The sequence below is a fragment of the Carassius gibelio genome, chromosome A9 (assembly GCF_023724105.1).
Source record: "Carassius gibelio isolate Cgi1373 ecotype wild population from Czech Republic chromosome A9, carGib1.2-hapl.c, whole genome shotgun sequence".
Classification (NCBI taxonomy): Eukaryota; Metazoa; Chordata; class Actinopteri; order Cypriniformes; family Cyprinidae; genus Carassius; species Carassius gibelio.
Genome location: NC_068379.1, coordinates 7602580 through 7674668, shown reverse-complemented (window position 1 = coordinate 7674668; position 72089 = coordinate 7602580). Strand labels below are relative to the sequence as shown.

Sequence of the window (72089 nt, the reverse complement as noted above, 5' to 3'; positions counted from 1 at the left end):
GTTTGTTTTCGCTCGCTCTCTCTCTCTCTCTCTCTCTCTCTCTATTCTCCTTCTCAGGGCAAATCACCACCACCTGCAGCTCGTTTGTGAGAGCATGCCTGAGACCAAAAGTATATTGGGGCAGTTCAAAGTTTGCTAGGAAAGACACACTTCTCTTCTGCTCCAGACTGAAGTTTGTGCTTGCTTCTCATGAAACCCCATCCAACTCACTTTTGTAAGAAAAGTGATAAGCGAGTTTGCTTCTTCTGTTTCGAAGCCAAACCACCTCATTTCTGATTGTAAGGTTTGGAAACAAAGTTGCTGCATTATGACCCAGAAGTGTAGCTTTGGTTAACGTTACATTACATTGATTATGCCACTACTGCTACTGTTGGGTAACAGCAATTTTCACTGGATGGCACAGTGTTTCTTTCATCCGACTCTGAAGGAATGTCGGTAAAGATTCTGGGAGACACTGGATCAGTCCAGTCACATAGGTAAAAACTGTTGCTTTCACAGTCTAATTATTAAAGTGTTGATGTTTTAATACAAAGTATTGGTATGCGATGCCTCAGCCTCCTCCTACACAACCTCTACTTAAAATCAGATTTGGCTACAGGTCCTGTAAGATTTGGGATTTGTTAGCGTTTACCTGCCAAAGTGGTAGATGATATCCTGGGAAACAATCTCACTGGTGGAGATGTTCTCACACAACCATTAGTAATTAGTGAAGTGAATGCAAGTAATTGTTTGATACTTGCACAATGCTTCCCTGCTGTCTTTCCTGAGTGCACAGTGATGCGTGCCTAGGTTAGAAAATTCAGAGATGTAGCTGACCTCTCTGAAATATTTCTGGAGTGGTGGAGTGGTGCCCAAGATGAACGGGGCTTTTACCATCTCAAGAAAGGGCACGAAGCAACCACGCGAAGCCCTCACCATATAGGATTTTAGAAAGAATGCAGAATACTAGCGTGTGAACTTACCACAATGTGGATTTCTAAAATACAAAAAACGTCTGTAATAATAAAATTTCCATAACTACGGGAAGAAGGAGGCGGAAACCGGCGGACAATCAAAATGAAACTTTAATAACAAAATAAACACAAAACAGCGCATCAGCCCCTCACGGACGACTGATGCGCACAAATAAAAAGCAAAACATAAACTAAAGCCCAGGCCTGGGGCCTGTACCATGAAGCTGGATTAGCTGGCTAGCCAGCTATGTTTCAGCTTAGTTTCCGCCAACCCAGGGTTTTAGGTACTATGAAAGTAGCTCGGCTTTAATCGGTGTTCGTTGCCATGGTATCTTACGCTGCACGGCTAAATGGCTCCGGGGCAGGTTATGTTCTGGGTTAGAGATCTCAAACTAAAGGTGAACCAATCAGATGTGAGAGAAGTCACTCCACAAAGTCACTCCAGTTTATCTTGCTCCAAATTAAAGGTCACTTATGCTAAAAAAAAAAAAAAAAAGATAATAACTGAGTCATTTTATGATTTATATAATTCTAGTGATTCATATTATTATTTATCTCTTGCACACAAGCAATTTCAGTTTAACAGTTATTATAAATTATTTTAAATAAATATTAATGTATACAGATCATGTAATATAAATAAGCTGTAGTAACAAAAGATTGCACTATTTTAAAAATTACAAATCTGACCTTACATGTTCAAGTCTCTATCACTATATATTTTCAAATGTACAAACTAAGTTAACAAGTTCCACTTGCGACTACACTGATGGAGCAAGATCATTTATTTTATTAGTCCTCCTTCATTTTTCATATGACATTTAAATTTGTCATATTCTTCAATCTCTTAACCTTTAGTAAAACCTTTAACCTTTCGTTTTGAATCTTGCTGGGTCTCTCGCAAGAAAGTAAATCAAACGTGCTTTGTATTGCAAGGCTCGTGATTGGCTGTTCACCAGTGATGTCACACATTCATGTGCACGTGCTCCACAAACTCAGGATCAAAGCCTGAATTGACAAAGAAAGTTGATGAACAGCATCATGGTACCAACAAAGCCGGATTGGAGAGGTTTGGTTTTGTCAACTCAAAACTAATCCTGTAAATCTGAATTTGTTCAGCTACCATCATGGTACAGGCCCCAGGTCCTCTCTCGTCCTTCACTGTCGTCGCTCCAGTTTTATATCCTTCCATCTCCTCGGTGGTTCTCGAGACCGGTGGGTTGAACAGGTGTAGCTCATCTACAATCACTCCACTGGCCTCGCTCCTCCCACGTCCCTCGGCCCCGCCCCACTCGTCACAACGTCCAAACCAAGTTAAGATTAACAATTTAATAGAGGTTCAACAAATAAAAAACATATGCAATATGGATAAACAAATAATAAAGCTTGGCTTATTGAATATCAGATCCCTTTCTCGAAAACACTTTTTGTAAATAATATTATCACTGATCATAATCTAGATGTGCTCTGTTTGACAGAAACCTGGCTAAAACATGATGATAACATTATTTTAAGTCCACCCCCCAATATTACTGTTATAAACATGAGCCGTGTCTAAAAGGCAAAGGGGGAGGTGTTGCTTCAATTTATAAAAACGTTTTCAGGATTTCTCAGAGGGCAGGCTTCAAGTATAACTAGTTTGAAGTAATGGTGCTTCATATAACATTATCCAGAGAAACAAATGTTAATGATAAATCCCCTGTTATGTTTGTACTGGCTACTGTATACAGGCAACCAGGGCACCATACAGACGTTATAAAAGAGTTTGGTGATTTTACATCCAAGTTAGTTCTGGCTGCAGATAAAGTTTTAATAGTTGGTGATTTTAATATTCATGTTGATAATGAAAAAGATGCATTTGGGAATAGCATTTATAGACATTCTGAACTATATTGGGGTTAGACAACACGTTTCAGGACCTACTCATTGTCGAAATCATACTCTAGATTTAATACAGTCACATGTAATTGATGTTGATAGTGTTGAAATTATGCAGCCAAGTGATTATATCTCAGATCATTATTTAGTTTTGTGCAAACTTCATATAGCCAAAATTGTAAATTCTTCTTCTTGTTACAAGTATGGTAGAACCATCACTTCTACCACAAAAGACTGCTTTTTAAGTTATCTTCCTGATGTATGCAAATTCCTTAGCATATCCAAAACCTCAGAACAACTTGATGATGTAACAGAAACCATGGACTCTCTCTTTTGTAGCATTTTAAATACAGTTGCTCCTTTATGCTTAAGGAAGGTTAAGGAAACCAGTATGACACCATGGTATAATGAGCATACTTGCACCCTAAAGAGAGCAGCCCGAAAAATGGAGCGCAGCTGGAGGAAAACAAAACTAGAGGTATTTTGTATTGCTTGGCGGGAAAGTAACCTATCCTACAGCAAAGTATTAAAAACTGCTAGATCCGATTACTTTTCTTCTCTTTTAGAATAAAGAAAACATAACCCCAGGTATTTATTCAATACAGTGACTAAATTAACAAAAAATAAAGCCTCAACAAGTGTTGACATTTCCCAACATCACAGCAGTAATGACTTTATGAACTACTTTACTTCTAAAATCGATACTATTGTAACCATTCAGCTGTCAGCTACAGTATCGCATCAGACAGTGCACTATAGACCCCCTGAGGAACAGTTCCACTCGTTCTCTACTATAGGAGAGGAAGAATTGTATAAACTTGTTAAATCATCTAAACCAACAACATGTATATTAGACTCTATACCATCTAAGCTCCTAAAAGAGGTGCTTCCAGAAGTCATAGATCCTCTTCTGATTATTATTAATTCCTCATTGTCATTAGGATATGTCCCCAAACCCTTCAAACTGGCTGTTATTTGTGACGATCGGGTGCCTAAGCCTCTCAGTAAAAAACCACAACTTGACCCCAAAGAACCAGTTAATTATAGACCAATCTCGAATCTCCTTTTTCTGTCCAAGATACTAGAAAAGGTGGTATCCTCACAATGATATTCCTTCTTAGAGAAAAATGGTATATGTGAGGATTTCCAGTCAGGATTTAGACTGCATCATATTACTGAGACTGCTCTCCTTAGAGTTACAAATGACCTGCTCTTATCATCTGATCGTGGTTGTATCTCTATTAGTTTTATTGGATCTTAGTGCTGTATAATTGACCACAACATTCTTTTGCATAGACTTGAACACTTTGTTGGCATTAATGGAAGTGCATTAGCATTGTTTAAATCGTACTTATATGACCGCCATCAGTTCGTAGCAGTGAATGAAGATGTATCATATCGATCACAAGTGCAGTATGGAGTACCTCAAGGCTCAGTACTAGGGCTGCTACTCTTCACACTTTATATGTTACCCTTGGGAGATATCATCAGGAAACATGGTGTTAGCTTTCACCATTATGCTGATGATACTAAGCTCTATATTTCTTTGTGGCCCGGTGAAACACACCAATTTGAAAAACGAATGGAATGCATAGTCGATATAAAAAGAACTAGATGACGAGTAATTTCTTACTGCTAAATTCTGAAAAAACAGAGGTGTTAATTATAGGACCTAAAAACTCTGCATGTAATAACCTAGAACACTGTCTAAGACTTGATGGCTGCTCTGTCAATTCTTCGTCATCATTTAGGAACCTAGGTGTGCTATTTGATCGCAATCTTTTTTAGAAATCCCCGTTTCTAGCATTTGTAAAACTGCATATTTTCATCTCAAATATATATCTAAATTACGGCCTATGCTCTCAATGTCAAATGCAGTAATGTCAATTCATGCATTTATGACCTCAAGGTTAGATTATTGTAACGCTTTATTGGGTGGTTGTTCTGCATGCTTAGTAAACAAACTAAAGCTAGTCCAAAATGCAGCAGCAATAGTTCTTACTAGAACCAGGAAGACCATATCAGCCTGGTCCTGTCAACACTGCACTGACTCCCTATCAAACATTATATAGATTTTAAAATATTGCTTATTACTTATAAGGCTCTGAATGGTTTAGCACCTCAGTATTTGAATGAGCTCCTTTTACATTATAATCCTCTACGTACGCTACGTTCTCAAAACTCAGGCAATTTGATAATACCTAGAATATCAAAATCAACTGCGGGCGGCAGATCCTTTTCCTATTTGGCACCTAAACTCTGGAAACTGGAATAACCTACCTAACATTGTTCGGGTGGCAGACACAGTCTTGCAGTTTAAATCTACATTAAAGACCCATCTCTTTAACCTGGCTTACACATAACATACTAATATGCTTTTAATATCCAAATCCGTTGAAGGATTTTTAGGCTGCATTAATTAGGTAAACCAGAACCGGGAACACTTCTCATAAAACCCAATGTACTTGCTACATCATTAGAAGAATGGCATCTACGCTAATATTTGTCTGTTTCTCCCTAATTCCGAGGTCAGCGTAGCTACCAGATCCAGTCTGTATCCAGATCAGAGGGTCACTGCAGTCACCGGATCCAGTAGGTATCCAGACCAGATGGTGGATACGCACCTAGAAAGGACCTCTACATCCCTGAAAAACAGTTGATTCTTCTGCACAATCTGACTTTGCTGCAGCCTGGAATTGAATTACTGGTTTCGTCTGGTCAGAGGAGAACTGGCCCCCCAACTGAGCCTGGTTTCTCCCAAGGTTTTTCTCTCCATTCTGTCACCGATGGAGTTTCGGTTCCTTGCCACCGTCGCCTCTGGCTTGCTTAGTTGGGGTCACTTTATCTACAGCGATATCGTTGACTTGATTGCAAATAAATGCACAGACACTATTTAAACTGAACAGAGATGATATCACTGAATTCAATGATATCACTGAATTCAATGATGAACTGTCATTTTGCATTATTGACACACTGTTTTCCTAATGAATGTTGTTCAGTTGCTTTGACGCAATGTATTTTGTTTAAAGCGCTATATAAATAAAGGTGACTTGACTTGACTTACATAATGTAACATCATCCTCCTGAGGCTCTCTCTCGTCCGCCACCATTATGAGCGCGAAAAGGCAAAAAGTCCCTCTCTAAGCTATGCAGACAGATACACCTGAAATTCTCACAAGCTTATTCTCCTCCGTGCCTCAGCAGTGGCAGGTCCTTAACTGCGGGAAGGCTGCTCTTTTTTCTTCATAAAGAGAGACGAACAAGAACGGAGCTTTTTCATTAAAAATGATAACAATGCATGCAGATTGCCTCCTCAAATCCTGGAGGATGCTCATGGTGTTGAACACCCTGTATCCCACTTCCCCCGTAAATTCTTGAAACATCAAACATCATGGTCACATAGCACCATTGGAAAAAGAAGCCTTGGCCTTATTGTGGGCCCTATAGCACTTTGAAGTATATCTTGGGATTATTGCAGTTACAATAACTATGCATACTGTGATGAGTGTCCTCGGAGGAATCAGCATCGCCCTGGCAACCAACGGCATACACCTGCACGTCCTCTCCGCCGGCTGATTGGCCACAGCTGCATCTCATCAGAACAGGGCTCTTAAGCAGCATAGGCTAAGCAGACAAAAAAAGACACTCGAGCCGAACAGATGCTGGACTAACCCTTTCTCTCATTTCTCTCCAGAAAGAGCGAGTGACTTACAGCCCACCCACTTTGGAGCACGTTTGGACACCCACTTTCACTTGGATTGGGCACTGAAGAGCACCGTGAGTACCAGCCTCCATGCACCGGCTTGCCACCCTGCAACTATTATTATTGTAAATAAAATCCACCCTCCAGGGCCTTTTGTTGTTCATGAAGCCAAATCTTGTCGAGTGATTCTTCACCACGCCACAGATGATTCTCAAAAGTGAGTCATCAAGGGTGGATTTGAACTGCGTCAATGGGCTAGTAACTCTCCCCAACTGCTGCAACACCTGCCGCAGCAAATCAGGTCAGAGAAACATGAGCTTTGGTTTAATTCAGACAGAGCTGACCCCCAGGAGTGCACACTAGGACTAGGACACCCTTGGTTATAAACATGGCCATGTCGTTAAAACTGAGCCCACTATGCGACACATATATAGCATCCTTTCCAGTCAGTATGATCCACTTGGATTCATCACCCCATTTACCACTAGAGCTAAGATCATAGTCCAGAGGCTCTGGGACAAAAAAAGAGAATGGGATGACCCTGCCCTGCCCACTGACCTCAGAAATGCATGGCTCACATGGGAAGCTGAGCTTCCACAACTTTCCTGTGTCACACTGTCCAGATGCTACACTACAAAGGTAGATCCATTGACCAGCTCACGAACTGTGCACACCTTCTGTGATGCCTCAGAGCGAGCGTATGGAGCTGTAGCTTATCTCCGCACTGAAGATAGCAAAGGATAGATAGAGGTGTCATTCTTGACAGCTAGATCGCGAGTAGCTCCAAAGAAGCAGCAAACAATTCCCCTACTTGAGCTATGCGCTGCATTAACTGGAGCACAATTGGCAGCAGTTCTGCAAAGAGAGCTCACACTAGACATCAGTAGTTTCAGATACTGGACTGATTCTACAACCGTTCTTAACTGGCTTCAATCAGACTCATGCCTTTTTAAAGTGTTTGTAGGAATGAGAGTTGCAGAGATTCAAGATCTAACTGATTCACATTTATGGTCCTATGTGCCCTCACAAGACAACCCTGCTGATGATATTACTTGTGGCCTGTCACTGGCTCAGCTAGCCGAACCTACCCACTGGAAGAATGGCTCAGAATTTTTGCAGAAACCTCTAACGTCTTGGCCCAAAATGCCCAATCTGGAGCCAGCCGACACTTCAAAGGAACTGCGTCAACCAGTATCCTTCCATCTAATAACTAAGGGTGACCAGCATTCAGTCAGTGCATCTCAATTTGACAACTTTCAAGAGCTTGTAAATGCAACTGCAAGATCCCTTCACGGGGCGGCCAGTTCCACAGACACTGTCACTGCTGACACGTATAAGAAAGCCGAGCTCAGAGTTATTCAACAGTCTCAAATGGAGAGTTTTCCTGATGAATATGCTCTGCTTCAAGCAGGGAAAGCCATCTCCTCAAACAGTCGTCTAAAGACATTAGATGCAGAATTTGATTCTGACACGCAACGAAGATGTCACCTACTAAGTCCTGACATTCTTCACCCAATTGTCCTAGACCCAGTCCATCTAGTGACTAAACTACTAATTCAGCAGTACGATGCACAGCTCCATCACCCTGGTACTGAAAAATCTTCTGGATCTTGATAGGTCGTCAAGCAGTAAGATCTATTCAACATCACTGTACTGAGTGTCAAAGGTGGCGTGGCACGCCCAATATACCTAAAATGGCTGACTTACCTCCTTCCAGTTTAAGACTCTTCCAACCAGCCTTTTACTCTACAGGCATGGACTGTTTTGGCCCATTTACCATCAAAATTGTGCGCCGGAACGAGAAACGCTGGGGTATCATTTATAAATGTTTGACCACAAGGGCAGTGTACATCGACCTTCTCTCTCAAGCTGACACAGACTCCTTCCTCATGTCTCTACGTCGATTCATCGCCCGTAGGGGAAAACCTCATGAGTTTTGCTCTGATCAGGGTACTAATTTCAAGGGTGGAGATCGTGAGCTTAAGGAGGCCTTCAACAGTATTCACCCTCAGTTACAAAGAGAACTTGCCAAGCAACAGATTGACTTCCATTACAATCCACCAAACTCCCCACATTTCGGAGGATCCTGGGAAAGAGAAATCAGATCTCTTAAAGGTGCCATCTGTAATGTTTGGCAAAAAAAATCAAGTCATACTCCACATTCCATAACAGATGGGGGCAGTATGCCTCAATAAAGTGAACTGGTCTACTCTAGAGTAACAAACGAGAAACGGCATAGTCTCTATGCTCCACCCCTACCTTCACGACAACACTACAGCCATAGCCGTAGCCTAATTGTGCGTTCACACCGCCGGCGTCTAGAGCGTCAAAAATCGCTCTTGCCGCTCTGCTCAAGACACTGCAGAAAGATTTGTGAGCGCTCAGATGCTGTAACGTAGATCGAATGCTTATTTTGTATTTAAAGCGGCCGCAACGCAAACAAGCTTGTTGATCTCGTGCAGACTAACCACAAGGAGTAATAAGTTAACCTCATTAAATATTGTTGTGGACGAAATATTAGGATCCTTTACTTAAAATTAACAATCTCAGACACCTTGGTCCACGTATCACTTTTAATTTATTTTTTATGTCCCTGTACGCAAACAGGGACACATCATAGATTAATACAAACGCTAAACAGCAATAATCAACCTGTCCTTTATTCTGCTCGGAAATAATGTGCCAACTCTCAAGCATTCAGCGTTTTTGACTCTTTTCACACGCTTTCACGCCACACATCAATTTTTTCATGCACAGAAAAACCACGAAGCAAACAGGACACGGAGACCAACATACTAGACAGAGCAGGTTAGTTATGATATAATAAAATGGGTAACGTTAAGTTATAGCTAGCTAATTATCAAATGCAGCTACGGTTAGCCATCGCTAACATTAACACGTTTATCGAACAGCCTTCGATAAATTGCTATGTTATAACTTCCCGAAAACAAATACACAAACATATAAAACAAACTTCTAGCGAAATACTAACAGCATCTAACTTACTGTTAGACATGTTGCAAGTTCGGAGTCGAGCCTCATTTCTTTATGGTCCATCAGTTGTCTCCAGCGATTGAAAACAGTGCCGATGTTTACTCTGGGTCGGCTCCTTTTCTTATCGGATTTGATTTGTGATTCCGAGCGCGGTTGTTTCCCTGTAGCGGGTGGTGGTGGTAGGAGTCTCTTGCCAAGGGCTTGAGACATCATTTCTCTTTCTTCCCTGAACTGAAATGAAGTAGTACTGGGCTGTACTTTGCACACGATTGACATCAGGTTCAAGTACACGCCCACAAGCCGTGCGAGTTATTCGTGTATTGCAGGTTGGTTATGTTGCCCGCATACCGCCTCCCATGGTCGAAACTGGTATTACGACACCTGTCGGGCCCGGGCTAGTAATGCTAATGCTAATTAAGGTTGATATCTCTGCAGCACTATAAACATTTTTTTATGACATCATCGCCCTTATTTCTTCTCATTCTTTTGATAGATGGTGTAGGTCATGTTATGGATATTTTTACCTCAATTTCTGCATATGGCACCTTTAAAGCCGCACTTTACACCACCATTGGTGTGCAAACTGTCAAGAAGGAAGTGCTCAGGACTGTCCTTGTTGAAATTGAAGGAATTCTAAATTCAAAGCCATTGGGATACGTATCCTCAGATGTAGCTGATCCTGATCCAATAACCCCTAGTTCTCTCTTAATGGGCCGACGAGACTCTGCCTGCCTTGCCTCAGCCGCAAGTGCTGGAGACACAGCCAGATATTGCCGGACCAGTTCTGGAGCAGTTATATGCGTAACTACCTGCCTGGACTCCAGTCTCGCCAGAAATGGCAACAAAAGAAAGACAACTTGACAGCAGGGACAGTGGTTATGATTGCTGATCCACAATTCCCCAGGGCACTCTGGCCTGTTGGAACTGTGAATTCTGTCCAGGTCGGAGTTGATAATAAAGTAAGAGCTGCAGAAATCCAGATCAAAGGCAGACCTGTTGTCAGACTTATTAAGCTCCTTTCACTTCCTGAATGACTGTGAGTACTGGCCCAAGATGCAAATCTGCAAGCACATTTGGGGGCGGCTGTCCTAAAATAATGGCCAGTTATTTAATGTTCATACAGTTTTAGTAGATGTGTAATGGTTAATCACTGTTGTTATTTAGTCAGGCGTCAGTCACAAGCCTATTGTTTGGACCCAGAAGTCTAAAGGACCTGGACGCTGAAGCAGTTTCACGGCAGATTTGATCGCTATCATTATTACTAGCGTGAGACGATTCTAACAGTGATGATAATGCCATATTCCCACAATATTGAGTTACCGCATGTGTGCGTGCATCAAAGAGTAAGTTTGTTTCTTCATTATACTGTGTTTATATTTCATTGTGCATTAGTCTTTCAAGACGTGTTTACCGCGTCTGTCAAGCACATGTGCCTGTCAGCTAATCTCTAGCCAATCTTATCATACGATCGCTGTTAGACGCACTTTCAGTGTTAATGTCATAGCAAATGCGGATATTATTCATTTGCATATTGATGTTTATCAGTGTATATTTACATTTTATTGTTGTTGTTTCCTTTTCTAGAACAAAACTTAATTAAATATTGTTCCAGTTTGCAATGAGTGGTCTATGAGTGGTGTGTGCATCTAGCTCCTTCTAAACGGACATCATCTAATTTAATTGTTCTGATCGGACAAGTTTCAGTGGTTTCCACCGTTTATTAATTAGCACCTAAGAGCAGAACAATACTTTACACCCATGGAGGAGTTCCAGAAGGATAATAGAAGGAGTGATGACAATGCACGACCCGGTCTCAAATGGCACACTTCCCCTGCGTGCCACTGAGCATACTATCCATCCCAAATTGTATGTGGGACTAAAAAGTGTGTTGAAAAGAGTTTAATAATGTAAAAGTGTTATAATTCAACAGACTTTGTTTGTTACTTTGGAAAAAGAAAAACTCTGTTTCTTAACCAGGTGCAGAAAGACATTTCATTATGGGGAGGGGTTGGGAGTACATATAAAATTTATGCAGAATGGAAATTATGACTGTATTTAAATCTGGTTAAATCTAAGATTTGTATCCTCATGTTTGTGGTCTATCACATTTTGAAAATCTTATAAGACGTAAAAAAAATATTTTGGTGTATACCCATTACTCCAGTGCTTACTACAAGTTCTGGAGTTATTGGAATCTCCTAAGTCTTCGGGTGTCCTCGCTCTAGCACAGTAGGCACACATGAGCGATAATGGATACCAGTCGGGTTTAAATTGAATGTAGACCGACGGGCTAAAAAAAATTGGACCTGGTCAAAAGGTGGGATCTGTGCATTAAGATTTGCAGTGTAAATGCAGCCAATGTTTCTGTATTATTTTATTATGCTAGTACTGTAAGTAGTGTTAAAAAATGTGCATCAATGAAGATGTTCATTCTTTGTGTGAATGGGCCTTTTAGAACTATGATTTCGATAATTTGTGTCACATGAACATAGCTACACACAAAGATTTTTTTTTTTTATCATGCAATTGAAAAACAACAAATACAATTACAAAGACAAAGTAAGAAAAAAAAGACAATGAGGGTTACAAACAATACTCCAAAAGCAAACTATGTTATCTTGTAAAACTTACACCATGAAAGAGTCATATACAGTATTGTTCAAAATAATAGCAGTACAATGTGACTAACCAGAATAATCAAGGTTTTTCGTATATTTTTTTATTGCTACGTGGCAAACAAGTTACCAGTAGATTCAGTAGATTCTCAGAAAACAAATGAGACCCAGCATTCATGATATGCACGCTCTTAAGGCTGTGCAATTGGGCAATTAGTTGAATTAGTTGAAAGGGGTGTGTTCAAAAAAATAGCAGTGTGGCATTCAATCACTGAGGTCATCAATTTTGTGAAGAAACAGGTGTGAATCAGGTGGCCCCTATTTAAGGATGAAGCCAACACTTGTTGAACATGCATTTGAAAGCTGAGGAAAATGGGTCGTTCAAGACATTGTTCAGAAGAACAGCGTACTTTGATTAAAAAGTTGATTAGAGAGGGGAAAACCTATAAAGAGGTGCAAAAAATGATAGGCTGTTCAGCTAAAATGATCTCCAATGCCTTAAAATGGAGAGCAAAACCAGAGAGACGTGGAAGAAAACGGAAGACAACCATCAAAATGGATAGAAGAATAACCAGAATGGCAAAGGCTCAGCCAATGATCACCTCCAGGATGATCAAAGACAGTCTGGAGTTACCTGTAAGTACTGTGACAGTTAGAAGACGTCTGTGTGAAGCTAATCTATTTTCAAGAATCCCCCGCAAAGTCCCTCTGTTAAAAAAAAGGCATGTGCAGAAGAGGTTACAATTTGCCAAAGAACACATCAACTGGCCTAAAGAGAAATGGAGGAACATTTTGTGGACTGATGAGAGTAAAATTGTTCTTTTTGGGTCCAAGGGCCACAGGCAGTTTGTGAGACGACCCCCAAACTCTGAATTCAAGCCACAGTACACAGTGAAGACAGTGAAGCATGGAGGTGCAAGCATCATGATATGGGCATGTTTCTCCTGCTATGGTGTTGGGCCTATTTATCGCATACCAGGGATCATGGATCAGTTTGCATATGTTAAAATACTTGAAGAGGTCATGTTGCCCTATGCTGAAGAGGACATGCCCTTGAAATGGTTGTTTCAACAAGACAATGACCCAAAACACACTAGTAAATGGGCAAAGTCTTGGTTCCAAACCAACAAAATTAATGTTATGGAGTGGCCAGCCCAATCTCCAGACCTTAATCCAATTGAGAACTTGTGGGGTGATATCAAAAATGCCAAAACCAAGAAATGTGAATGAATTGTGGAATGTTGTTAAAGAATCATGGAGTGGAATAACAGCTGAGAGGTGCCACAAGTTGGTTGACTCCATGCCACACAGATGTCAAGCAGTTTTAAAAAACTGTGGTCATACAACTAAATATTAGTTTAGTGATTCACAGGATTGCAAATCCCAGAAAAAAAAAATGTTTGTACAAAATAGTTTTGAGTTTGTACAGTCAAAGGTAGACACTGCTATTTTTTTGAACACACCCCTTTCAACTAATTGCCCAATTGCACAGCCTTAAGAGCGTGCATATCATGAATGCTGGGTCTTGTTTGTTTTCTGAGAATCTACTGAACCTACTGGTAACTTGTTTGCCACGTAGCAATAAAAAATATACTAAAAACCTTGATTATTCTGGTTAGTCACATTGTACTGCTATTATTTTGAACAATACTGTAATTATTATAGTTTCTTAAACTATAATCTTATAGTTTACATACACATCAAAATCTTTCCTGAAAATAAAAAGTAGGGAGTTTTATTTGAAAATGTACACTTATGAACGTAAATTTTTCCAAGATAAAGCAACAAATTAATAATACATTTACAGGGAGAAGGGTCTAAATTAAAAAAAAATAACCAAAAACACATTGTTGGGGGTTGTGCAAAAGTTTGGATATAAATTTATATATTATAATATAATATGGCTAAAGGTCTGATGCATCTGGGAGACAAGTGTATACTTCAGAAGTCTCAAAGTCGTCATCGGAATGGTTGAACTCTACAAGATTTCCGGTTTTACACACCGGTCAGGTTATTGTGGTAACATTTCCACGCCTCGAAACGTGACGATGAACGAAACGAACTGTGATTGACATGAATTGTTAGACATGTCGGCCAAATGACCTCATTGGCGGGCCTTGACCAAAGAAAGCTGCCATGAATAACAGACATTCAGTCTAAGTCAAAAGTAAACACAATTAAGAAGAAATACTATTAATGCCTTTGATGGACTCACAGGTGTTTTACAATGGGACCTGCATGCACACAACATTTCAAAAGCAAGAGTAAGCTTAAGTAAATAATAAAAGCTTTTGTAGATCTGTTCATCTTTTTAATGTTAAAATGCATCACAAGCAGACAACCTCCTAACCACAAAATTACACATAGACTTGTGATTAAATTTTAGGACGTCTTTTTCAAGAAAATGGGCTATGCTTTACAGCAGGGGTGTCAAACTCAATTCCTGAGTGATGTACCATGAAGCTGGATTAGCTGGCTGGCCAGGTAAGTTTCAGGTTAGTTTGTACCAATCCTGGGTTTTAGGTACTATGTAAGTGGCTTGTCAGTTAGCGGTATTCATTGCCATAGTAACGTACACTCCAAGGCTAACCTGCTCCGGGGCAAATATGTTCTGGGTTAGAGATCTCAAACTGAAGTTGGACCAATCAGATGTGAGAAAAGTGACACATGTCTGACACAAAGTCACTCCAGTTTACCTTGCTCCAAATTAAAGATCACTAATGCTAAAAAAAAAAAAATATTTAAGTCTGGCTTTATGGTAATTACAGAGTCATTTTATGATTAATATAATTATTAATATTATTATTATCTATTACACAAGCAATTTATGTTTAACAGTTATAATAAGCCATTTATTTTAAATAAATAGTAATGTATGCAGATCATGTAATAGAAATAAGCTGTAGCATCTGACCTTTCATGTTTGAGTCTCTATCACTATATATTTTCAAATGTATAAACTAACTCAACAAGTTTCACTTGTGACTGCACTGATAGAGCAAAATAATTTATTTTATTTTTCCTCCTTCATATTTCATATGTTTAAATTTGTCATATTCTTCTATCTCTTAACCTTTAGCAAAACCTTTGACCTTTAGTTTTGAAACTGGCTGTGTCTCTCACAAAAAGTAAGTCAAATGTGCTTTGTGTTGCAAGGCTCATGATTGGCTGTTCACCAGTGATGTCACACATTCATGTGCATGTGCTCCACAAACTCTGGATCAAAGCCTGAGTTGACAAAGAAAGTTGATGAGGAACATCATGGTACCAACAAAGGCGGACTGGAGAGGTTTGGTTTTGTCAACTCAAAACTAATCCTGTAACACTGAATTTGTTCAACCAGCATCATGGTACAGGCCCCTGGAGCGCTGGAGCCTGCAGAATTTAGATTCAATAAAGTCCTTCTAGGCTTATTTGGGAAAAACTATGGTAGCCTATGTGTGTTGGAACAAAACTCTGCAGGGATCTGGCCCTTTAGGAATTGAGCTTTACAGGCAGTTGGAAATGGGAAACAAAAAATTAGTTGTCCTGCATGGAAATCAGTGTTGTGTTGAGCAACACACTCGACGTTTTCCCACGCCATTGTTCTCTCTTTCACAAAATCATCGTCTTCCTCTCTTACGCTCCAGTGCGCGCAGCAATACCGGATTAAAAAATAAATAAACATTAAGGGTAAAGATTCACATCCATATGTTTTAACTTGAGCCCATGAAAAACAAATAACTTGCCCTAAAAATAACATTTATTTTTCATTGGCTCAAGATAAAAAATATAGATGTGAATCAATACCCTTCATTTTTTTTAATGGATGAATGAAACTTTATTATCAGTGTATCTACTTAAACTAGGCTCACGCAAGACACGTGAAACCTACACCATGGTGTTGTCCAAATTCAACTTAACTATTTGCATGTCCAACGCATGTCACATGGTGACAACTAACCAATCAGGTACCAGGTTATCTGACCTATGTAATTAGTCTGGAAAAAAACATAAAAGCATCAACGGAGGTCTTGTGTGATCTCTGTGTGCAGTTTTCTTGGTTTTGAACTCCTAAAATACAATGAGTTAGATTACAAATCATATACACTGTGTGCAATTAAACATGGAAGCAAGGGGACTGGATGAGGAGCTCAGAGATGTTTACCCGTCTTGCCTTCGAGGAGCACTCAAGTGGTTCTGCGTCAGAAACTCCGATGTTCTCCGCGGCGGAACGACCGACTTCGATACACTCTTGAGTCTCTCATTCTTTACGTTTCTTTTTCCGCCAATATTGGCTCTACTTCCTCAGTCACTTTTGGATGTCGGTTCCATAGAAGGCTGTGTTTCCGTCTAGTGTTGTAAAACAAAATGAGAATGGCCAGTCTGTCAGTAAACGCGTGGACTATGGTGACGACTGGTTTAAGGATATCGCGTTTTATCAAAATGACACCGGCTCCTACCTTAGAAACCCCCCGGCTAATGTTGATTTACCTGTAGTTCATAGAACACTGACAGGAGATCCCAGACACGAGACTTGTTTGACGATGGAAGGCTACCAGCCGTGGAGCTGGCCAAACAAATGCAGCGGTCAACTTTATTGCCCCAAAAACCAGACGCAGAGCCCGCATATCTGGAAACCATCAATAACAGGTAAGACTTGTGAGATCTACTCTGTGAATCACTCCTCGCCTCTCTTCATTAGTTTTTGCCACCGTTTTATTAAATTTAATAATGCCCGGATCAAAACAATTAAATCAATTCTTAAAAAAATAACAATTTTAATCTGAAACTAATTACGACAGAAATGAAGAACGTTCCTTGTAAAGTAAATTAATTAGCCTATTTTGAACCTGAACCAGCCTTTCTTTGGATGTCAGTTTACACGTCGTTATTATTTTGGTTTTAAATAATGTTGCCATTATTTAGATTATTGAAGGATGTTTCTTAAAAATTCTGCGTTGAGGAAAAATGCAATAAATGTTACATCATTGCTAATCTTGGAATAATTAAAATATCTTACAACAAAAGACAGACCTATTTCAAATGATTTTGTATTTCCTCGGAGGGAACAGAAGTTTCATTCTGTCAGCGCGGGAGAAAGAAACGGGTTCCTCACACAGTTGCAGCTGAAGGGGCTCGAGCCAACACTATATATATATATATATATATAAATTAGTACAGGCCTAGTCTAATATACAGCTTTGCCGAACATTTTTTTATATGTTCAAAATGTTTCAGTACATTCAGGCCACTGATCTTTCTTTTCATTTAAAATGTTGATTTATTTTTTGTTTTATGTGAGTACAGTATAGTGTAGAGTACATGAGTTTTATGAAAAAAAAATGGGTTTGAAGTAAATAAAATGAAAAACAGTTGTTTACTGCTTTATTTTTATTTAAGAGATCCGAACGAATAATAATAATAAAAAGTTAGACCGTGGCTGTTTTCCCCGAAGCACCAAACTAAAGCGTCAATAGCGCTAAAGTTTTCAGCACTCCAGTATTTGGGATTACTTTAAATTAATCATACATTTATTAATGTAATTGTTAGTTATAGTGTATTATTTATTGTCATTGCAAAGCTGCTGTACACTAAATTCAACTGGCTTGAATTTTAAGTTTGACAGTAGTAGACCTTAGGCCTACTTTGTGAAACATAACCAATGAATTTCAGTAGAGGAGTGCTATTCATAATAGTATGGATTTTACAACTGCTGAGGCGTGCAATGGTGTGTAAATGTACTTTACAAAATATAATATAAAGTGTATATACAAAATATAAGCTATCAGTAGGCCTGCATAAATTAACGCATGGTCACCGCATGAACGTGTGATAAATGTGAAGAGTAAAATACTTGTTTGAATATCAAGTGCGAGATCCATACACAGAGTTATTTAGATAAAGCAGCCCACAAATTGTTGTTTTATTGTTTGATTAACTGATTATTTAATGGTCATTTGAAAATCTTTGAAAAGCAAAAAAAGACACGAGTGTCCCTTCTACACAACACAAGCTTTTATGTTGCCTTTAAAACAGAATTTCATTATTTAAATCATTTCATTATTTAAAACATTTTAACACCTTTTAAACTGGCTCTTCTCGGTGACCTTGAGACGTATGGTTAAACTAGACCTTGACTTTAAGAGGTCTCATAAAAATAAAAACTTGCCAGCAATTCTTGAAGCTGCATCTCCACCTACCGGTTAGCATGTGCCTTGCATTAAGATCAAATGTACTTTTGCATTAAAAAAAACTTAGCCATTCTAATAATTCAACAGCTATATCATTTAATAGAGAAGATGGTGATGTAAGTTATGAATAAATATGTAATATGTAGTCATAAATGAAAGAAAAATAACTTGTAATATAGAGTTAAAAAGTTACATTCACACTTTTGTTGATCAGAAAATACTTCCCTAAAGGCTGCACTCATGGTAACTCAAAGCTGTTTTACGTTTTGCCGACGGTAGCGAATTCATACAAAGGGTTTAACAACAGCAGTACTTAAACGGCAGTAGCCTACTGTAAAGAACAATCTTATAATTCTCTGTCAAGATGTTTTCAGCTTTTAAAAGCGACGCATTTTCATCAAATCATCTTCCTGGTTATTTGGGACAATTTAAATTAAATTTAGACTATGAAAAACATAGTATGCTGCTTTTAAATGCACTTGGACTTGTATTTGGTAAATCCGCTTCTGGACTTTGAACTTGAGCTACTGATGTACCATATCATTTTTATGTACACGTTCTTATTATTTTAAGGTTGAACATGTGATTATTGGGTTCTATGTTGTCAGTGTGCAACAGATTGTGAATGTCTAAAGCAATCCCATTTTAAAGGTTTTCATGAATTTACTAGACCCGTAAAATGTGGGAGGTTGTACTGTCTCCATTCTTTCCGGAAATTGCCTGTTTACAATACATTGTAGTCATTTTGACTGCACGTGCGTGTTTTGGATTAGCCTATCTGGACAAATATACGGAGGAAAGATAAAATATAACTTGCATATCCTGCACTAAAACAATAATCCGTTATCTAAAGTAATGTTTAATTTCTTGCAACAATATCTCGGCATCTCGAGACAGCCGAGTTAAATGTTTTCCTAGTAAATAAACTGAATCGAATGAAGATATCGGCCACTCAATAACAAAATGTTTTAAATATGGAATTTTGGGCACTGGATCTGCTCACAGAAGATCAAATCATTTTTCAACAAAAATATGTTAGCATGCGTTTGTTTGCTTAAAATATTTGTTAAATCATGATTTTATAAATCACTGATCATGTAATAAAACCAGTCACGTTGAATAAAACATGAACGCAGCAATACTAGCAGTAAGGCATTATTGTTTTCTATGTTTTCCCCCATTACAAATTTAGGAACATCACCATTTTTCATTATGTCTGTGTGTGTGCTTAAAAAAATGTTTTACAGGAAGTTATATTGTAACAGAACCTCACACTGATTTTGTAATGTATGTAAAGCACCTACATTGATTAGTTTCGAACACTTGACATAAAGACACGATAATATTAACTTAATAATGTTAACGCTATTATTTTTGCACTGCATTGTGATATTCTAAATAACTGACAGTTTTATTTTATTTTCTATTTCTTTATATTTTACGTAGGCCTGTTTGCTTTTTCAACCTATATTTCACAAAAATAGCGAAGCATGCGATAGCCAGACACGCTTTTACATGGTGTTAAAAAAATAAATAAATAAATATATATATATATATATATATATATATATATATATATATATATATATATATATATATATATATATATATATATATACATACATACATGCATACAAATGGTGGTTTGAAATTGATAGACAAGAAATTGATTGGGTTATCTGCAAAAACTGTGTTATTTTATATTCGTTTAATGCAATGCCTATTTATGACTTTGCAGCACTACTGTCACATGGGCGTGCCTAAACATTTGACTTTGCATATCACGTGATGGTGCATTAACAAATCAACAATTACCTCTCTCGTATTCTTTAGGGGTAACTAAAAACTGTGTTTAGAAGCGATCGGGCAAGTTCGTCAGAAATGTGTGAGCACCATCTTCTTAGTTCTGGGTATGTTGCTCCCCTTTTGAATGTTCACTCTCCAGACTCGCTGTACCTCCAAAACTTACGAGGCACTGGAGTCCATCTATCTGGGCTCCCGCAGATGTCCTATGGTAAAAGAGAGGTGTGCTCGCTCCCGTGGAGTTCTCAAAGTTCGTGCACTACTCCGGCCCACAGTCGCGCCTACAGTGGCTACTCTGAGCCGTTCTTTAGCAGTTCAGCCGCTGTGAGCGCAAGCCTCAACACTCACAAGAAGAGCTCACTGGAGGAATCCGGGAGGTACTACTTCCAAGATGTCAGCCACAAATCAGAGGAGCCTGGACGACCTAATGCAGCTTACGCAAGTGACCAAAGAATCACTGGCTCTGCCAGCAATGACGTTTCAAACTCGGAAAGGCGACCGCAGAACAGGCTTGCACAGAATGAACTGAACTTCAGTGACCAGCCAGTGACTGATGGGTCAAAGCAGTCTGTCGGCTCCAAAGCTCAATTTCAACCATCAATGAACACCCAGACCATCAGATCAGCCTTCTCCGATGGTACGAATCTTTTGACCCTTTCGTCATAGAATCCAACGCTGTGTTTAGATGTCACTCAGTGACCTGGAATTCAGTGGATTTCACTCTGTAGTCTTTATATGTGTGCTTCTTGTGCGATGTATTAAATGTTTGCTTTTGTTATAGGCAAGTTATTTCAGCCATCATTTTATTTATTTATTTTTCAATACCGGTTTGTTTCTCAGAAAAACATTGTCTAATAAAACATGCCCCATGATAAATGAATAGATGTTACGGGGTAATCAGAGTTATGGTCGCGTTTAATAGTTAAGAAGATACTAATTCAGTGACATGAAAGAATGATAACGAGTGCACTATTGGATTTCTCTCTCTCTCTCCTCCCCAGGATTGCCATGGTGTGCCTCACAGGCTAGATCAAGAAAAAAGAGAAAACCTTACACGAAGCCACAGTTAGCCGAACTGGAGAACGAATTTATTATTAATGAATTTATAAACCGACAGAAACGAAAGGAGCTTTCCGACAGATTGGAACTGAGTGATCAGCAAGTGAAAATCTGGTTTCAGAACCGCAGGATGAAGAAAAAAAGACTTATGATGCGCGAGCATACCTTCACTGTTTACTGATTTTATTATTATTATTATTATTATTATTATTTACAATCTAGGGTTTGTTTTTCATGTGATGACATCATTCATACATCTTTTCAACATACAACAGACTGTTCTTATGGAGATCCAAATCCACCAAACCCTTCTATCTGAAAACGGTTCCCAGACAGGAACATAGTGTTGGCCCAGATCCGGCCCATATTTGGCCCACGTGAAATCCATGATCTCCCGACCACTTATAAAATGTCATTTAATATTGAAGCTGAATATTTTGAATATATATTTGCCAAAAACTCGCAGCATTTGTATGTCGTGTGTGTGTGTATGTGTGTGTGAAAAAATAACAATAAAAATAAAAAGTAAATATAATTCCAAAGTTGTAATGTTAACAATGTTAAAAGGTTTGCTTTGTAGTTTAGAACTACAGCAAATTTGGAGTATATTGTTTCTAATAAGTAGCCATTCTAATAGGCTACTTTTGATAAAACCTCATTTGTATCTTCCGATCTGAAAACACAAGTTGTATTTTATCAAAAAGTGTTATGTGTAATATTTATTAAGTGTTGTGTAAATTATGTATTATATTAAACTTCTGTGTGCGATAATTGTATGAATCCGTGGTGATTCAAAATGCTCCAATAAAAGCAGTGGGCCCTCTAGTCCAAGCTTCAATTCGTTTATTAATACACAAACTCCGGTGTGCAAATATATATATATTTTTTCTATGACTCTCCATCATTTATGATTATTATTGTTGTTATTATTAATAATAAATTGTATATATAATCGAATTAAACTGAACTTTAACTAGCAAACAAAGTGCTGTAACTCTGCGTTATGGTGTATAGGTAAAAAAAGAGGAAATGGACAATAAAAAAAAAATCATTATTGTTTTGTCGTCCCTACAATCTAGTAGCCTACTTTTGTAGATATGTATTAAAGGTTATTAATTTAGCTTTTATTTATGTTTTCTCTAATAAATTAGTTCAAATTACTGCAATAATGTTCGTATTTTAGAAATAAACTTGATTATTCATGGGAATCGTGCGAAAACAAAACTGGCCTATACGAAACATAAAAAGTAAATAAATAAATGTATGTCCAGTGACGTGGACACAAAGGTTTGTTGTATAGGTTTTGCAATCTCACCTTTGTATACTTTTTCACAACTTAAAGTTTTAACGCTACATAATTAGTGTTATAATTAAACGCATAGTTTCACAGCACTACAGCACACCTTCACCACACATATTATTATTACTTGTAGATTATTATTATTATTATCATCATTCATATTATCAGGTATTATACTTTTAATTTAAAATACATGTTTTCAGAATATCTTATAGATAATTAAAAACATACATTAGAAATAAATGAGACAAAGGTAAGTTTGGTCCAAGTTAATTGTCTTTACAATTGCTACAAATGCAATAAAGACTGAACTGTGTTAAAAGACTGAACAAGCAAGAAACAAACGGAATGTAATTTTCTGGAGAGCACTACAAGACGTTTTTCGACCGCTGTAGAAACTGGGGGCGCCAATACAAAGTTAAGGTCAAGTTAGTGACCGAAATTGACAAATAAAGACAAATATATGAATCATCAATATATACAGTAGTCAACATTTGAAGTGGATCAAAAAATTTAATCAGAGTTGTCCTAAGACAAGAATGCATTTTGGTTTTAGGTTTTAGGACAACTCTGATTAAATGCTTTTATCCACTTCAAATGTCGTGTGTGTGTGTGTGTGTGTGTGTGTGTGTGTGTGTGTGTATACACATAGACACACACACACACACACACACATATATATATATATATATATATATATATATATATATATATATATATATATATATATACATACATACATACATACATACATACATACATACATACATACATACATACACGAGTTTGTATATATTTGTACAAGACTTTGTTGCACAACTCTCGCTTAACAAGGCCAAACTGAATAACAATTTATTTGATGCGCTAATGCTCAGTACAGTTTACATTTTTTATATTATTGCGAGAATTGTTTAAAAAAATTATTGGACATCGACTAGTAAACAGACTCCTTTTTTCTAGGTCTCGAAGCGAAACGAAGATGCAACGAATTAAACACGCTTTAGCATGGATCGTACAAGATAAACGTTTTGTTAAGAAAGCCACCCCGGCACGATTCAGCTTTCTATAAACGCGAAAATTATAGGCGTGTGTTATTTAGGCGTGTGTTCAAATTAAATCAGATGTTTCTTCTGGAATGGTTAGTTTCTGTGCTAAAATTTTAACTGTGCTAAAATTTACCGATAAAAACATTATGATCATTATAGGTCACTATAGGCAGGCTAGCAGATTAAAGTTCTTGCATTGTTTTTGTATTGCCTGTTGTATTTTAAATCTGTTTTAAATGTTTAAATTTGTGAATATTAAGACAGATTTAAAATAACAACAGGCAATACAAAAACAATGCAACAACATTGAACTACTTTGTGGTTCATACAGATTTGAGACATAGCCTATATGTGGGGTTGGGGATAAAAAAAATAAACTGTAAATCTGTAGCTTTCCCAGAGTCTCTCGGTATGTAGAAGTCACTATTTACCTCCACTAAGGACACTAAACCATAGCACATCCTTTTGCCTGTGCAATAAAATGATTTGGCTGACGGTTGTAGGTGATTGCCGAGTGCTCATTGTCTCAAGACGCCAGACGTTCAAAGCCAGAACAGTTGTTTTGTACTTGGCAGTGTGAATCCGTCCGTCTTCCTGTTCTTCCTTTTGGTTACTGCATCGAGGAATTTTATTCAAGTCGTTACAAAATCGTTTGACTACTGGAATACATTATCGGACTAAATTGAAGATTTTACTTCAGGCTAAAAAATCAAGGTACAATTGAAAATGTTATTACCCTTTACTATATATTACCTTTTGTCGTTTTTGGAAACAGTGAATAAATGATTACTTTCTGTAGACTGCGAAGAATAAACTAAACCGCTGACATTTGGTCAACTGCATTACATTTCTTTGTTTTTGTGCCAGCGCCCAGATTTTTTTTCCACGTTTTTTTTTTTTTTTTTTTTTTTTTTTTTTTTTTTTTTGACTTCCTTTTTCTATTTTTCCTATGTCTTGAATGTATAGCCTAAGTTATAACAAAATATGGCTCTCCAAGAATTTTTTTAAAAGCCTATTGCAGATTCAGAAACATAGGTAAAGCTCGTGTTTAATGATGTACCGTGCGTTTCGAGTGCACGAACTTTGAAGGCATGCAAATCTCAGTTTCAGAGTATAGAGAGCTATAAAGAGACTGAAAACCTTGCAGTTTTGCTTCAGTCGTCAAAGTTGAAAGGTGGTTGGGAAACCTAGGGAAATCTTAAAGCAACTGAATAGTAGGCTACAACTAAATGTGATGCATTGGAAATAAATTGCTTAATGTTATGATGAAGGTGCTTAATTTCATTAACTATTTTATGATTTTAATCCAAATATTTGATGTGGTATTTCTGTGATTGCTTACTAATGCCTTGTAATACACACGGGAAATCAACATGGGAGTTTCAAAAATGTAGGCAACCAATGACCTTCCTTATGCGGTTACCTATGAGCCGCTCACTTAATGACTGATATTGATATATGGTGATTTTTGTTCGCGGATCACATGACACAATTACCTCAAGAATCGATCAAGATGAGAATTGCACGTCAGCGTACGTTTCCGATTTTTTCTTCCTCGCGAGTCCTATCCACACGCATATGGTGCAATAGATGGACAAAGTTTACCAGTCAAGCTGACGATTTTTCCTCTCTAAGTGAGCAATGACGGAGTACGAGGATCGCAGCAACGGTGCATCTAATATGTATTTACCGTACTATGTTTCTGCTCCTGATTTCTCATCGGTCTCTTCGTTCTTACCACAAGCTACGTCGTGTCAAGTCAATTTTCCCTATTCTTCCAACCTAGCGCAAGTCCAACCTGTTCGTGAAGTGACTTTCAGGGACTATGGACTGGATCATCCGAGCAAATGGCATTACAGGGGCAATTACGCTTCGTACTATTCAACGGAGGATATGGTGCACCGGGATCTCCTGCAGTCATCAAAAAGAGCGGAAATGATTTTTAAGAACGATTCCGTGTATAGCCATCACGGTGGTACTAACTCCTCTTGCAATTTCTTCACCAACGCCGGCCGAAATGGGGTACTTCCACAAGGATTTGATCAGTTTTTTGAAACTGTTAACTCTGAGAAGCCCAACCCTGAGCAGTCCAAACAAAAGCCAGATACGAGTGTCCCCGGAGATGCTGCATGCAATGTTTCTACAGACAGCGTGGAGCAGACCAAACAAGACCCTACAGCAGCCGTGGAGGAGGAATCCTCAATATCAACCTGCGATGAAGAAAAGAACAACGGCTCAAGTAGGTCCATTATCGGCTTTATCGGTTAGCTTTTATGTGCCGCTTTATAAGAGTGCAAAAGTTTATTTTGACTATTGCTATATATATAGCTAGTAAGATTCTCTCTGCTGTTGTAAAAATCTTTACGATGTGGAAGGCGCTTTCATTGGATCATTATACATCTAAATAGGCTATTTGAAATGCAGGCGATACAAACACTTATTTATATATGCTGATAATTAATCTTCAAATATGTTGTAAAGACAATGTTGTAATGATCGTGCTGTGAATCCAGAAAGCACGTGTTTTAAAAATCTCAAGCCTGTTGCTTGTTTCAGTAGTAATTCGTTGCATTATCACAAAAGATTTTAACATAAAAGAGAAACACTTTAATCGAACTAAAAACACACACGGAATCCTCGTGTGCGCGTGCGTGCGTTTCGACATAAGTGCATGAGCGTGTGGGCCGCTTACATGCTTGTGTGGATTTCATATGGCAGATCTTGTGTTGTTTTATAGTCTGTGTGATCTTACTTTAGTTTCTTTGTAACTGCACTCTAAAAAACGCTGGGTTGTTTTTTCAACCCAACTGCTGGGTTGAGGCCGTTGGATAGGACTTTGGGATGTTTTAACCCAAGTTTGGGTTGAAAATAAGGTTTAAAAAAATTTTTTTTTAACCCAGCCGGTCTGGGTTGAGGACGCGGACGTGAAGGAGAGCACGCACGTCACGTCAAGATCGTACGTCTCCAGTGCGAGCAGCCGCCATTTTCTCAGCGTGATAGAAGCGAGAAGCGAGTGAAAGACTATGGTAAGTAAATATTCAAAATGTAAAGTTATCTTTTATTGTTTACCCGGTTGTATGAAAGGCGGAAACAAAGGAGCTCAACGTTATATATATATATATATATATATATATTTAAAAAAAACGGACGCGGTTTTCGCCTCAGACACGGAGGTCTTAACTGCCTCATGTAACGGTACTGAACGGAGGATGTACTTTTAATATAACGTCTGTGAATGTATTTTGTCATATTTACATAAGATTTTACATTATCTGTACTTTTTGAGTAACAGACGGTTATGGTCACGGTTAAGCTCATGTGAATTTGTCTTTTTCTTCGCGGTTAAACTGAAAGTATGTTTGTCTCCTAAAGGAAACGGCATTGTGTAGTAAAGACTAGCATAATTATTTTGAGGCTGTTGAAGTGGTAACTGTTAAAAGTATATTTTACATGTAATATTTCAGACTTGTCAAGCTTGTGTCTTCATTGTCCTCGCGCTGAGAGTTAAAGACACAGAAGCTGTTTGTGTGAGGAGTCACAGACCTGTGTGAGGATGAGGAGGAGGTGTTCTTCTGAAGAGAGGGACAGACGGTTTAAGAAAAGTAAACTTCAGAATAACATCAAGTTATCTTTATTTTTACTAAGACTAAAATAATGTTGTTGTTTTTTTAGATGTTGCAATCCAGAGACAAGACAACTTCATTCTTTTGAGACTGATGTAAGTTAAGTTATTATTACTTTTTTTTTTTTTAGAAAATTAATGTTTATGCTGTGTCCTGCCTGTTAACTTCACATTTTGATGCAAAAACAGTGTGATTTTATTTATATATATATATATATATATATATATATATATATATATATATATATATATATATATATATGTGTGTGTGTGTGTATATATATATGTATGTATATATATGTATGAAACCATTGATGTCCCTCTTTGCAGAACTCAAACTAACTGGAGTTAAGGACACACAAGTCTGCTTGTGTGAGGAGGAGGTTATCTCAGCTTCTTTGGAAGAGAGGGAAAGATCGTTTAAGGCAAGTACACTTCATAATTTCATGTTATCAGTTGTTGTTGTGTTTTACTAAGAGTAAAATAATATTTGTTTTTGTAGATGTTAAAAGCAAGAGACATGGGAGAGCATCATTCCTTTGAGATTTTATGTAAGTTATTTTTAGAAAATAAATTTTTCTGTTGTCTCCTGCCGGTTTACTTCACATTTTGATGCAACAACAGTGTGATACGTGCTCATTTCATTAAGACCATTGATGTCTGTGTTTTTTATTGCAGAAATCAAACCAAGTTTGGAGTTGTCTTGTCTGATTTGGAGAGTCATTATTCTTGGTCTTCGCTCTTAGAGGTAAAGTTCACACAAAAAATAATTTACTTGCCCTCAAGTCATTCCAAACCTATAAGACTTTTGTCTGTCTTTACAACATAAATTAATATATTTTTAGTTTTCTCATAATATTTGTTAATCCATTTATAGTTTAGATAATCAGTATTTTCAAGCTTCATAAATATAGAGTTATTGTAGAAGTAAATTCTGATATTTATATATGAATACATCTTAAATTATATGATAGCAAACATGTATGTTCAAAATAAAATACTGGTCTCCCAGACCAGCAATGGAGGACACAAAAAGAGAATATTAAATATATTCATATGCTTTCCAAAAAATGAGCAGAGTTTGTATGAGTCTGGAAAAACATGGGGAGAGTAAATTATGAACATTTTAATTATTTGGTGAACTAACGGTTTGAAGAGCAGCCCTCCACGTACATGAACATTTGTGAGGTATGTGAATGTGATGACTGTTTTAATGTTTCAGTAAAGAAGCTTTCTGAAAGCGATATTTATTCAAACAATATCACATGTCTTCACACTAGTGCTGCCATTATAGACTTCATGAGCTGTGATAGACAGACATTAAACAACCACACAAAGTGTTGAAACTTTAAAACCGATTATTTACCTATCCTTACGGATGTGAATACACCTCTACCTGAAAATCGGTAGTTTAATTAAATGTTTAATTTTTTCAAATGTGTTTCTCTTAGGCCACTGATGAAGAACGGGCAGTGACTGTGAATCGGATGAATCCTGGTCAGAGAGGAGAATGTCCTTTCCCCTAAACTGATGCAGCGGTGGTTTTAAAGGAGGACGCTGCCCTGGATGATGTAGAAGATGTCACATGCTGTGCTGATGGGGCTTCTTCATGACTACATCAGTTATGCTAAAGAGATCATGAAAATTGACCGTGATGCATGATCTGTATTCATGGACTATGAAACAAACTGTAAGTGTATAATTTGTTAAAAAAAAAAAAGTTAAATGCTTTTTCTGTGTTGTTTAGTAGAAGAGTTTACACTCTGTCATTCATACACCTGCTCACATTCTTTCACACACACACACACATGCGTCTGTTAAATGTTATAATATCAAAGTTAATGTTGTGATTTATTTGTGTACTGTCATGCCAGAATAGTTGGAAAAAAACCTAACTAATTGTAAATTTATTGTATGTGTTTTCGTATATTTTTATACAATATATACAATTGAACAAAGTCCAATTTGATCTTAAGTTATATTCATCAAATGTTCAATGCTTTATGAACTCTGTAGCTGTTAATGCCATCCTTTTCTGCATTTCTTCTAACATGTTACTTTTTGACTTTTCTCTTGTTTTTAATAAATATTTTCCTTTTTGATAATTATTATTTGTGTGTAAAAGTGATATTTAAAATGAACAACATTTGTAGGTTTAATGCCTAGCTCAATTTGGGTTAATTTTAACGTAGAAATGCATTGTTTCCCCACATGGCTGCACTCTGCGAGTTCATTTTCTGCCAGCAGGAGGCGCTAAGAGCGGGAGAGGTAGGTTTCTCCGGTAACGGCTGTAGAGCGGTGCTGAGCTCACAAACGCTGCCTTATCAAGCACATGCGAAATGATATCGAACATTTTCTAAATACAGTAGTTTTCCTTCTGAAATACAGTGATAAAAAACACCCGCTCTGGTTTTTGAAACCCTGCAATATAGTCATTTTAAACCATAAAAAAGGCAACCCAGCAGGCTGGGTTAAATATGATAACCCAACTGGTTGGGTTAAAATAACCCAGCGCTGGGTTCGTCCCTTTTTGACCCAGCGCTGGGTTGTCAAAATAACCCAAATTGGGTTGTTTTCAACCCAGCAGTTTTTAGAGTGTGCAGTGTGGATTACACAATAATCTCGTTACAAATTTGGCATTAGTATCTGAAGCATCTAACTTGTAATGCCATCTCATGAACCATCTGCAGTTGTGTTGCAACTGAGTTAGCCTTGAAATTCACTGTAATGTAATCAAGTTACTTTTCTTTTTATAGGCACAACAAAGTCCAGAAAAAAGAGATGTCCATATTCGAAATACCAGCTCCGAGAACTTGAACGAGAATTCTTTTTCAATGTGTACATAAACAAAGAGAAGCGTCTGCAGTTGTCCAGAATGCTCAGCCTTACAGACCGACAAGTGAAGATTTGGTTCCAGAACCGAAGGATGAAAGAGAAAAAGATGAACCGAGATCGTCTCCAGTATTTCACTGGAAATCCATTGTTCTGAAAGCCATGATATTGGCCGATGAGACGATGAAACGATGGCTATTCTATTATGTCATATTTGTTGGACATCATCCATTCGCCAGACACCTGGGTTATTTTCACATCATCTCTGTATTTCACAACTATGCAAAATACTTCCTATCAAAAATGAATGTGATCTCCGATTAAAATTCTGCACAAATGATTTACAACCGTGTATTCGCGATGAAGAAAACGATCAGTTATCAGGAACATAGCTCGACAATCTCGTCATACTTTGTGTTAATGGAATTTAAATGCAGTAGCATTGTATTTGTATTTATTTATTGTGTTTTTCATTGTTCCTCGAAGTACATCCAAGTAACACACTGCATTAGCAGCAATGCGTTTGGTTACATCAAGAGTAAGTAATTACATTGAGGTAAAACTGTGTATGCATTTATTCGTTTGAAGCATGTAATGTATCTATGTATTAAATAAATAAATAAAAATACAGCAGATTTCTATCTATTGCTGCGATGCCTCTTGTGTGTGATAGTGGATAGTACCGGTCTAAGTCAGAAACAAATTTAATTATTTAACAGATATTTGTTGTTATTCAATTACATTTTTAACAGAGTTGCATTTCAAACGTATATTCCTACTTAATTTTCAGACGAAAGCTGATTTTGATTATTACTGGAAGAATAAACCTGCGCTAGAGAGAGAACTATTTCCAATGGTAACTTTTCTACAGTCGTTTTTGACTGATTCCTTTCCATGCATGTTGTTTTACACTAAGGCTATTTAGTAAACCTTGAACAGTCTAGACCGTACAATAAACTCTGGGCAGTAAATTAAATTGGGGCTATTGGACCCTATATCCACTTCAACTGCGACTTTGCCCTGAACCACAAAGGGTGCAGATGTTTTGTTTTTCTGTCTAGGAAGATGTGAACTCAGTATGTGTACAAATACAAGAGATAATATAATATTAAGGGTTATGTTGCAAAAGAGGCCTAGTCCTACGCATTGCACATCACCGCATTTCTAAAGGCGTCTTCACGGGGCTGTTTTCGTCAAATGTAGCACGTGAAGACGTACAGTAACCAGCTTTTCTTACGGTGGTTTACAAAGTTAGATGTCGTCAACAAATGTAAAAATTCGAATGAAATCTTGCATTTGAACTTCCTTAATGTCAAGGTCGTCACCCTTAACCTTTTTGAATAAGTAAAGGCGAATTTGTTTAGGCTTCTCCTTGAAAAACTACGCCCTCTCAGAGGCGCCGCAGTGCACCACGGCCCAATATGGCTGCTGCATCCACTCACACTGACCTGCCTTCAGAGGCCTCCATACAGTTACCTTTGGGCTAGGTTAAATTGCTTGGTGATATGCTTTAAAATAAAACCATTAATATCACTTCCTCCCTAAGGTTTTATGCAAGGGCAACAATGCAGTAATATACGGCTATGCTTAAAGTACCAAAAAAAGATTACAAAAGACTCTTTGTGCAGATATTATTTGTTGATTTTTTTATCTCATCAGTAGACATTATTTACTCTGTGCACATGGATGCACAATATAGGCCCCCTGGAAAGACAAAACTGACTTCTGTAGTGCTAGGCAAATGCAGAACAAGCTCCTTTTATTTCCTAGATGTGAGTTTCCTAAAAGTTTTAGCCGTGTGTAAGTATATCCAATATTTTTGTGTGTTTTGAAATATATTGACTGTCCTAATAAAGAATCTTAACATAGACATCCCTTTGATTCTTTACATTTAGTGGATACTGCTTGAAGCCACGAGAGGGCGAACGTACAGCAATGATCTGACCTGGTGCTGTGTGTTAGCTGTTCTTCAACACAATAATGACGCCTGAGCCGAGTTTTGTGATCTAATATAATGTTTTTATGTCCGTGTGCTGTTGATTCACTTTTATCCTTAATTAGATTTATGCTCTTGCACAGGCTATATTGAAAAAAAAAATAATAATAATACAGTTAAACCCGGGATATATATTTTAGTCGCGTACAAGGATATCTTTCTCTGCATAGTTGGGGAGACAATTTCAGTGAACATCTGCCATATATATTGTGAACATCTATATATATATTTAACAGTTTCCCGGTAGACGGCAGACTTGCATGCAATGATAAAACTAACTAAATAATAATAATAATGATAATAATAATAATAATAATGAAATACTCCTATGGATTCTAGCATAACGTAGCTGCAGTCCACTACTTATTTAGCAAATGATTAAACTGTACGCATCTCTACAGCATCTTCTTATTAATCGTAGGTCTTTTTAAATAATTATTATAATCTATTTAAGGGTGATTCTACAAATTAAATGAACGAAACCGTTCTCGAAGAATTGTAGTGTAATTGTATTTACCTTTAAATACATAGCAGAGATAAATCATGCATTTCGTATAGTATTATAATAGTTTGACGTGTAATTGTGAAAGGTGTTTACTTACAAATATGAAAATTGTGTACGTGCTTGTTGATTATGTCTGTTTTCAGATGTCAATCTGATTCTGTATTTTTCTTTAGTGATTCAGAAATTATCTAGAAAAACTGACTGTGTGTACTATTTTTGTACTAATTTACGTAAGTGTATCCAGGAATCCGTGTGTGCTTGCATTTTCTGCTTTGTTTAAATTATATGAAGAAATTGTACGTGATTGTTTCTTAACATGAAATGATTGTATGTTAAGATTTCTATATAAACAAGTTCATAACTCCGTATAGATATTTTTTTCTATTTGATTATTTTGTGTATATAAATACAATATTATTCCTTGTGACAATGGATCATACACCTGTACCAAAAAAACACACTGCCGATGATTTATTCAACGGCAAAGACAGCATTTTATTCTGCGTGCGCATTTGCATTGTATCAAGTTCTAAAGCAGCAAAGCACAGATACTTTGTTAACATTTGTAAATGCTGTTTAATTCTGCACACGTATTTGCATATTTAGTTACATTTTGATAATGTTGCATATAAGATGTTAGTGCTGCATAAAGATGTATTTTAAAAGCAAAGTGTAAATGCGTTTAAGATACACGATCATATAAATGTATTTATTCAAATAAAAACTCTTCACTCTGTACATTTAAAAGAACTGCATAAATTACGAACAATTCATAAAATGTCATTTAAACCTGTGATTTGCGCTATGTATTTTAAACATATAGCCTACCTCACATCTTTATAATGATAAGGTGAATAATAATGTAATGGAAAATATGTATGGATAACATATAATAAATATATGTCTGGCTAAAATGATTTAACAAGTGCAAAATTTATTTCATTTAGTTTAGAAAATAACAAACATGGTATTACATGAATTAGCAAATAGTATTCACACTGACATTTTCTTTGCGTCCGATGAAAAGTTCTAACTGCAGACAGGCCACATCAGTTGTGTAGATTAAAATATAGATGATAAAAATCCCAATTAGAAAAGTTGAATCACAATTTTGCCTTTCACCATTAATCCAGTAATGCAGTCTGCGGTGTTTAGGCCCACGTCCGCCGCCTCATTTTCTTCTGCATTGTCCTCTGCTTTTTGCAAAGGGAAACTGTAAACTACCAGAAATTCCTTCTGTTGTGTCTGCCGACATTTCTTGTCTTGACCTTGAATTGGAGTTAAAAAGAGTACAAAATAGATGACAATAGTCATTTAATTTCCCTGTTCTCGCTCTTTGTTTCACAGTTTAGTCTGTATTAGTCCAATTTCGTCCCATTTTGTCTTAATTGTATATGTTATTCTGAAAATGCATTTAACAATGTTATTTTGCCCGTCTTGGAACCAATTTCAAGTCCTCGTTCTAGGTGTCGCTGTTGACCACGTCTAAAGCTCCAGATCGCGTGTCAGCGCGTCCACGTGACGGGGAAGAGCCTGCGTCTCAAGGCCATTTTCAAATTTCATTGGTGAGAGCGTCATGTGCTTGCAGAGAGACTCTCTGGGTTATACAGGGATTGTTTTGCTAGATATGTCAACTTACAGAGGACACTTCTCAGCTTCTTAAAAAAAAAAAAAAATCCAAAATGTCCTTTCCCAACAGCTCTCCTGCTGCAAGCACGTTTTTGGTAGATTCCTTGATTGGGGCGTGCAGAACAGATTTTTATTCCAGCAGTAACATGTACATGCCAGCCACTGCAGAAATGGGAACCTATGGAATGCAAACCTGTGGACTCCTTCCGTCTCTTGGCAAACGGGGGGAAATAAACCACCAAAACATGGGCATGAACGTCCACTCGTATATACCTCAAACTGATAACTGGGCAGATCCAAGCAGGTCCTGTCGATTAGATCAACCGCTCAACCAGATGTCCACCTGCACATTTTCACAAAGCATAAAAGAAGAAACGAACTGTTGTATGTACTCCGACAAGAGAGCAAAGGTCAGTTCGTCCGAGATACCCGCGTACTCCAACCTGATTCCCGAAACGTGTTCCGTTGATAGTCCCGAGATTCCTGTGCCTGGATATTTTAGACTAAGTCAGACTTATGCGACGGCGAAAATCCTGGACTATGACAGCGAGACGATGAGCCCGAGCACTACGTTAATGCAGCTGAACAGGGTGACTCCAAAGGCGCAGTCAGCGCCCTTTGTCGAGGTGGAAAAGAAGCTTCCGCACGATCGGGACACAAGGAGCTCTTCCCCTGCGCAGACTCCGGAGCCCAAAGTCAGCACGCTGGAGGAGAAGAACTGCTCAACTGAGGCGTCTGTCTCCAGCCCTGAAATGCCACACAGAGATGGCAAAGGTGGGTACAATAAACGGATTAATCGCGTCTTGGTGTAAATGCGAACGCCCCGGCATCATAAAACCCAAAATAAAACACAAACAACCTGAAAGTCGTAATGTTTAATGGGAGTCTTACTCAGGTTGCAGTAAAAGCCTTAACAGGAAACAGCGCTGCGAGGGTACCTTAACATCAAATACCTTTTGTTGCAAGTGGCTGTGGTCAATATAAGCACAGTGAAATATATTTGCAACTTCATCCATTCAGCAGGAAAATGAATGTACTTCTAATGTAGGAACCATTTGTTACTAACTGCAACATGGTTAGCATAGCTTGGCAAAATCTGATTTTTGGTGCAGTAAGTTAAATACACAAAATTGCGTAGGGTAAGGAGTAATTAAGCTTATTAAAAAGGCAAAATTTTAACATAAAAAATACTATAGTAAAAGTACTACTATATGCTACAGAGATATTCAACACTTGAATTGTCATTATGTGCTGAAAGACCAAATGAGGCCACATATGGGCTATTATTTGACTCAGTACGTTAATTCTAATGATCTGTATGTATAGGTTTAATTATGATTACTGTTTTGACAAGCATGCTTGTCTTTTTTTCTCATGTAGAGAGAAGGATCTTAATTTGACATTTTTTTTGTCTTGCTGTTCGCTCACTGTCTTTTTGTTTTGCAGAGTCTAAAAACGACACACCGACGAGCAACTGGTTAACCGCGAAGAGTGGACGGAAAAAAAGATGTCCGTACACAAAGCACCAGACCTTGGAATTAGAAAAAGAGTTTTTATTCAACATGTACCTGACTCGGGAGCGCCGTCTAGAGATAAGCAAAAGCGTCAACCTCACTGACAGACAAGTGAAAATCTGGTTCCAAAACCGCAGGATGAAACTCAAGAAAATGAGCAGAGAAAACCGTATTCGTGAACTCACATCCACTCTCACTTTTTCGTGAACGTGAACGTGCAAACAGGAGCATTTCAAAAACTTACCTCCCGTTTCGGTCCATCTGTGTTCTCTTGTAAAATATTGACATGAGGGCAGTGTGCATTGTTTTGGCTACTTTCACGTTCCAGTGTTGTGATCGTTGCTAAATCTTTACCATTTGTTGCTACATTTTTTATTGCATTTGAAATGTGAAGCCTTGTGTATTTCAATATGTTTCACAGGGTATAATAGTGGTGTTAGGTCTTAACTTATAATAAAATAGATTATTATCATCATCATCATCATCATCATTATTATTATTATTATTATTATTATTATTATTATTATTATTATTATTATTAAGATAGAAACAGGCTGTTCCGAGATGTTTAATTTCAGCGGGGACAGAGCAAAAATGTCGCTGAAACCTTTGCGGCAAAAAATTTAAAATAAATAAAAGTTAAAAAAAGGACATTGAAAGCAAATTTGAAAATAAAGGTCACCCATTTATCTGAAATGATTAAATATAAAGGTTTCTGTATAATAGATGTTTAAATATGTCTGTTTCAGTGCATGTTTGTGGCATGTGGTCAGTTGACAATAAATTCATAATATGTCATAATAGTGTTTGTTGAAATATTTGTATAATAAAGTTTTTAAACCACGGTTTATATCTAGAACATAATACAATCCCCAATACACCCCCAAACACACACACGTACACACACTCACACACACACACAAGAGAACATATAGTTGTACACTCCGCTGATTAAAACGCCGTTTTTAAAATATATGAGAAAAACAAAGCTATTTAAAAATATGATCTTATGTTAAAATATAATCCGTGTTTAAGCCTGAATGCATGTAATTTTCTAAATGTATTTTTTGTACTTAAATTATATTCAAAGACACATTAGCAAATACAAATACAAAAAAGGCACACATGTCAACTGATATTTGTTTGAAAAATTCTGGCCATATCATTTACTGATGGTTTTTGTCCATTGTTATGTAAAGGCCCAAAACTATTTTAAATGTTTTGATCGATGAAAAACCCGTGGAATTCTTATTTCATAACAATTCTTGTTTAACAAGTCCACTATCCACTAAAAATCAAAAAATTATATTACTGTTCTACGTTTTTTTCTCTCTGTAGCATTGACCACTCAATCTCTAATGTGCATGTATACAAACACACACAACGTCAACCAGGCTTTTTTAGGCACATGCTCGAATATGTGGACACAGATGGGAACGTAGATTCAAATATTGAAATTATTTTCTCAAATCAGGAAGAACTGTGCAATGAACTGGGTTTAATCTCTCTTTACACAAATAGTCTATTCGGTCTAAACCTTTTAGTTATTTTATTGTAAAGTGACGTAGCAACATCCGCTTTATTACCATCATCATTCCACACTGTCGCCACCTCATTCAGTGCACGACGTACATTATTATCTAATAAGGCGAGAATATTCCCAAATGTATTATTATTATTATTTAATGACAGACACGTGGATCAAGACACTTTGGAATGCCTAGAGTCTTTTTTATAAGGTCACATTAATACATAATCAAATGCACCTCATAATTTTTTTTATTGATAGGCCTACACATAAAAAAAATAATCTGACTCGCTTTTCAATAAGGACCAAAAATATACACAAATATGACTTCCTGTGTCAATCTTATAACACCTTACAGTCAGTCTCAAACTTACAACGACTGAACTGCAGATCTTAACACTAAAGCAGCGAGAGCGTTTATAAAATATGAGAATCTGTGAGGCTGCTGTGGTTCGTTGTTTTACAGCATGTTATTACATTTATTTTACGAGGACTTGCAACTCGGAACTCTATAAAATACTTTACAAGCCTAGAGTATGACATACCTTATGACGAAATTTTGCAAGATTTTACACTGCTGGAATCGTTTGTTAAGCTATCAGTGGTGAGGGCTACCATTGCAATAAATGTATGTATTAGTATGACCTTGTTAAAAACTATAAGTATTGGTTTAAAACATGCTCAGTGCAGAATATCACTACATCTAAATTAAGATTAAAAATATGTATTATCTTATTTTTGAGAGTACAAATCAAACACGCCGTTATCAGCGGACTGGTTTACTCTCTGTTTTAGTAAATATGATCACGTGATTCATGTAACCAATCACTGGAGATGAAGGCAACAAAAATACTATGATTGTTCAGAGGCAAGGTTTCGGAAACAGAGTAACGGTTTATATGCGTTCGAAGGGATCCAAAAATGTCGGGTAGTTCAGCTCTCAGTAGCTATTATGTGGACTCTATTATGGGGCACGACACGGAGGATGTGTACGGAGCGCGTTATGTCCAGGGCTCACACACAGTGAGGCCGTCAGGTGTGGCGGAAAATGCGGACTTCTCCTCGTGCAGCTTCGCTTCAAAGTCAGCCGTGTTCCCTGCGTCCTGGACCTCGGTTCACCAACCATCTCCTGCTGCTGTGTCCGGACTTTACCATCCGTACGTCCACCAGACCCATGTTTCGGACAACAGATACGTGCGCTCCTGGATAGAGTGCGCTCCAGTCTCAAGCCATATCTCTCTATCGGGGCTCCACTCCAGCAGTCGGCACAGCGGCACAAAGACTCAAAGTTTACCCTCGAAAAGGACTGAGAGCGCTGCTTTTGAAACAGAAACCGTTCCCGAGTTCAGCTGCAGGGCTGTGTCCGAGAGCGTAGACCAAGCGACTGAAGAAACGGCTGCAAATGATATCTCGAGTCTCGATGAACCTAAAGACGAAAAACAACAACAACTTGACCCAAGTAAGTAAAATGAATTGCCTCTTGATTTACAACCTTCCAACTGTCCTAAACTGGAGGTTTTACAAACCTATAAATGTGTCCGGGCTCTTACCACGGGCCGAAATATTGCCTTCGTCTGTAGGCTATGTAGTGAGAATGTGAGAATGCTATAGGCTGTATATATATATATATATATATATATATATATATATATATATACATATATATATATATATATATATATATATATATATATATATATATATATATATATATATAATTCTCCATATATATATTATGGATACATATTAACGTTTAGCTCCCTTTGATATTGCCTAAAGAAGTGCTCTAATCAATTGTGGACGTAAAGCTTATTTACGTGTTTTATTTTTATTTATTTATTTTCAGGCAACCCTGCAGCAAACTGGATCCATGCAAGATCAACAAGAAAGAAACGTTGCCCGTACACAAAATATCAGACTCTAGAATTAGAGAAGGAGTTCCTGTATAACATGTATTTAACGAGGGATCGTCGTTATGAAGTTGCACGAATCCTGAATTTAACAGAACGGCAGATTAAAATCTGGTTTCAGAACAGAAGAATGAAAATGAAGAAGATGAGCCGAGAGAGAAGCAGCAAAGATCCTTAGTGAACAGTGTGCTTCAACTTAATATCTTATAATGCGAATTACTTGAAATGAATGGTTATTCCACAATAAATTATACAATAGCTTGGCTTAAAACACCTAAAATCTGTTTCTTTCCTAGCAACATGGTGGAGTAGTTCAGGATCTGAGAATTCAGTGTTCTATATTTCAAAGTAAAATTCAGCGTCAGATGTTACTTATACTTATCCCTATTCATAAAAATCCTACCACTAAAATGTCTGATAGGCAATTAGGATATGGTTCGTGGTCTGTTCAGTTCCTAATGTGCTGAGCTGTAATTCTGTCCATAATGCATGCAAAACCTGCTCTTCGCCTTCATGCATCCACATGTGATCATTTACTGTGCCGTTTATTTCTGTCCGTAAATTGGACATTATGTACAATCTCATATTTCTAATCTATCCTTTCAGAACTAGTGTATTTCAAGTCGAAGCTCTTGCTGGTGTGATAGATGCATCAATACGGTCTAAAAAAGAAAAAATATATATTTTCTTTTTTTTTTTCACAGTGAAGCTTGCCTTCAGTGTTTTATAATGAATTTTGGTGTAGATAAGCTTTGTTAAATACTCTACACGTGCAAATACTGTGAAATTGTTTGTCTCTCTCTTTTAAGCCATGTTTACAAATAAACTGCATATGTACAGACATGTCTAATAAATATGTACAGACCTTTTAAATAACAGACATGCATTTTATAAATGGTGCTTCCACCTGCGACTAGGATAATTCTGTTTCATGCTGAACAAAAATTACAGATTAATTGTTAGGCAATATATATATATATATATATATATATATATATATATATATATATATATATATATATATATATATATATATATATATATATATATATATATATATATATATATAGGTGTTAGGTGTTGCAAAGAGCCCCAATTTATTGTCAAACCTGTACCAAGAATTGCTTTAGAGCAGGGAGAAATTGGGTCCAATAAAGCCATAGAAAGAGCTAGACGTCTGGTCTAAATGAGTTTATGGTATAGGACTGTAATTGCTCTTCTCTTTGAAACTAACCTCACTGGTTCTTTGTGTCTGTTACTTGCACACAAAAACGTAGACACTTCCACGGGGCGCCTGGTCTATTGATGGTGAGACTAAAGCAACATCGACCCCCCAGTACACTGAAAGTCACGTTTATTCACGAAATGCATCTCTACTCTACAAACCTGACAATCGTTTGGGGTGTTGCTATTACAAAAAAATGCAACAGGAATGTTTTCATCTTAGAAAAAAAGGTCGACATAACAGCCAATTAAATACTTATGCGAGCTGAGTAAATGTAAATTGTCAGCGTCTAAACTAATATCATCCATGCATTCGTTGCATCACCTATTCATTTCTTCTGAAAAAGAAATGTGTGCATCCAGCAATGTCAAAGAATGCGAGATTAAACAGGTGTGCACATTATTGCCACTAGAGGGCATATATGTTCTGTGAAAATAAAGGGCCGTCCGTGGCTGTACACACTCACTTACAGGAGATAATCAGATATCAAAACAGGGTACTGGAAAATAGGTTAAATTCGAATTTGCTTTCAGAAAGTTAATATTTCTGGACAAACATATGAGTTCAGGTCTCCCATGGTTAACGTGCACACGTAGTTGCAGGGGCTGTTTTGAATTATAATATGGGTTGAGAAAAGACAAGAACAAAATAATTTGGCCAGTGAGCATGGTTATCTCAGTATAAGGAGCACTGTGTGGGTTAGTTATGGCCAAACAGATAAATGTATTTTGAGCGTTGTGGATAGAATGGATTATATTATTATGATATGGAGGTTCCGGGCTCTCTATGAAATGTGGATTTGCTTATTATATTAATAATGACCCATAAAAATGAGGCTAAGACGTTTATAAGGTAGACTACTAAGTGAGGTTGCTACAGTTTATTTCACTTTACTTTACATAATGTTTCTATCCTTTCGACTAACAGCGCAATATAAACGGAATCATCAGGAGAACAGTCATTTATGAACTGTAAAAATGAAGGCTTCACTCAAAACAGCATACAGCAAGATGTATAAATGTAACAAAGCAGTTTGTTCTATTTGTTTTAAGCAATAATGCACAATGAAAAACCAAATCAACTAAAAACTAAATCTAGTTTTAAATATTTATAAATTTGTTGTTACATCTGAAATGTTACACTTTTTCTAAATATGCCTAATGCTGGTAATACAATGTTTCAGCAAAACAACAGTTTCTAATAACTATTATTCTTATTATTATTAGTAGTAGTAGTAGTAGTAGTAGCAGTAATAGTAAATTAATACATGCAAATGTAATGAAAGCAGTAGGCCTACACATCGATAAAGCATAGCATTTCGCTGACTCCAAACATAGATGGAAGAGAGCAAAACACACACTTAATATAAATTTCCTTTGCCTCCTCTCCCTCCCTGTCTGTCATGTGATCTATAACTAAAAGCAACCCTGTTCTGAGGCATGCTGTAGCTCCCTGACTGCAGAATTTGGCTGTGGGCCTGTTCACCAAATAACATCAGCTCTCTAAATCATATCTGATCCCACTGGCATTTGTAAAGATCTGACATCACCAATGAGTTCTCACTTTGTCGACCCTTCACATAACACACTGGACGAGGTATTTTTTCTCCTGCGGATCAACATTTCCACAAATGCTGAACGGAAGGCATGTGATGGAGTATTGCGACGGCCAGCTCTGATGCAGTTGGGAAATCTGCGACACAGAGCGCCAGTTATCAGTCGAATCCCGGTGGAATTACGTGTCACTGTGACCGCTCTAAATTTTACGCACACGATAACTTTCAAAGACAGGGGGTCTGTACGACGCTGCCAGAGACCCGGTCCCTGCACCACCGAGCCTGTAAATCGTCCCTGGCTCGGAACCAGCGGGCCTAAATCAGCGCGCGCCTCCGTCTCAGATGTTCCCTTGGATGAGACTTCAAGGTTGTCGGCCGTACAATCTGTTTTCAGATTACCGTAGCTATAGCTTCCCTTTGATTATAAAGGAGTTCCCTTTCAAGACCCCCCACCCCACCACCATCACCTCTACATACATTCCCACTGTTATTCGGCACTAACCTGAATTCAATTATATATTTCTGTAAGATATATGTCTGTCCTTAGAAAATATGATTTTTTTAAAAAAAAATTGGTTTTGTTTCATTTATTTATTTAAGTTTTAATTTGGAATATTCAGAAGCACTCATGTACTCAAACATTTTTTTTTTTTTTTACAAGTGATGTACGCAATAAATGACCCCGCGTAAAAAAAGGAATAAAGAAAAACAAAAAAGAAAGAAAAACCTGCAGCTTAAATAATAACTCATTTAGGCCATAGTAAAAACTCAGTGTTATTTGATTTTACATGAGCAAAATAGACACGAATAATAATAAATAAATAAATAAATAGCCTATATATTATTTTCATAAGCCTATATATTATTCGTGTTTGAATAAATAAAATTGCGATTTTTGTATGCAAAACCATGATGTTAATCTGGCGTCTACAGCTCTTCTGACATCTCCAGCCTCAGAACTTTCAGAAGTCCTTCTGAAACACAAGCAGAAATTAATAATAATAAAAGGAGTATTCAAACAGATACACAAACAGAAACATGGACAAATGTGTTTACATTTTAATCGCCGACAAATTGTTATTTCCTCATATTCTCTCACTTCTAAATTTCTAATAGATGTATGAATGAATCGATGCTCCGTTGATCAAAACACATTATCAGAGCCATATTCAGAACTGTGTTTTTCTTTTGCCTTTAATACAATATATAATTTAATGATCAAGTATTTTATCAATTATTATTCAGTTGTAAAGCGCTTTGGATGGCCATGTGGTCTGTTGAAAGCGCTATATAAATGCAGTCCATTTCCCATTTAAAAAAAAAAAAAAAAAAAAAAAAAAAAACATTTCATACACTTGCTACAAAATTCCTCCCTAATTCATAGCATAGTATCTAATATTAGTCATTGGAGCATTGAGGTAGATTTAAGTAGACCTAGTTATTAAAAAAAATAAAAAATATTGATCGTCGGTGCTTACTTTGCTAGGCTAATATGTTTTTATAGCTAAAATAATGTACATTTCTAGGTAGGCCTAAATTAAACTCAAACTAATTTAATTATTGTATATATTTTATTCTTACAAAACAACACAAATTAACGATATTTTAGCGTCTTTACAATTTCTCTCTCTGCACATCTCTCTCACTCTCTCTCTCTCTTTATCTCTCTCTCTCTCTCTCACACACACACACACACACACACACACACAAACACACTCTCTCTAGGCAGATGTATGTGACTGTATTTTCTTTGCTGAGGAAGTGCAGCTGGCTCAGCCATTATGCACAAAAAAACGAGAGGCTTTGCGGCAGCCCAGATTCCTTTTTGTTAGAGACAATTTACAGCTTTGTAATAGATCTTTTTATGAGCCTATTTCGTCTGCCATTGGATGCCACTGGTCATGTGCAAGACGCAAACGTCTTCATGACCCCTTTTCCTGATTTCCCAAGCGATTTTTCCACTACATTCTGTGACTAAAGGCTTCGAATCAAAAATACAAAATGTGCTCATATATTTAAATATGTTTGTTTTTTTCTCCTGCTATCTGTCTAAGAGATCGAGAAGACGAATTCAAGGCTTTGGTAACGTGCATTACCGATTACGTATGTATGTTGTCAGATGCTTCGGGTGTTACAAGGGTTGCATTTCTAATCAGAATACATTAGGCTTCTGGACGACTGATGTGAAACAAGCTTCATAATATTCACCAGCAGCACGGGAGGCAAAACATGGATTACAGGGCTTTGTTTGGTAAGTTTACATTTCATTAAATTGAACATGCTGGACAATATATGCTATCGTAATAGCAGTCAGGAGCTACAGGACCAGCTGGTTTTTGGTTTGCGAAAATATTTTCAGATTGTGACAGCAGCATAGGCAGGCTGATCAAATCAAACCAGCAGGGTATTCACTGTTTTGGTAGTTAAAAGATACATTAAATAGTGCATTTTGAGTCGAGACAATGCATCCTTTTGGATTCTACTAAAACCTATAAGGGTGTTCATTTAAAACGGCTTATCATATTTCAGAGTAATGTGCTTTTTTAATGTTGGCCTAACTTTACTCGCTCTTAATGGTACCTATTTGAATGAAATGTTTGATTTGACTCACAGCTTTGAATATAAAGAACATCAACCTTTCTGAATACATTTTTCATTCACAACTGATGTCAGTATTATAACAGTTGTCGTGGTAGGACTGTCATCGTTCAAATAAAAAAGAAGCAAATCTTCAAAAATTGTAAAATTAAAAATACAAATTTATTTAAATTTCCAAATGATAACTGTTCGTCAGTTACTTTTATGACCGATTCAAACCTTTCTTGTATTTTATTTTAATGTTTAAAGCAATTAAATAATAATTAAATTATATATATATATATATATGTATATATATATGTATATATATATGTATATATATATATATATATATATATATATATATATATATATATATATATATATATATATATATTTATATACATACATACATACATACATACATACACACATACATACATACATACATACATACATGCGTGTATGTGTGTAAACAATTATCCACACCAGTTACTCATTTATATTCAGACGTTATTCTTCTGTCTAGCTTTGATCAGTGCATGAAAATACCGAATTACAGCGTTTATCAATAAGGAGGAAAAACAGAGATTTTGAAAGTCTGTAGAACTGTGGAGGTGCAGTTGTTGTGTGTTTTAATGTATGCCTCCCTTAATGGTGAGAATGGCGCAGTTTTTAGGGAAGGGAGACCGGGTCTGCGGAACAAAGACAGTATTTCACAGTCAGCTGACAGGCCGCTGCAGAGGTATTTACAACCTCACTGCAATGCGGCAGAAGAAGCGAGAGCAGCCTCCAAACCAATACCCAGTCACACAAACATTCAATAAATTACTTTAGAACGCGTTTCATCGCAGTTTTTTTTTTTTTTAAACTGCAATACAAACTTGAAATACCAGTTAAGAGTTTATTTTAATATTAAACCAGAATTATTTCTAGAATTATCCTGCAACACTTTAAAATGACTTTCCCCGGTTGATAATCATGCAATGTGCATTTTAGTTAATTTATCTTTTATAAGCACATCATTAAAAGTGTTGCCTTTTCAAAAATCTGATATTTATCAGATATATTAAATATTAAAAATAAAATAAAATAAAGTGCATTATGTAGGCTATACCTTGGCCTGTATTTGGTATTGACACATCACTCTAAAAAATGCTGGGGTATGGACTAACCCAACCAATGGGTCAAATTTTTAACCCAATAGTTGGGTTAGTTCAAATTTGACCCAAAGTTGAGTTGAAATAATTATTTTGGAGTGAATGATCTGATATTTTCATAGTATAGCCTATATGTAAAATAGTTATGTAAGCACTTCTTGTAGTTTCTGTATGAGCCGCTATGCAAGTTAATAATAAAAATAACGAGGACAGTTTGGCACGTACAGGCAGTGTGTGCTTTGGTCGGCAGGCGGCGCTGTTGTCTAACACTCTGGGACTTGTTTGCCCGCTATCTGCATCTTTGTCCTCGAGGTCATTTCCTGTAACTGTGATTGGTTGTCGCAGTCTTGTGACACAACAGTCACACAGTTCTCTTACTAACTGATAAAAAATGCTAATACTTAGAATAAAACAATACTTTCAGGGTCTGTGTACGTTTTTATAATCTGTGACATGTTTGAATTATCTACTGACTAATCAGTTAACTTTATATGAATCTGGTGGAATATAAAAAGGGACACTCAGAGATGACAAAATGTATCTCACCAGTAAAGCTTACTGCTATATTAAAACGCAGTGTACAGAAACTTTCCCAATGGCCATTTTACATAAATCAACAACTCGCCATGGCGCTAATTTTGAGTTCGTTCATTCATTCATTCATTTTCATTCATTCATTCATTCATTCATTCATTCATTCATTCATTCATTCATTCATTTATTTATTTATTTATTTATTTATTTATTTATTTATTTATGTCTACTTTCTCTCACCGGGGATGTATTTCGAGTGTTTTTAATGTATTTTACACTATTTTTTTTACACTATTTTACACTGCCTTTACACTACCTTTAGTTTACAGTCAGAAAATAATAATAATAATAATAATAATAATAATAATAATAATAATAATAATAATAATAATAATAATAATCCCATTAGTTCACTCTTCAGATTTCAAAAACACCTCATTTATCCTAGAGTGAACTGTGGCCAAATAACATACAGACTTGAGCAACGCATTGGTTAAGAAATACTACACCGAATTATATACTACTTGGATAAGAACTACTGTATAAATATTTGCCAAAATATATAGCGTGCATTTGTCTGCTATAGGATAAAATAAATAATCTCTGGTTTTCGACAATGTAGTTTTTTTTTTCTTCTTTTCTTTTCTTTGAGTGCAGGGAATGCAAATTGAACCCCGTGTCTTTATTTCCTCCTGAGATCAGAGTAATCGCCATTATTGAATAAGTGCAACTTTCAGGATTATTTATGGCACCCGCGCGCTGTCATGAATGGCTGTGGGGAAGCACGTGATACCATTAAACTTTGTTTTATGGCCTGGGAGTTGACAAGCCAAAATATAATTCACATTGTATATCAGAAAGGTCGTTCAGACGGTTTAGGAAAGATCCCAGTATCGCTGCAGAGGAAAGAGGCTCCTCGCTTATTTTGATCATGGATATACAAATGTATCGATACTCTTTACATGAGACTCCTGCTTCTGGAGGTAAGCGTGTCCTCAGTGCGTCACTGAACTTGTGCGTGCTTGAATTGTGCCATAATGTTTACTGTGGTTTCATATAGTCAGCCTCGAAACCAGCGCTGATTTGTTTCTGAGTACTCCTCTTGTGTTGCTGTGCACACTTTTGAGTGGTTGGATAACTATGGAGAAAAAAAAGGTTGTAATCTAGGTGACGTAAATGTTATGCAGTAGGCTAGTCCGGTTTTGGTGCAGTTTGTGGCGCCACGTAATGAAAGATTGCTTCCTTCGCTTTTCACAGTTTAGTTCGTATATATGAAATCTATTATTATCTTTGTTGTTGTTATTAGTAGTATTATATAGGCTATGTCAAAATGGACATTTTTGATACAACGAAGCGCAAAAAAAATACTTTTACTTTCTCATTATTAATATTATTTTTTAATAATTGTTTTGCGTGATTTCAAGTGTCAAATAAACATATCTTGCAAGTTTTCTTTTGGTTACCACATATTTATAAATACGACGAAAGTATTTTAATGCTTTTGCATTTAACCTGCAGATTATTGTTACTCATTCACACCTGTTGTGTAGCGCGCTTCGTCTGAAATTAGTGCAGTCTACCGTTTATTTTTAGAAATAAATTTGTACAAACGAAAACATCAGTTAGTCGATACACAATCATTCTAGGTATAATACTGAACTTTGTAATAAGCAGGTTTTCTGGGGTTTATTGACCAGCTCTCTAGCGCCCCCAAGCAAAAGAAACGCTTATTCTGGCCTTGAACCATACTTTGTACTACTAATTATTATCCATTTAAAAGTGGCTGTTTAGATTTATCAGAAGGAAAAAAAAGACAAAATACAAAAGAACAAAATTAATGTTCATTAAAGCCTGAATTAAATTGTCTGAATTAAAAGCAGCAAAAATATATCAAATTCTACGTACGTTATAAAGGAAAACAAATTGTTATTGTTTTATCCAGTCATACTATTTCTGTTAAATAATTTGAAAGTTAAATTAAATCTAAAGTCAAACCTCAATCATTTAAATATATCTCTACAATAAAAGACAAGGCAAATCACAATCCAGATATTTTGCTGTAAACGTTTGAAGAAAATCAGATATTTCATTCTTTAATAGCAAAACCGTTGGTAATTCTCTTTCAAGTTAAAATTATATATATATAAAGTATTAAATCATACATTTTTGAGAAATAAAAATAACCCTTTCAATCGACTGTTCTGCATAAAAACGTTTAATTTACGGAGTGGTGGTGAAATAATAAAAACGGTTCATATCACAGAAACCCATATGTGCATGTAAATTATTAACTAAAAAAATAAAATAAAAATAAATGCAAAAGCAGATATTTTAATTTAAAATCAGAGGTCATGACAATTGGTGACCGTCTCATTGTTTTCTTCATCTGTAACTCGGCTTTGACCCAGCTGAGCAAGTCACAAAGCAAGGTGAAACACGGGTCACGCTGGATAAAAAGAAAGAAAGAATTAAATACGGGCATTTTATGCCTGGCTATGCTTTGTAAATACCAAAACATACAAAATGAATGAACTAATCATTTTAAAAATGTAATTTCAATAATGAATGGCCTTGATAATTTCGAAAGTATTGTTAGCTCATTTATATCGTGTGCCTTTCTTTGTTCCAAAAAGCTACAATCACTTACTGAAACACAACACAGTTCAGATACAGCTTGTCAAATTAAACACGCTATGTATTTGAACGGAACTATATAAGGTTTGTGTTTTATATGTCATATGTGTGTGTGTGTGTGTGTGTGTTGATGTTTTATTTATTTATTTATTAAGAAAAGAATGGCAAACCCCTATATAGAAAAATAAATTGAACATCACCGTTAACCAAATTTAGATGTCATGAAAAAAATCGATAGGCCTTAATATTGTTTAAATGTTGAGGGTTCTTGATCCTAACTTTTGAATATATCCATGGTTTTGGAGTATTGCTCTGGTGACCGGGAGCTAAGGGCCAGAGGAGCTGCTTATCAGAGGAAGGTCGTGTATTATCCCTGAACTTTTCTGCTTTTCCGCTCCCGCTGTCGCCTTGCAAAAATAATGAAACTTTGTGATGTGTGTTGTAAATGATTCGGCTTGACCTCCGACCTTTAGCCTTCCTTTATATGCTTCTTCATGTATCCAAACAGCACACGGATTTAAGGCAACCTGATCAAATGATAGCATCTCAGAGTGAGCAGAATTTAGCACCAATTCTTCAATCCTGTACCTGGGTGGATATAATATGTTGTGTTGTATATCGAATGAAAGATTTTTATTAATGAGATTAATCACATTTTATCAAACAAATTGAAATTGAGCTGCGGGCCTCTATTTAAATATGTTTTCCCCCTTTAAAAATATGTATTATCTAACTTGATTCTAATCTTGGAAATGAATTATGCTTAATGAAAAACTTGAATCTTTGAGTCAAAACGTTTATGATAACGGATTAATTGTATATTACAATTTTTTATTTTTATTTTTCGATGGTGTTTTGTCAGTTGGGCGAATCCATGTCGTCGTCTATATATACCCTGTAGAACCGAATTTGTGTGGAAAACAATGAGAGTCACAGATTCGATTCTAGGGGAGTATATGGTCGACGCAAGAACTTCGAATAAAACCACTTGCGTACAATGGAGAATATGAAATGATACGCATATAATTACTTAATTGCATAATATGATTATATGATTCTGTTACTTGAACTGTCACGAAATGCTTTGATCAACTGTGTTGTGTATTGCTGTTTTCACTAAAATAAGTCAACATATTTATTAACCTTTTATATAGAGTTCAACTCTCAATGCATGGCTAAAACAGGACAGAGAGCAATAATTCATATTAAATCTATTAATATATATGAATGTTGTATAGATGGAAACCAAGTATGCACATCCACTGCTCCCTTGTCTTACCTTATGAACTCCCAAGTGGCTCTTCTGTTGTATGTGGGGTTTGATTATTGATTGGCACGGCGCATTGATGGCGAAGCAGGGCGCTCTATACAGAGAGCTGAAAGGATGAGAAGCGCTGGAACGATGAGACTCCAGTAACTTCTGCGTGACCTCTACATGACAAAGACGGTCTCCATCAATTGTCTGCTGGCTTTATGTGACTCTTTTGGTGCCTTGGGCCGTTTTTTATCTTTTGTCTTGTTTTGTTTGTACCAGTTAAAATTCCTGGATTGGGTTTGATTTAGCTTGGTTGAATATTAATTGACATATTTGGGCCACACATTTGTGATGCACATACATGTTTTATGATATCACGAAATGTGTAGTTAGCAGGGATCCTCCCATGTGATGATGGGCATTGCCAACTGGGTCTCAATACACAAAACACACTTTATTTCATTTATTTATTTTTTACACAGACCGGGTATTTAATCAATTCAGTTTTATATGATATCGTTACTGTCCTAATTGAGAGATAATGTGAAGTTTGTGAAATCAGCTACTAGGTGTGCACAGCTTCTTCTCGGTTGATGGAGTCCCTCCGCCTGGATTGGCCGAGCTGGTCACGTGGTAGCCTAACTTTATTCAGTTGACAGCAAGTAGGAGGGCTTTATGGAGGGAGGAAAAAAAGACAACTCGAGAAAAATTAGTATTTCCTACCTTCAGAAATTAATGGCCATGAGTTCGTACATGGTGAACTCCAAGTATGTGGATCCCAAATTTCCTCCTTGTGAGGAATATTCTCAGAACAGCTATATACCTGAACAGAGCCCAGGCTACTACAGTCCGTCGCGGGACACTGGTTTCCAGCATCCCGGGATCTATTCACGGTCAAACTACTCTGAGCAGCCTTACAGCTGTAACACTGTCCAGGGCTCGTCGGTGCAGCCTCGGGGTCATGTGCAGGATCCAGCCGGCCACCCGAGCCCTTACCCCGCACAGACAGAGCAGTGTCCTGCGGTCCAGATATCCGGACCGAGGACTTGTGGACCACAACAAAACACAAAGAGCCAGAACGGGATACCAGCCAAGCAGCCTGCTGTAGTTTATCCATGGATGAAGAAAGTGCACGTTACTACGGGTAAGATTCACTCTCTTTGCTATCTGCTTGTAGGCCAGACCTATTCTGCTGTTTTGTTCTCAGTTAAAACCATGCAGTGAAATATTTATGGGTTCCTCTGAAGGGGCCGCCAATTACACCAGCCATAAATTTTTATTGCTTAGGAAATAGGCCGCTAGCTCTGTTGGACACCACTGTAGAACTGAGAGTCCACTTGGCCCATAGCATTGAACTGAATAATTTAGCAGTGATAAACTCTGAGATAAATTCACAGAAACTGAAATTATACCAGTACAGGATATCTGTTGGATCAAATTTAAGCAAGTGGGTAAGTTCAAACGTAAGGAAGCGAATGGTTCTTTAATTTTAATAGTTGGTTTCATATATAAACAATTTATTTTTATTTTTACATAACTGTGTTTTTGTCTCTCTCAGTGAACCCGGATTACACGGGACCGGAACTCAAACGTTCTCGGACAGCCTACACAAGACAGCAAGCTCTCGAACTAGAAAAGGAGTTTCATTTTAACAGATATCTAACAAGACGGCGTCGCATTGAGATCGCGCATACCCTATGTCTTTCTGAGCGACAGATCAAAATCTGGTTTCAGAACAGAAGAATGAAATGGAAAAAGGATCACAAACTCCCTAACACGAAAGGAAGATCGGCGTCAGCTGGAAATCAGCATGCACAACACGCTCAGAAGGACAACCAGACAGAGCTCACAACTTTATAAGTGGATATCTCTCCCTCCCTCCAGATGTACAGATGAACTGTATGTAATAGACAATGCTTCTTTGACATTGCATGGTAGCAAATCCTGACATGTTGGGTACAAGTGCCAAAAACTGATATCCAGGAGCACACACCATGACTAAATGCAGCATAAAAGCTGCAATAGGTTAAAAACTCAAATTTCAATATTTCCGATATTGTAATTCTTTGTAACTAAAGGCAAAAAGAGTATGAGGCGTCGAATAATGGTTCAAGTGCCACTACGAGGTGCAGTAAAACGTTAGAAAGCTCACGCTATTCCACACAAACTTCCCACATTTGTTTCAGAGCATGGTTCGTTTTAGTGGTAGGCTACTATTCACACTTTTTTTTTTTTTTTTTAATCTGTGTACATCTACAGTTATTTTTATTTTATTTTATTTTATGTATTTTTTTACGCGTTTTACGCCTGTGGCGAGTCAATTTATCTTAACTTAAAAATTAAAGAGAACTTCAGTAATGTCCAGCATATAGTAAATTACGAATGTCTATTTTTTTTTTTTTTTTTTTTTTTTTTTTTTTTACTTAAGTCGACTGGGTGCAAGTAACAAAACAAAATAAAATTTGTTAATAATAAGGGGGAAAAAATTGCCTGGGAAATTATTTATTTTCTAGACTGAAAAGCTATAGAAGTTTCCTTCTGAACCTCGTTTATTGTGCGCGCCTCATTAATGGTTTACTAGATTTTAAAAATTGCCTATTTAATCGAGAAAAATGTCTCCTTTTGACACGAATATTCCATGCCTTATACTCCACTATAAATCTCGCCCGTCATCTTTGTTAACAATCTAGCTACAATTGCAGAACCAGTATTTCTTTCTTCCATATGTTACCTGAAATTCTTGAAAAGCAGCTTTTTATTTTGCATTTTTTATACACGTTTATCCCTCAAGATGTTTGAACCTTCTATTTATTAAAATGTAATGTTAAAAGCTTTATGTTCTACGTGAACGTAATTATCCGTTCAATAATGATCAAATTCAGTTTTGAGTTTTTGAGTTCTTAAATATAAATATGTATATATTTCTGTATATTGTACATATTTTTTACAGGCATATTTTGCAGTTATTAAATAAATATTATGCAGAGAGGTTTCACTCAAACTGCGTCATATTGTGTTGAATATATAAACTATTAGAAAAAGAAAACACGTTTTATCAAGCACTTTCATGCACATTATGTTATTTTTGAAAAGCGATTGGTGTTGATTTTGAAATGGTTTTCCAACAGTGATTAAACTTAGACGCTCTGCTATCATTGTGGTGCCTTTGTCTCCTGGAACAAAAACTCGAGGCGTACATGCATTGCGAAGGAGTCTTCACAGAGAAGCCTTCACGTTGAGAGCATGAAAAGGTATTTTTACAGAAGTTCAACAAAAGCCTCGCGGGCAGGTTCATCCAGAGGACAGATTCTGTTGTATTTGACGCTTCTAGAGCCGCGAGCACTGACCTCTACACTCCTGACCTGATGGACCTTCAGCCGGTTCTCTCAGACGCGTTTTGCACACAGATGCTCCAATAATGTGTGCTGGTGGAGAAGAAGTGCCGTTTTTTTTGTTTGTTTTTTTTTTAAGAAAAAAAAATAATATTTGCTTGCTTACACAGTGATTATTTGCTACGTCATTCAACTTTTATGAATTTGCACTTTATCAGTGTCTGCCCGAGTCCTGCAGTTTAAAATCACGGTTACGCTGTACGTAAATAAACCACCCATGTGTTTTTCTTCATCAAGCAAAATATAATGTCAATGTCAAAGCATGATATCCGTGTATTATATATATATATATATATATATATATATATATATATATATATATATATATATACTTATAAAAAGTATTACGAGCCCTCAAAGAGTATATGCGCAATCATTATTAAGGTTACGACTAAATAGCAATTTTATTTAAATATTAAACTAAATTTTCTACATTTATCAAAACAGGTTTTCAGGTTCTCAGTGTGCCAAAAATCGTTGTCCATCAGCACTGAAAATGTTTGTGCTTGGTGTATGTGTGTGTACCTACTGAACCATTTTTGGGGGGGGAAATGTACCCAGAAGTGAAGTTAACAAGACAAATTCTCTCAAAACCCCCTTTTGTAGGCGTCCTCATTTGTAAAAACAGCAAGCTTATTCATATAGTAGAGCTTTTTTAAAACTCTACAAATGCTCAACATTTTCTGTTGGGTTTAGGTTAAAGTTTTTATAACTAGCTGTAAATTAAAACAATAGATGTCTATGCCATGTCCATAAGAACACTTTTGTGTGAGAGACAATGTGCTACTAATACTACTACTACTAATACGAATTTTAACAGCTTTCTTTGTGATGTGTGTAAATATACTGTGTGTGTGTGTGATTTAATGTTACCAATGCATTTGCAATGTAAAGACTTTTTCTGTCAATAAAAGCCACTTGAATCAGAGAGAGAGAGAGAGAGAGAGAAGAGAGAGAGAGAGAGAGAGAGAGAGAGAGATTATAAGAACTGCAATACACACCTCCAGGGAGAACCATGTGTAAAGTTTATTTCAAGCGAAACATCTACAAACATCTACCTTACAAACATGCATGTGGAGTAGTTCTCTGATACCGTTTTTCATCAGTTACATTACTGAGAATTAGATTTATATATTGCATATGCATGGTCAATTGTATACCGTTGTTGTCATACAGAGATCTTGAATGTATGCGTCTATTCCAAATCTCTATTTTTGTTCAATAAGCCTTGTGCATAGTGAAAATCTCCATCTCTTTGCCTCCAGTAAGGCATTCTGAGTATTGCCCTGGATGTCTGAACGCAATAAATGAGAGCCATACGCAGTCCCATTTGTAATGACACTGCACCGATATACCGCCGCTCTCACAATGCTTCTCAAACGGCCATTTTTGATTTCCAGCTGTTCATTGAAAATGTCTTCGCCCGTCGAGACAACCCGTTAAGATAAATCAAACTGCGCTGTCGACATCCCAAGATAGAATTCGTTATATGGTTCCGGTCTAGCCTATATCTTTTTTTTTTTTTTGTTTGACCACGTGATTGTCTAAATAATTAATGCAGCACGTCCCCTAGAAACACGGCGTCGTCATTAATCGCGAGGACTCTATCAGACTTGAAAACTGAAGAGATCCAAGAAAATATTATCCAAACGGTCCTGTATCTCACCCCACCGCAACCTGGACACTCATACAGCTTTTCAGCCAATGGAGCATCGGTAGGTAAACATTTAAGATTAATATTTGCACTGAGACAGCGGATAAACATATCTGTCAGGATTTTGATGAATAGCGTCCTTTGATTCGGTCTTCGTGGACAGACTGAAACAACTTCAGGCTCATTGTGATTTTTTTGCTTAAATAGCTTCAGCATGAAGCTTTCCCAATCTATACCTTTATCAATAAAAAAAATTAAACTGTTAAGTAATACTACTTTTTTTAAGTATTAAAGGCAAACTTTACGGTAATTATTTTCTCATGCAATATTATGTTTTATTGATGCATTTGTGTATGAAAGATGTGAAGTCCAGTTCGATGTGTTTATTGCTTAGCCTCCAGGACTCTAACGAAGGCCTCTTTGTGATTTATAATCCGTCAAGAGATGCTGTTCTTTCCCGATTAGTGGCGACTATTTGTGGAGACGTATGTTTCTGGTTAGATAAAAAGAACACAGGCTAAAATTCACTGTAGAGTTCTGGCTGGAAAATCATCACATGGTTATTGATGCAAGTATTGCCTGAATAACTGGATGTAAGATCATTTACAACAATTGTGGAAGCACTAACAAAACAGCATAAGAAACCAAAAAACAACAACAACAACAACAAAAAAAAAAAAACAACAACAATGGTATCGATTCAAAAACAATACATTTCATTGATGTCAAAAGCTCCGGAATACCCACTCGTTTAGTAATGGAGGGTTATGATCGTGGATCCATCCATAAAGTGTCTCGAACTGTTGGAAAGGGTTGACGGTGATCTGCATCGTTGTAAATCATGCTCAGTAATTCCTGAAAGGGTGAGAGGCTGTTGGGGGCCGGGCGTGGACTGTAAATCTTTCACTTTTATTAGCCCGTGAACATATGCTGCAAGGGGAGAAGACTCGCATCCTCTCCTCAGGACAAGCCTGCGCTCGGCCGCGTTCCCAACCGTTTCATCTCCATCTTACCAGCACAACCATAGAGCAAGCATTCTGATCCAGATTGCATATAACGTTATCATCTTGCATTTAACCTCTCGAATTGTCTTTTGGCTAAAACGTTAATGGTAACATAATTTTAATTCAGAATAATTGTAACTCATAGGATATATTTTAATGCACAAACTAGTAAAAAACTAGTGACACTGAAAGTACCCACTTTTACATTTCATGCTCACATATGGATTCATACACACTCTTGTTTTTTGAGAAGAACGATATAAAATTTGGGATGATTTTGATGAATCTGTTTGGTTGAAGAGGTCATACATTGCTGTCAATGCCTAAACCATAATAGTCAAACAATATTTCAGTGGTTTCTTGCATCTTATAATAAATGGATTGATGTTCAAAACAGTGAGAAAAAGCAATAACTATATATCGGATAATCTTAAATAAAACTAAAATATCCACAATTTTGTTGCTTTCGATCATGCTCTGTTTCGCAGGCCTATATTAAACTGCGTTAAATTAAAAAATACTACTAATAAAAAAAGATGAAATTAAAAAAAAGTAAAAAAAAAAAAAACAAACAAGTACAAACATTTTGTTAGACATTTGGGTGTGAAGTAAATCAAATAAAATATTTCACAGATTATGTTAATATTTGTCTTTCAAATAAAGACCGCATAGTGCTAACAATAATATGTTTTTTGTGCTTCATTTGAACGTTTTTATTATTATTACGCCTGGGTTTCAAAGCCATAATAAATAGCCATGTAGCTTTTGTCCTAATGATAAACTCTGATACAGTGGGAGAAAGGAGCGAGTTCTGGTGCAAAATTACTGTACAATGATGCGAGGCTGGAGGGAATGTTAGTGCTCTTGCTTTCTAAATGTATTTGTGAGGTGAGGCTGGTTGGAGTCTCAATCAGGACAATCTGCGATCCGGATCACGTGAACAAATATGCTTGTATTTTAAGGGAGCGCCTTTATTTGTCATGATAAGGTTTCTGAAATAGTAATGTCGACTCATTCGGCGAGCTTGCATCTGTAAAACGTTCACTTCTTTTTCAAATGGGAAGTTGATTGCAAGTGGTATTTCGTTTTGGAATAAGAAGAACTTCTTGGCTTTTTATTGGTAGCTGAGTGAGTGGGTCCCATTCTTTCGGGAATACTGTCTGCATTGGTATATGGAAATGCCTGGGAAAGCGCGAGATCAGTTTTAAGACAGTACTGTCTATAGACAAAGGGTGAAGGATATATCCGAGCAGCCAAACTGAGAGATATTGAGACTAAGAAGCACGGCTATAATAAACTGACATCACAGGTAAGCAATTGCATAGCAAAACGTAACCTTTAAGCGTGGGTTTACATTAGGCCTGTGTGAAAAAAAATGATTTATTCCATTCAAAGCTGATCTTTATTAATGTCGTCGCCTTCCAACTAACCAAGTACGATTTGAAGAAAAAAAACTGAGACTAGTTTACAGATTTGCGCAACCTTGACTATTTTACATGGATTAGACTGTAAAGTGATTCATTCATATAATTTTTGAGTTTATTTGAGCTTTTTTATTTTATATATTCTGGTAGCTTTAGAGTTAGAGTCTAGGTAGAGTTTGCGATGCAGAGTATAAAACATCTGTTCCATACATTGTGAGATCGTTAATCACTTTAATTTGTGTTATAGTCAAAGCGATGTTAGACATGACATATGTGGGCTAGCGTATGCTATTCTTTTAAACATACACGTTTCCATAAACTCAAATCATTTCAGTCTCTCTGATCTCGATTGTCCAAATTGTTGGGATTGAAGCACTAAAAAAAACATCAAAAGAATTCAAATTATGAAACCATATTTCGTGTGCAATAAAATAGTCAATTTAATAAGAATAAATTCAGATATGAAGTATTTTATTATTTATGTATTTTGCACAAGAAGCAAGAGCATACTATGTCATGCCAATCTAGATGTTTGAAATCTTAGATTAGACCTTATATGATTTATGAACTATTCCCGTAAAGATTTTTATGATTATTTTTTACAGTTGATATCTTAAACCCGTTTTGCATTTGAGCTCTGTTTACTGGATTATATATATATATATATATATATATATATATATATATATATATATATATATATATATATATATATATATATATATATATATATATATATATTTAAATAATAAAAAGAACATGTTTTTGGTCATGCATTTTTTTTTTTATAATTTATACATATTCCTACATATTTTACAAAACATTTAGTTCTGCAATTAAGTTTTCCTGCATTGTGCAGTATCTGGTAAATAAATCGAGGCTCAAACCCAAACGCATTTGTCTTCGATTTTGAGACGAATATGCGGTATTTGTACACATTATTTCCAACATAGAAAGTGATAGCCATACAAAAACTTAATTTTCCTAAAAAAAAAAGACCGACTTAAGCATGCAAATCAGAAACAGATATATATGTATATATATCCAGAGTCCATTATTCTTTACAGCCCATTGTTCTATTATGAGTAGCCTACCAAACTTACCGTGGGAGTGCGTGGGCGAAAACACTGTTGCCTAATAAAGGCAGACCATGTTCGGCTGAACTGGTCGCTACATTTATCCCATTAAGACTTTGAACATGACACACACGTTTAAAATACAAGCTACGTACATGGTAGTTTTGCCAAGGTTGCGGTCCGTCAGCAAACAATAATAATAAAAGCCTAATGATATAACCACTATTATTAATCCCATAGGTTTTTTTTTTTCAAATGTGTTGTCCTCGTCTGATGTTTTCGAAAGGTTTTCAGAGTGGAACTGAACAGGTCATCTGTCTGGAAGGATGAGGATTCAAATCTCGTCTTCAGGCTCTCTTGGTTTTAAAATCACCGGTGAAAAAGTTGTGTGGTGTGGATTGCATTGTGACTTGAGTCCCTTCCGTCCCTTGTTCATTAATCAGTGAGTTATTGGAGAGGAAGCCAAAGGTCACCCAAAAGGCTTATGAGTGCTAAATATTTTGGCCAGCATCTCTTTGTGTAAAATCGCTTATGTCAGTTTCCCCCCCTCTTTCAGATACTGCTCCTAAAACCAGTCCACTCTTCTAGGGTCGAGATAATTCGTTCATTAAAAAATCGGCCATCATGTAAAAATGTTAAAATTTTTGGTTCTTAGAACTGTTAACGCTGATGGGCAGTGAATGCACATCCAGAATGTGAATTCCGTCATTTTGCAATCGAAAACGTTGACCATGTACTCACAGAATCCTAAATAAAACAAGATGCTGGAAGAAAATCCGATCAACAACTGAGGTCAAATAAAGAAATATCTATGTTTTATTCTTCAGGTCGTCGCCGTCTAAATTATGAAGACCGCTTGAGGAGAAACAGAGGAGAGAAAAACACAGACTGCGGTAAGAGATGCTTGAAATATTTTAGTTTGCACTGAAATTGAACAAGAGCAGCTTTATGGCGCGCTATTGTCCTGTGACTCGTACTTCATAGCTTACAACACAGCCCATAATAACTTACAGGCCAGGAAAATGAATACATGTTTTTTGTATAAATACAAAATTATTTTGATCCTCCGATCTTATACAAATAAATAAATAAACATGAACAATTATTTACTTGCTTTTGCCAATGAAGTACACGACACAATGTGTACAAAAAATAAACATTTACACTTAAGGCAAAATATAACATGCAGAAGCATTATGTCGTAGGCATATGTAATAAATCAAACAAATAAACATGCAAAAACAGAAATAAATATTCCCATCCGCACTTTCTTCTTAATTTAGAGTATATCCTTTTCTAAAATCCAAAGCTATCCGCGCTTGTGGGAAAAGGTGTGTTCCATTGCATGTAGTTAAAGAAGGTTCAAGACAAAGTGTGTGAATTAGTGCAGTAGCCGGATTTATACTGGCGGGCTGCAGGCTCTGGCTTCAGCGGGACATTCTTGCCCCCATCCATCCTCCTACGCTTAGAGTTTTACCCCTCTGACGGTACCAAGTCTTGAGGAGTGCCTTTCTTCTCACCCTCTGTGAAGCATTTACGCCTGTAGTATGGCCAGTCATAAATTTTGTCGAGCTTTACAATGACAGGTGCATTCATTGATATGTATCGTGCAGAGCTTCAGGCCGTCTAATAACTACTGTATTGAGCACGAGCTACAGTCACTTGGGTGAAAGCTATCTTTAGAATAAGACTAGGAAGAAGACGACAACAATAGTAAAAAAAAAGAAAGAAAGAAGTATTGCACATTGGGATCTCAGTTTGACTTTACTACCAACAATCGCTATCTTATTCGCATAGGCTACTTGGGTGATCCACCTTCGGCCTTTGGTGGGAAACAAGCCTTACTCCAAACCCACCATGCCATTATGATACAGATCAAATGGGAACTGGGAATTTAGGAGTCAAGTGAATCCTTGGATTACAGAGTGTTCAAAAGGCTACCGAATACACTAATAAAGATTATACAGTATTTATATGTATGAGGTGCGACATTAGAAAGGACAAAATAGACAAGAGGTGTTTGGTGAATTCGTCTCTATAATTTATACCTCGTATTTTTATTTATTTTCATGAAAAAATATGCATTTTCATACAATGCTTCAAACAAATGCAAGAAAAAGCAGCGTGGAGCGTTAGTAGCCTATATTAAACTTCACTTGATGTATTTCATTAATGTGAACCGATCCAACTTTGAACTGACGCCGAATCTTCATGTAATCTCATACATAAAAGATGAACAATTCCAGGTTATAGACAAACAACGGATGATCTAGCTTTTTAGTTGTTAGAACAAGGAGATTTATACACGTTCATATAGACACACACATTTAGTATATATATATAATATATGTGTGTGTGTGTGTGTGGTTCGTATGTGTACGTTATATTAGCTATATATTTCACTCAATAATTTCATATGGATTTTTTTGGGTACTGCTTGAATGACATACAAAAAAATCTTGTAGGCCTACTGAGCAAAGAGTCGGAAAAGAATGGCATATTGTTTGAAGAGAAACGCTGATTCTCCTTCTGCTGCCCTGTAGTCTCACTCAATAGGGTTTACTAAAGTTAAACTTTAACCGCCTTGATGCATTCAGGCCTTAAGTTCTGAAAGTGAAAAGCTGAAGGGGGTTGGCTGAGAAGAAAACGGCTAAGAGAAAGCCTTAATATAGGTGAAAGATGGCTGTTCACAACATAGGATCTGTTACTGTTTAGATATGGTAAATTGGAAAAAAATATAATAATAATAAAAAAAAAAACATTATAAATATTGGTGAAAACTTTTACAAGTTGCCCGTATCCCATCCTGATTTGGAAAGAGTCAGGAGACTTCTATATATACTAAAACAAGATGACAAAAAAAACTAATGTTGAATGGTTCAATAAGGGAGCAACATTCAACGAATACAATTAGTTTTCACTACATAACTTTGTCTTGCCATCTTTAGCATGAAATGCATTAAAAAACAACAACAGGTAAAATAACAGTAATGAAATCCAGAGAGCTGAGAGAAGAAAGGGCATAAGGTTGACACCAGAAACTATAGAGCTAGGATATATTTATTTACATCATATATTTAAATATTGAAAATGCCATGGGCTGTTTTCATTTGCAGTGGGATATGTTTAGATAGAGAATATATAGTTCTGTAAATGAGTGTCACAGAACATGTTTAATCCTAAAATATTTGCTACAACTGATTCATTTTCTTTCTTAACAGGTCAAAGGACAGCAAATCTGTGGGAGGCTCCAATCACGTGATTGACAAGTCCATGCAATCGGACAGGGGTTCGCAGACTCTCTTAGTTTGAACCTTCGCAATGCAGAAAGCCACGTATTATGAAAATGCTGGACTTTTCGGAGGATATTCATACACCAAATCTGACTCCTATACATACGGTCCTACACACCAGGGTTTCTCATCCTCCAGCATAGAGAACAACTATTCAAATCCAAGCTGTCCTATTCAAACTACATCAGTCCGGCCACCAGCACATAAAAATGGAGACATCAGTGGCAGCTGTATGCGACCGAGTGCCAGCCAGGGCAACAGCCAACCAGAGAGTATCAGTGAGCAGCAGCAGGCCGCTCCTTTAGCAGCCAGCTCACCCAGCCCTAACAGCAGCTCCACACAAAAAAAGAAATCTCCCAGCACCACTGGCTCCAGTACTGCCACCCCAGTCATAGCCAAGCAAATCTTCCCTTGGATGAAAGAATCCCGCCAAAACGCAAAGCAGAAAAGCTCCAACTGCCCAGCTGCAGGTATGGGCTGTGTGTGTGTATGTGTGTTTAAGTGTGTGGGGCAGGATAGAATGGCTTTCTCTTAAGACCTCGAGAAATACGATTGCGACCTAGTTTGGTTTGTTTACAGTAGTCCGTCTCTCTTTGGCCTTTAAGTGATGTAATAGGCTGTATAACAATTAATCCACTGCTCTGCTCTCTGTGTTCAGGAGAAACCTGCGACGACAAGAGTCCACCCGGCCCTGCCTCGAAACGAGTGCGCACTGCCTACACCAGCGCCCAGCTGGTTGAACTGGAGAAGGAGTTTCATTTTAATCGCTACCTGTGTCGGCCCAGAAGAGTGGAGATGGCTAATCTGCTCAACCTCACCGAGCGCCAAATAAAGATCTGGTTTCAGAACAGGAGGATGAAGTACAAAAAAGATCAGAAATCTAAAGGCATAATGCACTCTCCCTTAGGACACTCTCCGGACAGAAGCCCGCCGTTAAGTGGCTCGAATCACATTGGATATTCTGGTCAGCTTCCAAACGTAAACGGCCTAAGCTACGACGCGCCATCTCCTCCGTCCTTCGCCAAACCGCAACAGAACATGTACGGCTTGGCAGCCTACACGGCGCCACTGGGCGGCTGCCTACCGCAACAGAAAAGATACCCGGGAGCAGAGTACGAGCACCACAGCATGCAGGGGAACGGGGGCTTTGCGAATGCCAATTTACAAAGTAGCCCTGTTTACGTCGGGGGAAACTTCGTTGATTCAATGCCAGCGTCGGGCCCAATGTTCAACCTCGGTCATCTTCCCCATCCCTCATCCGCTAGTGTGGACTACAGCTGTGCGGCTCAGATCCCGGGTAACCACCACCACGGACCGTGTGACCCCCACCCCACATACACAGACCTCAGCTCTCACCACGCGTCTCAGGGAAGGCTGCAGGATGCACCCAAACTCACGCATCTGTAAGGATCCCATCAGTGTGCTTAAGCGAAACCTCGCGTTTTTATTACCTCACTAGTTAAACTAATTTATAAAATTACACTCCGAGAGAAACATAACGTATTATCCTGTATTATTATGATTGATATTACTATTACTGCTATGATTGTAATTATTTTTAATAATAGCTGTGGTCCATTTCTCATGACTGTGGAAGATACACATGGTTGTTTGTTGTCAGTTGTTTAGTTCTCAGAAGGACTGTATTGGCAAAATGAAGGCAATTTCCATAAAGTACTGTTACTTGAAGGTAAGTTCTGTAGACTTGACAGTATAGGCATCCGTCTTTTTAGAGATGGGATTTGTAGAAAAAAAAAAGAAAAGAAAAAAAATAGCCTTGCGTCTTTGTTAAGCTGTCAGTTCCTCATGGGTTCTTCATATGTTATCCATTATACCATTATTTATTATTTTCCTCCAAGACGGTACGACAAACATTTATCTTGACTGAGTATTATATTTATTATTTATCGTTTTTAATGCACATTATTTATATTCTCATGTATATTATTTATATGACAATTGTAGAATTTATTTTGCAGAAGCAGAAGCCGTTGACATTTCGTTGAACTGGTGCAAACAAGGTGATAATGTAGGACTGGTGTATTTATTTCTTCTTTCAGTAATAAAATGTTATTAAATGAAGAATTAACAAGAATCTCGAAATTGTAATTTTTTATTATTACACGTAGTAATTGGAAATTTGGCAATCTCCGACTGTGGTTAAAATCATGTTGCTTAAAAACACCAGCATCTATAATGACTCATCGTCACGTTCATTATAAATGTTATTTTGTAAGTTGCACTCTCCATGCATAAAATGATGAAATGGTTACTATACGGAAATGTTATATTTTATTGTGTTAAACGTTTTGTAAATAAAGTGCAAGATAAACAAATGATGTTGCAAATGCTACATCGATATTAATGTATTTTCATTTACATATTTAGGATAATTTAAATTTTAAAATGTTCATATTGTGTGTGGATATGAATGGATTTCAAACTTGGATTTGGCCAATTCATAAGGCGGAGACGCCATTTTGGAAACATAAGGATAGTAAACAAAGGAGACACCTTCTCTCTCACCCCCATCCAGATGCGCGTGAATGTGCGCGCACCCGTATCACGGCTGTTCCCAAAACACAAAAGCCAACCACACCATTGCAAATATTTAAAATGTGGTAATTTCAAACTTGATAGAACTGCATAACCATTATGTGAATCCGATTATCGGTGAGTTTATTATGATTTAGGAAATTTAGATTTCACAAATATAGTTTTCAAATTTCTCGCTGGTTAAGGTAGGCTACTTCTAAGTGAAACTGGTGCAGTGTGCAAATCTAGATAAAGTTATTGGGTTTTCTCGTTGGTGTGCCCAGTTGATGTAGCCTACATCTCAAGATTATAGTAGCCTATTGCTAATATTTTTAATGTTTTTTTAGACTTGATGCTCAGAAGAAACTGTGACACATCATAAGGCCCAGAGCAAGTGTTTAGTCTTATAAACAGTTTGATATAACATTAACCTGCACCATTGCGCAAGCATTAATACATATAGGTCTATGTATTTTAAATGCACCTTATAATGTGGTAATGAATAGCCTAAAGCGTCACTGCCTTTGTAAGCACTGGCAAGCCGTCTCTAACAGAATAGGCTCTTTCCCGGCTTCCCCTAGCGAGGCATTTCAAAGCTCATTAATCAAAAACTCCTCGCTTTCAGTCTCGCTACTGATTCCAGCTCCTTATGAACAAAGCTTTTTGCTTTCTCAACTGTGGAAACACATTTCAAATTGCAAGAGGCCAAACTTTGTCCTGAGAGAGAGAGAGCGAGAGAGAGAGAGAGAGAGAGAGAGAGAGAGAGAGAGAGAGAGAGAGAGAGAGAGAGAGAGCGACTGTGACAACACACTCTGGTTGCAATCATGGCATGGATGAGAGAGAATTCGAAGCTAGAAAGACATAATGCCAAAGGGCTCAACCACTGAGAGCAAATACTGTGAATAAAATATCGGTATATTTAATAGATAAGAAATACATCGAGGGGGAGGATCCTAAGTTCCTTATGATTGGTGCACAAAGACAAAATAAAGGCCTCGTTATCAAAGTTAACAGATTATTTGTTTCCTGTGGCTATGCTGTTTTGTAAAATAAGTTAATTTCTTACATTTTTATTATGGTTTACTCGTTGCGCTGTAAGTGAAATTATAAAATCTTTGATCATCATCATTTTATTAATAAATGTAGGTTTCAATTGTATTTCAACATTTGTATTTACATTTGCATCAAAGATAAATTCTGGTAGGGTTTAATTGCATTGCCGCTCAGGAAATAAATTAGACCTATTTGACAAAAACATAAGTTAGGCTAACAAAAAAAATGAGCCCTATAGTTACACGAATCTTTTAGTTTCAGAAGTAAGGAATAGCTAATAATTCATAACAGATACAACCTGATAAAAAATAAATAAATAAATAAATAATAACAATTTGAAAAAAATTTTTTTAAAGTTCAGGACACGACATTGTTTTTCCGATAAATTCCGAAAAAATTATAGGAAGCCCAATTCATCGAATATTCCAGGTTTATAAATATATATTTTAAAAGAGATCCACAATAAATTTAGGTCATCCTGTCTCATCACAATAACAATCAACCCAAAATAGTCCTATTAGATTTAACTAGCAGTCAAGGGAGTTCCACACCAGCTATCGTTTGCATATGTGAAAATCGGGATTTAATCGTACATTTGTCTTGTGGATTCTGTCTGAAATTTCTCAAGTTTCTGTTCTGAGCAAGCTGGACAGTGCTGGTTGCTCATGGTAGACTATGAGCTTTAACCATTTCACTGTTACGTCGCCCATATATTTAAACAAATGTAAGCCATTCCAATAAAAGAGCTCGATAACAGTGCAAGCCTTAGTTTGAGCGCTGCAGTTGTCATGGGTATTTGGTAGCTTGAGGTCATCAATCACTGATTGTGCACAATCTTCCTCGACAGCAGTTCGAGTCTTCCGAGGGGAGAAGCCAGATGCGCTGCGTCTATCTTCAGCTCATGGGACAAAAACCGCAGTTCATCCCACGCTATAATGACGAGAGAAGCATTTAGAATCTATATTTTATATCATTCTTACTATCTCTGATTCTCTAACAAAGCACACAATATAGCCTAATGCAAGCCAGAAACAAATTTATTTCAAATAGCCTTTTAGGCTATATTAATTTACATTATCTAAGATGTAGGAAAAAAATGGCATTAACCCCTGTGTGGAGAGTAATTCGTGCGTTTCAGCTGAATAATGTGCCATATACTGTTAATGGCCTGTTAATTTGACAATGGAACCCCTGACAATCCTGCAAAATAATTTCAGTTCGCGAGCAAAGCAAAAATAGCTTGGGCTTTCATGAGGTTTCATAAAATAAATCAGATCCAGTTATTATTATGCGTTGAAGCTCTCTGAGAAACAAAGATGAGGGCTACTCGAGCCCACAGGCCAGCCGACACATGGGTCGCTCTCGATTGGTCAGAGCAAGCGAGGCCCCTCCCCCTCCGTGTTGCAATATTTACATGTTGAGCAGGAAAGTACAGTAAGAAGACAAGCAACGCGAGCCACCATTCACCGTTTAAAGTGGCGCTTTAAGAGACATGATGACCTCGTTCCTCAACTGTTAACCTGGCGGAAACTTTATGACTTTCACGTCCAAGTGCAGCAGGATCACAGGAAGAATTGCGCCCTCGTCTTACCCCGGAGGAACCCGAGAGAGACTGACGAGAACCATTCTAGATCATCATGTCAACACCCGATTAACCCCGGACATGCTTCAAGGTTCTTTTGAAGTGCATTATGATGGAAACGCTTGGGTGTAAGCTCACAAGTTCCCGAGCATGGTTCAAATGTAGTGAGTAGCTTACATTCTGAACGGAAATCTGTAGGCTATACACGTTTCAACGAGCATTGCTACAATAACTCTGGAGAAATGTAAGGTCAGGCAATGAGATCAAAAATCGTATGCTTGTTAGGGTGGCAGTTCCTGAGAAGTTTTTCTCAGTCCCCGGTGGGTCGTGATATTAAAGCAGCTGGGGTGGGGGTTAATAGTTCCGTTATAAAATCGACCAACACTGCAGCCCGCACTAATTTCAAAACGACTCATTGAACGGGAGAAGAAGTTTCACTTCAACAAGTACCTCAGCAAATTAAGAAGAACCGAGCAGACAGTACCTGAGCAAATCAAGAAGAACCAAAATAGACAGCGCTGTTGAGCGGGTGAAGATCTGCTTCTAGAACAAGTGGATGAAGCAGAAGAAGAGAGAGAAGGAAGGCCTGGCTCCCCCATCTGCTCTGTCACCACACTGCTCTTGCTCTCAAGATAAAAGTGCCTGGAACTACATCAGTCCAGCAGTTCATCCAAACCTTACTCGTGGTGTAGAGTTTACAACGCCCTTATTTACAATGCACTTATTGATTTGCACTAATATTTCCTAAATAGTAATCTATGTAATAATGAAACTTAAACTTTTTATTTAATTGTTAAGCTAATTCTTGCAGGTTTAATTTTTGATGGTGATTTAATTTTGAATTGATGAAGATTTACATTGAGGAAAGAGTTTATGAAGTGGATTTTTTAACCACAACTATTGTGATTTTAGATGTAGGTCATTTGTACAAATTCAATAACTGTCATTACTATGAGCACCAAATCCTTCTTTATTCCCTCTGTGCCCTGAGTTTGTCATGACATAATCTTGTCAGCCAAAACATACTACAGCTGCATTCCACAGCAGAGCTTGACTCGTGTATAGTTGGTTCTTTTCCAGGAATTGTCATAAAAGCAGCAACAGCAAATTTGGGAAGTTTAGTTGTAGAGATATCGCCTTCCACCAATTTCACTCTTTTTATATGAAAAAACGACAGTGTGAAAAAGAGTGGAGTGGCTCGTGTTGATATTAGCAGGTCTCCATACATCATCACATTACATTATGGCCTCAATTTGGAGTGCAGCAACATGCTACAGTTGTCATTAGCCTGAAAATTATGAAGACTAACATATAGTAGTGCATACACAAACACAGGCTAACACAAATAAGATATATGGTATGATATATATATATATATATATATATATATATATATATATATATATATATATATATATATATATATATATATATATATATATATATATATAATTCTTGGTATGGTGTATGTGGCATAACAGTAATTTTATTGTTTCCCAGATTTTCAACATGGTGTACATTTGACTGACCAGCAGTTGATGATTTTGATTTATTTTTATCATTAGGATATTTAACCCAGCCAGCATAAAGCTCTCTCGCTCTCGCTCTCTCTGAGGCTGGTCCTTTCTTTCTCCTTCAGCATCCTGACAGACAAACTGATCACACAGGAAAGATGCCATAAATTACAGAAGCACTATACCACTCCACATAAAAACTCCACACCCCACCCCCACCCTCGATCCATATGGATGTCATCCTTTATGGCATTCTCAGTGGGAAATTATGACGGAATAAAACACATCTTCATCTATCTTTTATTTGGCTCTACGATGAGAGATTCAGATACTGAGATCGTTCCACAGAGCATCATCGTATTAGCCCTCAGACGTGCAGAGAAATGGATTGTTTTTGAAAATGAACCTGGCTTCGCTATAAATTACATCTCTGGATTCTGAGCTGTGTGTTATTTTGTTTAAAACAGAGGCCGATTGAATTAATGCTCTAATTTATGTGGAGTTACAAGTGCACCTATTACAGTAACGGGGTTCGGAATTTAATCTGTCTGCATGATAAAGAATGAATCTCTCTACTTTTCATTTGTAATCCCAGACATATTATTTCTGTAAAATGGCCTCCCACTATTAAATATGAAAAATGGCTGGCGGACAGCTTTGTTCATGGGTTTGGGTTTTAAACGTCATAGTCTTTCTATTTAAAAGGGAAGTTAAAAATGGGTTATTAAACATCTTATCAAGAGCGGGAGACACCTATGTAAGATCCATTCTGAATGGTTACCTGAGCACAGAAAAGATCTTTATCATACTCACTTCTACAGGTGACTACAGAGCGCACACATCTTGTTCTTATGCACAAATCCACGCTCCACTCCGCTGCATTACATCAGCCACTTTTATGATCTATCTCAGAGAGAGAGAGAGACGATCGGGTTGCATGTTTGAAGACTGATACAAGCTGTAATAACCCATAATAAGCCCTCAAGTCATGGATTCTTCATGCAAATAAAACCTAAGATTATTTCTGTGATTGTTAGATCTGTCAGTTGTGCATTCACTCACATGTCTACTTTGGAAATGTTTTGATATTTTATTATGTGTATATTTGAAAAGGGCAAGCAAACAGACATATCAGGTATCTGATAGAAAACAACACAATCTCATGGCAAACAAAACTATTTTACATTTCGGTGAATTGGTGGCTAAATCACATGAGTTCACACATCACATTCATAGTGAGATTGGGTTGAATGGACTGCGATCTGTAATGCTGCTGCACTGTTAAAAGTGGCAAACGACACAGTCTCATGGCAGTTCGTTACTATTTTAGGTAAATAACTACATACATTTTTGTACAATCTACTTATGCCCTGTAATCTTGGTTATGTTTAGGAATTGGGGTTAGGGGTGGTTGTTTTCTAAAAATCATTTTATTTTCGCACATTGTGCATTCTACAAATTCCAAATGGAATATAAAAATGGAATGAAAAATTGCCACCTCATAAAATAGTTCCGTTTTCCTATGAGATTTGTTGTGGAAACCTCCAATTGTTAACTGAAACAGCTACTGAGGTTGATTAAATAAATAATATAGTCCTATAAATAAATACAATAATAATATATAGATATTAATTTTTTTACATGTATTTATGTAATGGTTTGAGAATTAATTTTATGTATTTGCAGTATTTCTTGAGATATATACAACATTAATTTACATTAGAACTTCCCTGTATCTCTTGGTCCCTTTCCATTGAGCTCTTACTCAGACAGGAGTCCTCTGGGTTGAGGAAGGGGAGCTTGGGTAATTAGGGGTGGCCACATGGGTCCATTATGGTCCATGTTATGATCACACAAAATGGCTGAAGAAAGCCCATGTTGTTTGTGTGGGATCACAGGAGTGTTCTGAGAGTGCCTTCATTAGGAAATCTGATCCTCTGTGGATCTATATACAAAAGATCCATATACTCACTGGATACGAATCTCTCTCTCTCATTCTCTCTCTCTCTTTCTCTCTCTCTCTCTCATACACACACACACACACACAGTACTTGATAATAATGGAGACTTAGGCGATACGTCATAATATTGATAAACAGGCTGTTTATCTTCATGGAAAAGAGAGTGATCATTGTGATTGAGCAGACTGCAGCAAAGATGACCATACGTCATCATACAAATTCGCTGATGCATAATGTATGCACGAGAAGGGCGAACTGAACAGGTTATTATCTGTTAGTAGCAAGAACATAGTAATGCACTTAATCAATATCACATTCTCTCACAGGGACAACCTCGCTTACGCATGACAAGAAATGACACGGAGATATATCGAAGCACTGAAATCACTACCCATTTCTTACACAATCTAGGGCAAAAACACTAAGTGACATTGTAGTGATAAATTCACAGAGCTTTGGTACGTTGTATTTTAATCATAGTGCAACCGCACGCACGCACACCCTTTGTGAGGTTAAATTATTCTACACTCTAGCAGTATCCATTTGATTTCATTTGTAGCATGTCTTGTGGGCAGCAGGGGTGAGAGACCCTTGGCAGTACTGGGAGTGGAGCAGCGCACATATCTAGTGTGTGGAGACACAGAATTGACAATGCATTTATCTTTGAATAATGTAAATGTCTGGAGAATGCAGTGGCTGAGGGGGACAGAGCGAGCACGGGACGCTGGGGTTGGCTGGGGGGCGGGTGTCAGGCTTCTTCCAGCAAACCCCTCCCTCCACCCCATCCCTTCTTCCTGTTCTCTGCTACCGTTCCACTCGTTCGGCCCGCGGCAGCTCCTCACAGCTCATTTGCGGCAGAAACCAACAGGGAGTTTGCAGTAGAAAATGCTGCCAATACCACCAATTGCATCTCTTTCCTATATCGTGGCACTTTCCCATTTACACACTTTCTGTTTTCCCTGAAATTCCATATTTTCCATATAATTTCATTGTATTTTCTTCATGTCAAGCATTCCCAAATTAAAATCACACAGTGATTTTCTCATAGCGGTAACACTTTTCAGGTCAATCAACCCATGAATGTCTGACTTGTAGTTGGACTGTATAGATCTTAGGTGCATCCCAAATTACATACTTATGCACTATGACATATGAAGATAAAAAAAAAAAGAAAAGAAAAAAAAAGAAACAAGTGCACTTTAAAAACCGTGATGGTGCACTTAAATAACAACCACAAAAGACGTGTGAAATGTTGGCCACATCGTGCACTGTACTGTTAGCTGGAAAAGTGGATTTGCTTAATGTAGAGTTAATGAAAGTTATCATGTGGGTAGTAACATTCAATGCAAATGTCATATCAAATGTCAGTAGACTGGGAAGTTTTTAAAATGAGCGGTCCATTCATAAAACCTTACCTTAACACTGTGGAAACAAGGTGTGCATATCGCTGGAAAGGGGCAGAGTTCATGATAAATCTGTGCGTCACCAGTGGTGGTAAGTATTTTTTTCGGGGATCTGTACTTTACTTGAGTATGTTTTATTTGCATCTACTTTCACTTTTACACCACTACTTTATTAAAGACAAAGTTTACTTTTTA

General features: G+C 37.0%; 5 protein-coding genes, 2 long non-coding RNA genes and 1 pseudogene across 7 annotated transcripts; all 8 read left to right on the top strand.

Annotated features, from left to right (window-relative positions):
• Nucleotides 1-16181: 16181 nt before the first annotated feature.
• On the top strand, nucleotides 16182-22006 carry LOC128019577 (homeobox protein Hox-D12a-like; annotated as a pseudogene).
• A 2430-nt stretch (nucleotides 22007-24436) lies between these two features.
• On the top strand, nucleotides 24437-30611 carry LOC128019580 (homeobox protein Hox-D11a-like). The gene is made up of 2 exons (XM_052605648.1): nucleotides 24437-25766; nucleotides 29906-30611. The coding sequence occupies exons 1-2, from the start codon at nucleotides 25169-25171 to the stop codon at nucleotides 30136-30138; spliced, it is 831 nt and encodes a 276-aa protein (XP_052461608.1). The 5' UTR covers nucleotides 24437-25168; the 3' UTR covers nucleotides 30139-30611.
• LOC128019584 (uncharacterized) lies at nucleotides 26299-27574 on the top strand. Its single transcript, XR_008185207.1, has 3 exons — nucleotides 26299-26553; nucleotides 26992-27245; nucleotides 27480-27574. It is a non-coding gene; the product is annotated as an uncharacterized LOC128019584 (long non-coding RNA).
• On the top strand, nucleotides 27650-28616 carry LOC128019586 (uncharacterized). Its single transcript, XR_008185209.1, has 3 exons — nucleotides 27650-27700; nucleotides 27828-27897; nucleotides 28601-28616. It is a non-coding gene; the product is annotated as an uncharacterized LOC128019586 (long non-coding RNA).
• Nucleotides 30612-31247: 636 nt separating the features above from the next.
• On the top strand, nucleotides 31248-36426 carry LOC128019579 (homeobox protein Hox-D10a-like). Its single transcript, XM_052605647.1, has 2 exons — nucleotides 31248-34885; nucleotides 35558-36426. Exons 1-2 carry the CDS (start codon nucleotides 34165-34167, stop codon nucleotides 35830-35832), a joined length of 996 nt encoding a protein of 331 aa, XP_052461607.1. The 5' UTR covers nucleotides 31248-34164; the 3' UTR covers nucleotides 35833-36426.
• Nucleotides 36427-37649: 1223 nt separating this feature from the next.
• On the top strand, nucleotides 37650-39961 carry LOC128019581 (homeobox protein Hox-D9a-like). The gene is made up of 2 exons (XM_052605649.1): nucleotides 37650-38612; nucleotides 39000-39961. Exons 1-2 carry the CDS (start codon nucleotides 38075-38077, stop codon nucleotides 39239-39241), a joined length of 780 nt encoding a protein of 259 aa, XP_052461609.1. The 5' UTR covers nucleotides 37650-38074; the 3' UTR covers nucleotides 39242-39961.
• Nucleotides 39962-43765: 3804 nt separating this feature from the next.
• On the top strand, nucleotides 43766-64177 carry LOC128019578 (homeobox protein Hox-D3a-like). Its single transcript, XM_052605645.1, has 4 exons — nucleotides 43766-44094; nucleotides 59381-59446; nucleotides 61775-62316; nucleotides 62505-64177. The coding sequence occupies exons 3-4, from the start codon at nucleotides 61875-61877 to the stop codon at nucleotides 63251-63253; spliced, it is 1191 nt and encodes a 396-aa protein (XP_052461605.1). The 5' UTR covers nucleotides 43766-44094; nucleotides 59381-59446; nucleotides 61775-61874; the 3' UTR covers nucleotides 63254-64177.
• On the top strand, nucleotides 49723-53661 carry LOC128019582 (homeobox protein Hox-D4a-like). Its single transcript, XM_052605650.1, has 2 exons — nucleotides 49723-51147; nucleotides 51562-53661. Exons 1-2 carry the CDS (start codon nucleotides 50679-50681, stop codon nucleotides 51861-51863), a joined length of 771 nt encoding a protein of 256 aa, XP_052461610.1. The 5' UTR covers nucleotides 49723-50678; the 3' UTR covers nucleotides 51864-53661.
• Nucleotides 64178-72089: the final 7912 nt, after the last annotated feature.

What these genes read in the sequence shown, in the direction of transcription:
- LOC128019580 (XM_052605648.1), top strand. Translation starts at nt 25,169, where the DNA reads ATGACGGAGTACGAGGATCGCAGCAACGGTGCATCTAATATGTATTTA. An exon ending in AGAAAAGAACAACGGCTCAA is followed by an intron (nt 25,767 to 29,905) that starts GTAGGTCCATTA and finishes TTCTTTTTATAG; the next exon opens with GCACAACAAAGTCCAGAAAA.
- LOC128019579 (XM_052605647.1), top strand. Translation starts at nt 34,165, where the DNA reads ATGTCCTTTCCCAACAGCTCTCCTGCTGCAAGCACGTTTTTGGTAGAT. An exon ending in GCCACACAGAGATGGCAAAG is followed by an intron (nt 34,886 to 35,557) that starts GTGGGTACAATA and finishes TTTGTTTTGCAG; the next exon opens with AGTCTAAAAACGACACACCG.
- LOC128019581 (XM_052605649.1), top strand. Translation starts at nt 38,075, where the DNA reads ATGTCGGGTAGTTCAGCTCTCAGTAGCTATTATGTGGACTCTATTATG. An exon ending in ACAACAACAACTTGACCCAA is followed by an intron (nt 38,613 to 38,999) that starts GTAAGTAAAATG and finishes ATTTATTTTCAG; the next exon opens with GCAACCCTGCAGCAAACTGG.
- LOC128019582 (XM_052605650.1), top strand. Translation starts at nt 50,679, where the DNA reads ATGGAGGGAGGAAAAAAAGACAACTCGAGAAAAATTAGTATTTCCTAC. An exon ending in GAAAGTGCACGTTACTACGG is followed by an intron (nt 51,148 to 51,561) that starts GTAAGATTCACT and finishes TGTCTCTCTCAG; the next exon opens with TGAACCCGGATTACACGGGA.
- LOC128019578 (XM_052605645.1), top strand. Translation starts at nt 61,875, where the DNA reads ATGCAGAAAGCCACGTATTATGAAAATGCTGGACTTTTCGGAGGATAT. An exon ending in CTCCAACTGCCCAGCTGCAG is followed by an intron (nt 62,317 to 62,504) that starts GTATGGGCTGTG and finishes CTCTGTGTTCAG; the next exon opens with GAGAAACCTGCGACGACAAG.